The sequence below is a fragment of the Monodelphis domestica genome, chromosome 6 (assembly GCF_027887165.1).
Source record: "Monodelphis domestica isolate mMonDom1 chromosome 6, mMonDom1.pri, whole genome shotgun sequence".
Taxonomy (NCBI): Eukaryota; Metazoa; Chordata; class Mammalia; order Didelphimorphia; family Didelphidae; genus Monodelphis; species Monodelphis domestica.
Genome location: NC_077232.1, coordinates 14,392,409 through 14,464,497, shown reverse-complemented (window position 1 = coordinate 14,464,497; position 72,089 = coordinate 14,392,409). Strand labels below are relative to the sequence as shown.

General features: G+C 35.5%; 2 protein-coding genes and 1 pseudogene across 2 annotated transcripts in view; 1 reads left to right on the top strand and 2 right to left on the bottom strand.

Moving 5' to 3' along the window:
• VN2R634 (vomeronasal 2 receptor 634) overlaps nt 1-15,736 on the bottom strand; it is an 18,720-nt gene extending 2,984 nt beyond the window's left edge. The window contains 5 exon segments of the mRNA NM_001099581.1: nt 812-935; nt 2,314-2,532; nt 6,705-7,508; nt 11,051-11,342; nt 15,492-15,736. Coding sequence (NP_001093051.1) covers nt 812-935; nt 2,314-2,532; nt 6,705-7,508; nt 11,051-11,342; nt 15,492-15,736 — 1,684 coding nt within the window.
• Nucleotides 15,737-23,853: 8,117 nt separating this feature from the next.
• LOC100029013 (nuclear transport factor 2-like) lies at nt 23,854-26,923 on the top strand (annotated as a pseudogene).
• Nucleotides 26,924-47,721: 20,798 nt separating this feature from the next.
• On the bottom strand, nt 47,722-66,183 carry VN2R635 (vomeronasal 2 receptor 635). Its single transcript, NM_001099582.1, is given in 6 exon segments — nt 47,722-48,626; nt 52,320-52,443; nt 53,756-53,974; nt 57,951-58,754; nt 62,792-63,083; nt 65,939-66,183. Coding segments are annotated over 6 exon segments (2,589 nt in total).
• Between the last annotated feature and the right edge of the window lie 5,906 nt (nt 66,184-72,089).

Genomic DNA, 72,089 nt, shown 5'->3' with positions numbered 1-72,089 from the left:
AGATATACAAGAGGAAGTGTAGAGAAAAAGAAATTTGACTAAATAGCATTGATGACATGTAACCCTTTGTGATTCAAAAATGGAATTTCCCCACTCACAGTCTCCATTTCATTTGAATAGTAACACCATGTGATTAATAATCTTTTAACTACCTTTTTCCTACTAAGAAAGGGAGGCAGTCATAGATTCTTAGTATGTTAGACCTTCATTATTTTATACAAGCATAGCAACCAAGAATAAAAAAATATAAGAAAAGAAAATATCATAAAATATGGCTCTCATTTTTATATACTGTGTTCTGCTTAAGCACTACAAATGAATTGATCTTTTTCAAAATTAGATAATACCAATAGAAATCTAAACAATACTAAGTGTTTAATGGGATTTTTAAAAATTGCTTAGTATAATTAACACTATTTATTTAAAATAATTTGACCATAATTTACAAAAGATTTTTAAATATAAAGGCTATTTAATAGATACCATGTCAATACATTAATATAAATCTGCTATAATATATTCACTTGTATTCTGAAACCTCAGAATAATTTTTCTTTTTTATTTATAAGTAAAGAACAAATGGAATGTAAGTTTGAGGAAAATATGATGATATAATTTTCAAGGTCTAAGATGTTGTGAATTGAATTTTTTTCTATTTGAGGTAAATATTTTAAGTATACCATATAAAATATTTCCATATTATTATGGTAAGAAAAAAATCATCAGGATAAGTCATAGGACTAAAATTAAATAAAAATCAATGAATTCAATATCTATAATTTGGGATAACTCTTTCTCTTTAGGCAAGTACCTGTTTCATTGGAAATCTTCCCATCAGGGCATAGGGTACAGTCAAAGCAACAGATGGGCTGGCCTTCAAGAGACTGTTTCCTGTAACCAGGGCTACAGGCCACACTGCATATAGAAGTTGGAATCTGAATTTCCAAAAAAAAAGTGAAATAAATATTATTATAATAATGATTGATGAAACATAGATTCATTGAGGCAATGATGAGGTAGACATTTAGAATAATATATCTGAAGTTTAGAAGTGCAAGGATGATATATTTCTGAATGAAACTTCCAATTTTTCATCTTCTCTACCATATCATCTTTTCCTAAAGACATGAATATGGACAGAATCTCGAGAACATTCAATGGAGCTCCTCCATATTTAAAAATACCAATGGGTAGATGTCATTGTTTCAACCAAATATATGGCAGTATATCTCTAAATTACAGTTCATTTCATACAAGAAATATTGAAGTAATTCTTTGGACACTGAAGGAGGAATATTTCTTTATATCTTTGTTCACTAGACAAGATTTATTCTTTGTATTTGAATACGGAATCCTGAATTTTTCTGGGAGTCATAAGTTTAGAGAGTTTATAATAAAATGAACTGATTAAATACTTCAGTTTGATTTAATCTTCTTCATTATAAGAATCAAGTGAAGTTGATTCAAATGGTTGTTCTTGTTTCTTTATTCTGACATTTGGAGTTTCATTTGAATCTCTGCTGATTCATAGAATGTGGGATTTATGATTTTCCATAGACAAATGAAATTGAATCTTTATATAAGTTCTATATAAGAAGAGAAAATAACCACAAGATTTTAATTTGTTGATCAGACATTTTTCATTTGTGGTGAATTTTTCAAAAACTTATCTGTTACTTTCTTGGCAAACATCCTGGAGTGGTTTACCATTTCCTTCTCCAAAAGATTTTTAAAAAATTAAGGTAAAATAATTAAGTGATTCCCCCAGAGTCATAGAGCTAGTGAGAATTTGAAGTCACATGTGAACTGGAGAAAAGGATTCTCCCAGACTCCAGACACTTCCCATTATGCAAGCATATTTTAATTAATAACAAATAAAAGTAGCCATGGACATTCTTGGGAACAAAATTTCATGATAAAATATTTCTCTAGTTGTAGGAATTCCTATCTAAGCTACCCTTTGGTGTTCTAGGTCTCTTTCCAGGGTAAAAAATTTCCACTCTCTCTCTCTCTCTCTCTCTCTCTCTCTCTCTCTCTCTCTCTCTCTCTCTCTCTCTCTCTCTCTCTTGTTATTCAAACATACCCACTTAATTCAAGTTGTTCATCATACAATGAATTAAAATCATTATATAAACTAATTGAAAAGAATTTGAAAAGACTATTGGGAAACGTGAATCAGAGAAATCAATTTTCTGAATTACTGAGAGCAGGAGAAAAGTTCATGATTCAGGCCTGTCCTAGGCATTCCCACCATTTTCAGGGATGTTTTTAGGTCCGATGTAGAGTCAACAGTATTGTTCACTTGAGTCTTACCTGAGGGAAATCTTCTGGCCAATCTATGTCCTCTTCATTAATACTTAACACTTTTTCCTGAGGAATCACTTCTCCAACTTTCACCTCTACTGAAAATCTACCAGGAAATGATTTAAAATTGAGGATATTGTATGCCTCAGTAGTCATGGAGGTTCCACTCCCGCATAACTCATCTTTGAATCCATAGACAGGATCGACACACTTCAGAAAATGGTGGAGCTGAAGGTAAGGACAAAGTTTGTTACTTCTTGGGGAAAGAAAGGTTTCTTCACTCTCCTAAGTCTTCATAATCATCACAACAAGGGCTATGTGTTTGAGGATTACAAAAGTTCTCATTCGCTTTTTGAAAATTCTTCCAACTGTACTTTACTTAGCACTTTGTACTCCTTGTCTCATTTTTTTCCTATCAAGTCATAGGTGACAGAAGAGTAATGTCCTAGATATGTTCTAGATAATGATCAAACTTCAAAATTTTATCTTCCCTCCACCAAATCATGAATTTCTTTTCAACATCTCTGATACCTGCATTCCAAGATCTTTTGTAAATCTGCATTCACAATTTATTGCTTTCAAATAGCAGAAGTCTTTTAAGTTAGAAGAAAGTTTATGTTCTATAGAACATTTGATGAGGTATATTTAGAATTAAAGGATCATTTTGAATTCATACTTCAGAAATTCAAAGTAAAGATGAAAAAGGGAATGCAATTAATTAAAAGAGTAAACAATTCCAAAAAGTTTGATGAAACAAAATAATGGAAAATATTACATTGGAAGAGAATTAGAAAGAGGCTATTGCATTATGAGTAATTATAAAAAATGAAACATTACCACATGTTGAGGGAGATTTGAGAAACAATGATTTTAAGAATACCAAGAAAATCATTTTGGCAGAAAGTGAGAAGACAAATAGAGAAAATAATTTATATAGAAGAGACACTCAATAAAGAATTTTTGCAGTGGAAAGGAAAAAAAATGGGTAGGCAAAAAGTGATCCTCAGAGAATATTAGGGAATGGAATAAAAGAAAATAAAAGACATGCAAATGAATAGAAAACAGAATTTTAAGGAGAGTATAGGACAAAAAAGATAAGAAGGATTATTAAGGAAATATAATGAAAATAGTCAGTGTTAGTAATTATGAATATAAGTGTAAATAGGATGGACACACCTATAAATGGAATCAGAGCAGAATGCATAAGAAATCAAAATGGAAAAATATTAGGGACATTAAAATACATCAAAGGGAACCAAGAAAAAAATATATATATGTTTATATAAAATTAACAGCTTGATCTTCTGGTAAAACTTCATTATTTTTTAACCCATACCTTCCATCTAAAAATTAGTTCTTTGTATTGGTTCCAAGGTAGAAGAATGGTAAGGGCTAGGCAATGGGACTCAAGTGACTTGCCCAGGGTCAAACAGCTAAGACATATATAAATCCAGATTTGACTAAGGATCTCCTATATCTAGACATGGCTTTCAATCCACTGAACCAACCATATGTCACCCTAAAGATTTATTTTCTGAAAAACATACATAGGCTACAACAGAGACAAAATAAAAGACATACTTCAATTGATAAATGGTCAGAAAATACAAACTGGCCATTTTAAGAAGAAGAAATCAATAATAAAATGCTCTATTAGTATGTAAAACTTGGAAAAAATATTGAAACAACTCAGGTATAGCAACTTTTATAAAAGAAATGACAAAAGCTGAATATTATAAGGGAAAAAATTCAGATTATTTGTGGAGTAATGAACATCTCCCTTCACTCTACAGAAAAATGTGGAACTATGCCCAAAGGACATAAATTATAGGTAAACCTTGACTCAGCAAAAATAATACTAGAAATACGTGCAAAGAAAATGGAACAGGACCTCTGTTTACAAAAGTATTTATAGCTGCTCTTTTCCTGTTGACAAAGAATTAAAAATTGAGGGAATGTTCATCAGTTGGGAAATGGTTGAATAAGCAATGCCATATATTCATCATGGAATATTATTGTGCTATGAGAAAGAACATTTAAGTTGCTTTAAGAAAAATTTGGCAAAGCTTTTATGAACTGAAAGAAAGTGAAGCAAGGACCAGGCCATAATTGTTCACAGTAACAAGAGTGTATCTATGATGATCAATTGTGAAATACTTGAATTCTCTGATCAATAACATAATCCAAGACAATTCTAAGGAATTATTAATGAAAACATACTAGGCACTATGGGAAAGATTTATGATCAACTTGTTCTGTAAAATGAAGTTTAATTTCCTCCCTTTTTTTCTTTTTTCTCTTTTTCTTTTGAGAGAGGACTAATATAGACATGTTTCCATGATTTCTCATGTAATTTTTAATCGTATTTCTTGCCTTCTCAGTGAATGGAAGAAGTGGTGAAAGGTAGAGTGAATTTCAAAGTCAAAATTAAAATTAAAAAATGTTGCATTTATATAAAATATTTTAAATTGTTAAAATGATATCGAGAAGAAAAAAACAGGAGATATCTGCAAATGATATAATGGAAACCAACCAGCTATTTCTCCAAAATTTCTTCCCTTGACACACTTCTAAATATAATATGCATATTTTTTTAAACTTTTAAACATTATTTTTATTTTGTCAATTTCAAACATTATTCATTGGATATAAAAATCATTTTCTTTTCCTCCCTCTCCTCCCGCCACCACTCCCATAGCCAATGCGCGATTCTACTGGGTATCACATGTTTCCATGTTTTTGGTATTTGCACTAGGATGTTAATTTAGAATCTGTAGCTCCAATCACATCCCCTCAGCCCCTGCTGTCAAGCAGTAGATATCTAGAAATAATACACTGTAAACCAACCAGCTATTTCTCCAAAATTTCTTCCCTTGACACACTTCTAAATTTAATTTGAATTATTAACATTTTCTCCATCACTTTCTTAAATTCTAACAATAAAAATAATACGTCAAGACCTAAAATACAATTCCTAAAAAAGAAAAAGAGAATGTATTCTATAAGTTTTCCAGGATTCCAAGACAAGTGTGCTTGTCTAGAGTTAGCAGGGGCAGTTCTATTTTAATAATAGTAGTTGTATCAATAAATGTTATAGTGTTATAGTATTAGCAGTAATTATCATAACTGTAGCCTTAGTCATACTTGCAGTAGGTGGGATTGCAATTTTAGTCAGCATATATTTGTTGTTAATGTTAAAATAAAATTGATCAATGAGATATTCTATATAAGCATCATGTGATTTCTAGGATTATGATTGAGGCCAGAATAAATAAACTAAATTGAAATTAATTTAATGGGATACTCCTAACACATGGACTCATATACTGAAAGATGTGTATAAGGAAGAACATCAACATGTCCACCAAGATTTTTGTAAAAGAAATGTTGTAAATGGTGATTATCTGACAAAATAACATTGTGCACTGGATGTCATATAATCACATAAAAAGGCATGAGATTAATAGGGATCAAAAGGGAATATTGAAAGCTCAGATAATTGCAATATAATATAATTAAAAGGAAACTAGTCATTGAATGCTGTTTATATTTGTTTATTTGGGTATATAATTTGGGGTTTCAGGTTATAAGATTATTCACTTACAAAAATGAATAATGTTGAAATACCCTTTCAGTGAGAATACATGCATGACCTAGATTGACTTTCTTGTCAGTGCCAAGAGAGGGGAGTGAAGAAAGGAGGGAAACAAAATGAATCATGTAACTTTAGAAAACTGAAGTATAATTTTGTTAAAATAAAGCAAATATAATACAAAAAAAAAGAGTGATATGAGTAGCCTGTGCTAAGTCCAAGGTACAGTGGAGATACCTAGGATGAATTAGGCCCACTGAGGAAAAGCAGACAGAAAACACATGCTTATAACTTTGCCTGAGACTCTTGGCAAGGACAGTCTTAGTTATAGCACAGCTGTTCTCTAGGCTGTAACTTAGATAAGAAATGATTCCTCCCCAGTATGGTAATCGACGAACCTTGAGTCCTTCCTTACTCTGAAGAGCAAAGAAATATTTGTAATATGATGTAAGAGTCAAACCTTCCTTTCCCTAAAGAATACAGAATAAATTAACTGTTTCTTTTTCTCAATTTGCTTACATTCGTAAAAGCAACCCTGATAACTTTCTTGTGTGAAGTCATGTCATAAACAGTTTTGTAGGGGAAAGCAACACCACCCAGGAATGTTGTAATGTTTAACATTTTATTCTCTTTAAAACTCTTCCTTTTGGACACTATAAATGGAGCTCATAGAGACCAAGCCTTCCGATCTGGTCCTTTCTTTGTTATCTCTATCATCTATCTCTCTCTATCTCTCTGCTTTCTCCCTCAAAGGTGGATCCCTGGCACTCTGCAAATAGTGCCCAGGACAGTGCAAGTGAATTGTTACCTTCCAAGAAAGAAGTGGGTTTGCTGCAAGTTCTGATACATCTTTTGCTTCAGTCTGAAGCATATGGTGGAGAGCACGAGCAAATAAATAAACTCCATTGTAGATATTAGAACTCTTTCCAATTATGATCTTATTCAAATATATAGGCGGAACATCTGCAAAGGATTTATTTTCATAACATCGTTCATGCACTATATCGACAGAACTTATTTCTGACAATCTACAATTAAAGACTATCTCCCAGAAAGACTTTAGGAAAATGTCCTCAGGGTTGACACGGGGATGCACACTTCTTAGAAAATCTGTGAAACCAGGAATCTCTTTTTCCAAATGAGAAAACATCAATGTACCGTGAAAATTGCTCAATATCATATTCTCAAAATATGCAGAAAAATCCCAGGATGAAGTGGTAATCAACATCTTCCCATGCAATTTATATACATTCAATAATTCAGAAATTTCACCAAGGGAGTTGGTGTTGCCATAGATGAAAATCACATTGGATGAGGACTGAAGAATTGTAGACAAGAGTTTAAATTCATCATGCTCCTTTTGAAAGAGTTCAGGAGCTCGTTCTGTAAAAGCCAGACACATACCATTCGAGGCCATCTCCTCTTTCAGATTCTTGAAGAATTGTTCCCCTGTCAGGTCATCTGAAATAACCAGCCCCACCCAAGTCCAGCCAAAATGTAGCATCAGTTGAACTGCTGCCAGGTGCAGAGTGGATTCCCTGCTGCCCAGCTGATAGACATATGGATACAGGACCTCATCAGACAGGACAAGATCAAACGAGCCATAGCTGAGCTATATGAATAGAAAGAAGAAATAACTAGAATGCAGATATAAACTGATTTCTGAGTCCCCCTTTAAAGTTTATCTCAAGTAATTGTCAGAGGTTTATACATAGATGTTATTGATAAATTCTTGTTCTTTGGATGGGATAGATCTGGATTGGGTGGGATAGATTGGATGGGATGGCTACAATTGACTAAAGAGATGACAGTTTTGTAAGTGGATTCAAATTTCATGTCACAAAATCACAGAATTTAAAAGTGAAATATTTTGAAACAGCTATTCATCTGTACTAAATCCATAATCCTTTCTCCCCTGTCCCTTAAACAATTACTCATTATCTTTTTGAAATTTTGTTCTGAAAAAATATCATTTCCTCAAAAAACACTCTTTTACTTATAGACAACATCTATATTAGTGATTCTTTTCTTACATTCATCATTTTAAAAATCAGCTTCTTTGGAACATCAACTCATTACTTCAAATTCTTTCATAGTGAAGCAAACAAAACAGACTCTATGTCTCTTGATAGAACTTATAAGTTAATGTTTGAGCATAGTTATAGCTCTCTCTAGATCATCTCATCACACTTTTTAACTTTATAAATCAAGTACTCCTTTAGCATTCTATGTCAAGGAGTCTATTCATGCAGGATAAGAAGGAGGAAATAAAGGCCCCAGATTTAATAATCACTAAGACCATGATAGTCCCCAGTCAACTGTGTATATGTACATCAAAATAACATGTGAAACCCTGAAAAGACTCAATAAGCCTTAGTATGAGTTGCTAGTTCCACCTGAAAATCCAGTACCCTTTTGGTGTCTGTCAACACTCACCTGTGGCTCCTAGGAGCTTTAGCATGCAAAGTGACCAAGTAACAGTAAAACCTTTTTTTACTGACAGTCTAAACCAGGTTGAGAGTAACTATCCATCCCCTCTCAAGTTAGTCAGATAGGATATGCCTATCTCATGGATAAGGCTGGTCTTTAGGGGTGTCAGCATGAAGAGACAGGCCCAACCAGCTCTTAAAGTCAGAACTTTCGTCTTCTCACTATCTGTTGCTGAGATTTTAAAATTAAGAAAACTAGTACAACTAGAGCATAGACAGGAATAAGAGAAAATCCTCCACCAGCCTGTGAGGCCTGGCCTCAACTTAAAAGCTGATTTTTGTGAGTCTCTAAAACCTCATTTAGGGAACCCCTATGCTCTCTTCCATGATAACTCTCCAATCCAAACTGGTTACTAAAAGTTATATTTATTTGAATATCACAGTCAGATAAGAGGACTATCATTTCAGGGGACATAGAGGGAGATGAACTTCAGGAAAGCCAGTCAACTATAGATAGTCCTTATTGGACCCCTGCTGTGGGACTAAGACTGTGGGAAGGCTTATCCCTCAGGAGGGTCCGTGATTACCTGCTCTGCATTATCTGCAACATTAATCTATAGAGAAGATGTCAAATCAGGCCAGCATAAGGGACCCATTTCTCAGGAACCCTATTTTTCAAATAATAGCATCTTGGCCAGAGCATCTCTCTCCTTTTACCTCACTGGCAGCCATATTCCCTCTCTCCCTTCAACTCTTCCATTTCCTGCTCTAAAACCTTCAGTATATGTTGTTCTTCAATCCCACTCATTTTTCTCTATAAATATTACAGTTTTTTGCAGAGCCAGCTAGTTTTTCCACCCTATTTTGTCAAGAATTTGGGTATAAGTCAGTTACAGCTGTCAGGGAAGTTTCAGAGAAATCAGGCCTATATATATTTCAAAAGTCTGTGTGACTGTGGAAAGCAGCCATTTTGAGAGCAATGTGGAGTGCAAGTAATCTGCCTAGCAACAACAAAGCCAAAATAAACCACTCCTTCTGAAGGGAGGAGGTGACACTTAAAGAGCCAGATTTGAAAAACATATTTTCCATTGCAAAAGGCTTTTCAAGATACAAGATGGCAAAGAAACTATTGCTTTTCATTGGTTATCTAACCTTGATTGGACATTTCTTTTATATGGTTTACAACTCATTTTTTGTCAAGATTCCAGATTACATTTCTTTTCTCCTTAACATCTTTGAAAGCTTTCAACGGCAGAACATAAGGGTAAATCATTTGATTTCATTCATTCCCACATATCCTGGAGCCTTATTCCTCTTAATCCAATAATACTATGACCTAAAAAGAAGCTGTGCATCTAATTTATGGGAAAAAAGCAAAAGACAATGAGATGGCTGTGATGATTTTATCCATCAGGGAGATGACCCAACTAAACCAGATGATTAAGCAACTGACTGATGAGAAACAAAGTGACAAATATATTACACAAGTAAGTGAAAAGCTGAACCTTCAGAATGGGATGATGAGAACAATTTATCCCAAAGGCCATGAAAACAGCTAAAAGAGTAGCTTTTATGTAAAGATGAACCAAAATAATTTATTAATATATCATAATTAGTATGCCCATTTTCTGACCTAATGGAATAATAAAACTACATAAAATATTGATATTTTTATTTTTTGTGATTAAATTTTCTTGATCCCTACTTGTTTGTATGATGGATGTCACATGACAATACATAATCAATATGATTTGAATGGAATTGTATTGATTCATCTTTGGGTAATTATTCATGGATTTCTGTGATCAAGACTATTGAAAGAAATGTTAATTTCTACCACTACTCTTCATAGGAAACTGCTCAAAAAAAGGAATGATGGATCATCATGATCGTTAAAGAATCAAAACTGTGAGACTACCAAGAATAATGTAAAGAAGTCATGGCATGACTACGTTGTGGGAGAGAAACTTCAGAGAATTTCTGAAATGTATAATTTCTTACTTTCCTCATGCAAAGACGCATATTCCTTGCCTACTGAGTGATGGATTTGGGCAAGCAAGTATATAGTATTCTGCTTTTGCAGAATACCAGGTATTAATTGTCTTTCATTGTCCTGATGACTCTATATCCAGAATACTCAGGGGGTTTTTCTACTTCTCCATAATATTCTCTGAGGATCCACTTAGAAAATTCAAATCAGATATTTCATATTTATTCCTCAGAAATAAGATCAGTTGAATAGATAAACAATTTATATCTAAAGAATATGTAACATATTTGACAACTTGGGCCCAGATTAAAGAGGAGAACAAATCCTCTCTATACTTCTTATATGTAGGCAAATGTTCAAATTAATTGCACAATGAATAGGAATATACAAATAACACTGGCAATTTTCTGTTGTGCTGTTGTGAGAGGAAAAAAAATCATTCCCCCTAAACTGAGAGGATAGGATTATTGCTTGGGAAGATGTTTATTTGATTCAAAATCATCACTCCAAAGAAATAATGCAATATAGCATCACTTCAATTAAAGAACAGAGGGAGTTCCTTCATGGAAGGTACTTTTCCCTCATTTTATAGTTCCGATATCAAGTGTGTTCCTAGAGCTTCTTGATGAATGTAAATTGACTGAATGGTACCATTACAGATTATATAAAGTATTGGCTACTTTAAACACAGAGATCATATGGGTTGAAAATGGGCAACAGTATTGTCTTACTTACCTGTGGGACTTTATATACACTTAACAAGGTAGCCATGGCTATGGATAGTTTAGATGACATCCCTCCAATGGCAATCACAGATTTATGCTGCCTGTCACAGCTATAGTTAGGGATAGTTGGACCCTTCCTAGATAACCATATCAAAGAACTCTCCACAGCCAAGTGACTTTGATGGAAGTTATTGAGTAACTGGTATCCCAGAGTTACATTAGGCAGGAGATGGGGGTCCTTGTTGATCTCATCCACAGCAAATTGGACAGTGAGAAAATGTTGGTAATGTTTGAGCATGACCCTAATGTGACAAGAATAAAGTAAGAACCAGGTCAAAATTGGCATTCACAGGAATACTAAGGTATCATAATCTATAAATCATGGGTCTTTAGCTGAATATTTCACATACTATTGGTAAAACAGGACTGACACTTAAACGGAAGTTACTGAGTGAAAAATAAAGAGATGTAACTGGAAAAGTTTACACATTGGTTGAGATTATGAGTGTGCAAGGGAGTGTATATTCCTTTTCCTCAGACACTGGAATCAATGAAGAAAGGATAGACAACTGTGAGAATATTATGTTGGCAGTGGACTGGGAGGAATAGGAAATAAAACTAATGGGTTCTGTTTTCCGAATATTTTAAGGCAATGACAACAGATAAAGATGAGAAGAATAATGAGATACTGGAAGTTTTGAAAGACAAGTGAATACTTAGAAGAGCTACTGTGAAAAGAAGAATAAGAAATCACCCATAGCAGTATATAACAATACACATGTAGATATTACAGTGAAATCAGTCTCCCAGGTTTGTGATTTTCTCACTTTTTTAAATAGTATCTGATTAAAAGAAGAAGAAACAGTTGCCAAGAATAATCTGGGGTAGGTGATTGACAATATTTATATAAGAGGTTGGTGTTGTTTGAGAAGTCATGCTATGACAAAAATTCCACAGTGGAAAAGAAGTCACTTGTGCCTTCCTCTGATTTTGTCCATCATGTAATATTTACTCATTAGTTGGCAAAATACATTTTTCTGTGCCAAACACAATTCTTGTAGCTACAAATCTAAATATAAAAATTAAAGCCTAATGTGGATTTTTACTCATATTTGATTCATAGGAAATAACTTATATACATAAATATACCCATGTAATAAAATTAGAGACAGAAAAATGCTTATAAAGAATTTTCAGGAATTGTCTTACAATAACTTGAAGACTCGAAGTAAAATCCTTATAGTAAGTAGTACATATCATTTGCTTTAAAGGAAGAAAAATATTTTTAGTGGCAGAGTAGACATTAGAGTATCTTTCAGACAGCCTTTGTTAAGATAGCATGAAAGAGTTGTGATTTCAGGAATGAAAGAAAGCAAGTAAATCAGTTTAGACCCAATGTCAATAACTGGTAAATTATCACAGAGCAATAAACTTTCAAAGGAAAAGTAGTTTTGAGTCAGAGCCTGAAAAGCTCTAAAATTGCAACAGATGAGCTCTCATTTGACTTTGTAGGCCATAATCAGCCATTGATGTTCCTTTGTCACTGAAGCCAAGGAATAACATTTGCACAAACTCTTATATTATCAAACATTATTACAGAAGCTTTGTGAAGATCCAAACATTCTTACCAAAAACAAATCTTTCCAAGAGACAGTCAGGTCTTCTGCTTTCAATTAAGGTTCAGGACTCCATAATCACTATAAGAAATTCATTTAATATTTAATTCACTTAAATTATTAGGAATTATATTGACCCGAATTTACATTCATTCTTTTATTAAAGTCTTCTACCTCTGTGCCTTCTGAAAATAGGATGTATTACACTCTTGTACTTCACCAAGCCCTTAGAAAAATGTGACTTAAGTTCTGGCATTAGGGGGACATATTGATTGAAAAGACTGGGGTCCTTCCCATTATAAATAGAAGAATGGTCCGTAACTAACATTGAAGATAAAGAAAAGAAAATCCTGACAGTTCTTAGTTTAAAGATATGCTTTTGTCATCACAAAATCTAATGAGATTGCTGAATCTTTACAGTTGTATGTTCAGAATAAAGACAAGATGGAGGAATTCTGGCAGAAAAAGACGAAAATTATCAGGGATGTCTAACCAAGAGAAGGAATAAAGTAAAGGAGATTTTTGAAGGTAGAATTTGAGGAGCCATAATAGCTAACTTTGTCATATTATTTAACACAACTTTGAGGTCAAGTTCATTTTCTTAATCCACTCCTCATGACCTGCACATACATAGTACAATGGAATGAAATGGCCATATAGTTTATATTTCCTGGGCCTAGAAGTGGTAAAAACTCAATAGAGTTGAGGAATTTTTTCAGGCATAGCACTTGTGGTCATTTAAAACTTAATTTATTTGGAATTTTATTTATATTTTGCCATTATATTATAATGCTAAAACTCCAATAAAAAATCACTTTCATTAAGTTGCCTAAAAGGCATAAAGCTTGTAGGGAAAGATAAACATTTTGTACTTTTTCACTGCTAAATTTCTTTCAGGCAGATAAGAATTGAAGTTATAGGTTGGATAAAATTTTAGAGGGATTATAGAATTCTGAGTTAGTTCTCTTTTCTGGTGCCTTAATAAGTTAATGATAGATTATATTTCTAGTTTATTATGTTAGAAACAGAGACTACCTCAGGCAAAATTAATCCAAACTGAGGATAAATAAATGATCCCCAAAATGTCTTCATCATTATGTGTCTGATAAGAAATCTGTCTTTCTATACTTGGGACCTTTTCTCAAATAAGGATATTCTTGGGGATTGTAAACCTTAAAATTTCTTAGACTTATAAATGTTGGAAATTTCACCATTGGGAAATTTCATACTTGAAAAATTTCCTATTGATAGTGGGAACTCTATTGGAATGTGAACCCCATTGGCATGGGAGGTTCCATGAAAATACAAAAGGCCCAAGCCCTTAGATAGCTGAGGCAAAGGAAAGAGATCAGTCCATATCACTCACGTGACCCTTAGATAGCTGAGGCAAAGAAAAGAGATCAGTCCATATCACTCATGTGACCCTTAGATAGCTGAGGCAAAGAAAAGAGATCAGTCCATATCACTCACGTGACCCTTAGATAGCTGAGGCAAAGAAAAGAGATCAGTCCATATCACTCACGTGACTTGGTCCAAGTCACGACCTTTTGGCCCAGCCTAAACAGAAGGGGTATTTAAGCCCTATTCCCTTCTCTCCCCTTTCTCTCTCCCTCTCTCTCTCTATCTCTAATTCCTTTCTTCCTCCTGTTTGTAATTAAACTCTATAAAAGGTTGACTGCTGACTTGAGTTTTCATTTAGGAATTACATAGCTGAATTCCTTGGTGACCTTAAATTAATATATATCAGTCTTTTAAAGTGATTTCCTTGTCACATTGGTCAACTCTCAAAGCACCACCTGTCAGAGCCAAAACCTCTCCAACCAACCACACCCCAGTCCTCAGACCCCTCTATCTTTAAGGACACCATCCAAGTTCCCTCCCCTCAGTTCTCACATCTACCAATCACTGTCCATGTCTTCCCTGTGCCAATGGTGGCTCTAGCTTAACCCAGGACCACCCAGAGGTCTGTGGCTTTGCACATGTCTGTTGAAGGTCATATTCTCAAATAATTAAATCTTGATCCTTTGCTGCAGCCCTTCCTAAATCCAGTTAGGACTGAGTGGGGTGGAAATTGTATTTTCCAAGACCTGGTTCTGTCATTCCAAGTATCTCTATTGTATCAATTCTAAAATCAATCATGACTCAAAGAACTTCCTGTTCTATGCTTAAGCATAGGTCAAAGCTCTTTCCATTGTTCAGCAAAAGGTTTCTGTCCTAAAGTAATCTTAAGAAGGGAGGGGGAGGAACCTCCCATGCCAATGGGGTTCACATTCCAATAGAGTTCCCACTATCAATAGGAAATTTTTCAAGTATGAAATTTCCTAATGGTGAAATTTCAACATTTATAAGTCTAAGAAATTTTAAGGTTTACAGGATCCTAATTTTTCCACTTGATCCCAACACTGAGTGTGTTCCCTCCTGCTACGTCTCCCTAATCATTGACCTCAATGAGTTTCTTCTATCCATGGTGAAAAAGTTTTCACTAAATTACCACATAGTATATATATATATATATATATATATATATATATATATATATATATATATATATATATATATATATATATATATATATATATATATATATATATATATATATATATATATACACACACATATACTTTCTGTCTGCCTGCACAATACACAATGAAAAAATGTATAATTTTTCCAGCTTCCTAAATACCATTTTTCTTATAACATATGAATTCAAATCATTTCTTTAGCCAAAGTTGTGAGGGCAGGTAAAACACAATTACATCCACAATGCTAGTTAGTCTGGAATATGAATGACGACATTTCACCAATGAGAAAAATAACATAGAATTAACAACTTACTCTGAATGTACCATTACCCAGGCTGGAGAATATTTGAAAGAATCCTTGACCATTTTATAATCGCTCTTTACATACAGGGAGAGGAAGGCCCCTATTACTATGTCTCCTTCCTTTGTATATGTGGGGCTGTAATCTCTTTTTAACTGACAAGGATGCTGCCCCATCTTATATTCAGGAAAAGAAAACTGAAAAATCAGGAACACAAATAATCTAGAGAAAAATATTTGCAATTTCCCAAAACCCATTTCCAAATTCCAAAATCTATAATGTTAAAGAGTAGAGAAGTCCAATACTATTGGGGGCCTTTTAAATCAATTTAAAGACACATCCTGTGTTTCTAAAAAATTAGCTTTTCTAATAATTTTTTAAAACTGTTCTATTTTGAACAGTCCCTCTTATTTGGGAAATTCTAATAGGAGACATGTCACAGGCCTCTGTTTAGGGTAAAGGAAAAAGATGGGCAAATTGGGTATATTTATGGAATATTTTTGCCTTCTGGATATTATTCACCTTGTTCCCATAGGGATAGGGAATGAAAATTGCCACATTTTTATGCCTCTGGAGATTTAGTCAAAAAAATATGTTGACCAGAGTCTGAAAGTGAGAGCATCTGGGGACCGTCCTGGCCAGCAACTCTTCACCTGCATTCTCCTTCCAGAATTAAAAACTTAAGTGACAAAATAAGTTTGGCCACCTGCTTCCTTGCTTCAATCCCTGCAGTATTAGCAGCTTCCCTGGAGTGTGAGAAGTAAAAAGTGCTGTCTGATTTGTCTCAATTGAGGGCTGAAGGACTCCTAGAGTGATACTTCCACTCTCACCACACTAAATCTCTGCAATGACTCAATACATCCAGATATTACATCAGGCAGAATCCAGTTTTAGAAGTAAAGGCAGAACCGGAGAGTAATAGTTTCCATGAGAAGACCCAACAGTTCCTAGACAGTGAAATCTAGCCTTGATAACATTAACCACAATGCTCTGGTCAGTGGAAGTGCATATTAACCATTCCTGAAATCAATATATACTTTAAAGTAATGAAACAAATTTCAACATTTAATGACACCTATAATATTTTTTTTTCCACAGATGTTGATCACAGCCCAGATATACCTGTCCATTCTGGAAGACCCTTTTCTCTATTTTCCCATAAATATCCCATTGTGGGACCAACACTTTTCCCACACATATCCCTGATTTCTCAAAAGAAGACCAATGTAACCTCAGAGTTTACTATCACTTCATCTCTTATTGCTACACCAATCATGTGATGCAGTCTACTTATGTTTTATACCTGAACATATGGAATTATGATCTCTACAGCATTTTCCTTTATATGGCTTTTAGTCGAATAAAGCCAAATTTTTATAATAATTATGAAATATTTTTTAAAAATATAGCTTTTTTCATTAAAGAATAAGAACTTGCTTCGTAATGTCTTATAAATTCATTGCTCAGACTCTTCCTGAATTAGCTACTTAGGAAAATTTTCATTTTAAACCCATGATTACCAGCACATGGCCAATCATTTCATTCAAAATATCTAGGACAGTGCTTTTTATGAAATAAGTGAAAAATAAATGCTGGCTGACTTCTTGGTTGCCAAGACAAAATTGGAAGAGGACATATTAACTTGACTGTAGTCTATAATAGAGTATGGCAATATTTAAGCACCTGGATTGAAATATGAACATATAGACAAAATTTGATCTTCTACAAGATTTTCAGCGAATTTTGGGCTATCCTTCCCTTTTAAATAAAAGAATATATTCTTTTGAATAGATAAAGCTTGGAAATGGAGACAAGATGGTGGAGTAGGTGAAATGAAATCTCAACCTCTCTGACTGTACTCTCCTCACATAACCTTGAAATAGCACTTTAAGAATTCTGGAGTAGAACCAACAAGGAAACACTGTGAAATGCCATTTTTATAGAAAATATATATTAAACAATCTAATTCTAAGAAGTGTTGGGTCAAAGAACACATTGTAGAAACACTAAATCATGTCATTATAAAGAAAGTGTGGAGACATATCAAAATTTGATGAGATACACTCACAATACCAAGAGAAATACATATATCTCTAAATATCTATATTAATAAAGGAGAGAAGAAAGTCTTGATTCAGCTATGCAACTAAAAAAGAAAAGAACAATTTAAAAATTCTCATTGAGGGAATAAAATTGGAAATCTTAAAAATCAAAGGGGAAATTAAAAGAACTGAATGATTCATATGGATTTATTTTAGATTCTGCAATTTTTATAAAATTATTAAATATTTCATGTTATTTTCTGTTAGTTCTCTAGAATTCTCTAAATATACCATCATATCTTCTACAAAAAAAGATAGTTTTGTTTCCTCATTGCTTACTTTAACTCTAATTTCTTTTCTTCTTTACTTATTGCTAAAGATAATATTTATTTCATTAAAATGAAAAAAAAATCACTGTAACTTCACCAACATTTTTTCCTTTATAAGTCCAAATTTGTTTTAAAATTATTATTTTAAAACCCTTCAGAAAAGCACCCATATGAAAGACCTCGAGATTGCTAAAGGAATCCAGAAAGGTTAATAACCAACCCATGCATTAGACAATAAATCTCGGCATTAACAGTTGGAAGTCACCTTTAGGTGTCTTCTCCAACTCAATTACCTGTTCCACAAATAAGAAAACTGAGGCCCTGAGTGATGAAATGACCAAGTCACCATTTAGCAAGTGGCTGAAATTGGGATAATAATGGATTATATAGAAGTAAGATGGTTGGCCAGAGGTTAAATGTATTTCTAGTGTAATATTAAATAATAGTGGTGATAAAGGGAATCCTTCTTTCATCCCTAATTTTATTGGGAAGATTCATAATTTATCACCTTTATTAATGATCCTTGTGCATAGTTTTAGGGTGATACCTCTTATTTAAAGGAAAGGTCAATTTACTTCTAGGATTTCTCCTATTTTTAACAAGAATGGTTAATTCATGTTGTCATGGACTTTTTCTATATCTATTGAGATAATAATGTGATTTAGTTATTGATGTGGTCAATTATGCTGATAGTTTCCTAATACTAAAATATCTCTGCTTTCATGGTATAAAGGCCACATGCTCATAATGAATGATCCTCTTTATATATTGTTATTTTCTACTTGCTAGCATTTTATTTAACATTTTTGCTTCTATATACATTAATTAAATTGGCCTATAGTTCTCCTTTTCTGTTTCATTCTGCCTGGTTTAATTAAAGTACCGCATTATTTGTCATTAAAAGTACTTGGTAATATGTCAGAATTTTTTTTAAAATACTAGTAATATTATAGTTCAATTCAGGAGTCCACAAGGCAAGAAAAAATATCGAGAGCATCTATAAAGAAACATTTCAAGTACTATGGAGCTACAGTTATGATTTTACATGATATAGCATTGTCCAAAGAAAAGTACTGAAAGACAATAACATGACTGTCTGGAGGGCAAAAGAACTAGGTTGACAAAAATTATTTTATAAAACTGGAAAAAAAAACAAAAACAAAATTGTGATAGATGAAGACCCGGTGTTTTTAATAGGAATGGGTTCTGGAAAGTAATTTGGAATTATGCCAAAAAAGCTTTAAAAGAATACAAACCTTTTAATGTAGCAAAACCACTATTAGGTCTATATCCCAAAGAGAATTCTAAAAATGGGAAAAGACCTGTTTGTTCACCATTATTTATAGCTGTACTATTTGTGATACCAAAGAACTGGAAACTAAAGAAATGTTCATCAGTTGAGGAATAGCTGAGCAAATTGTGGTATATGATGGTGATGGAATACTATGAATCAGGATGATTTCAGGAGGAACAGGAAATATCTATTTGAAATGATGTAGAGTGAAAAAAGTAGAACCAGAAGACCTTTTTACACAGTAATTGAAATATTGTGGAGTAGTCAAATCTGATGGACTTTGCTTCTAACAGCAATAAAATGATGCAGGACAATTCTGAGAGAATTATGAAAAATAATGCAATACACCACTAGAGAAAGAACTATTGGACACTAATAAGATAAAAATATGTGATTTATCACTTGTTCTTTTGAGTATATAATTTGGGTTTTTAGTTGTACAACACTATTTTCATACACAAATGAATAATATAAAAATCTGTTTTGAGTGAAAATACATGTATAACCCAGTAGAATATCTTGTCAACTCTAGGACAGGGGAAGGGATGGATGCAGGAGTAAATGTGGAACACTTGTAAATTTGTTAATCGAATAATATCAAGTCACAATGTAAAAATATATAAAAATACAATCTAATAAAATACAAAAATAAGAATGGTTACAGTGTGTTGAAGACTTTTTTCTGCATCTATTGAGGACAATTCCGACATTTGATCCAATTGCTGACCTCTATTAAAATTTTAAAACCATGAAAGTTTCTAGAAAGCGGAGTAAAAAGATTAGCATAAATAATAAGAAATGAAATTATTTTTTCATCTAAACTCAATCTCAAGGTTCGAAAAGAGCAATAACATTATTTTGGAGTTAAAATATTTTCAAAATTGAATATCTCAGTTAAAGTGACTTTGTTGAAATAGCAAATGACTTAATTTTTGAGGCCAGGGATTTATTTATTTTTAATAGCTAGTTCATGACATCCTAGAGTGGTCAGACTGTTCAATTCAATTGAGTGAAACTGTCCCAGAGTATCTGTTATACTCATAGGCATTGAAGAGGGGAAAACTCTATACAATTAATGGATTTTTCAAATATCTAAGAGACCTTGCAATTGTCGTCATTGTAAACTTTGCACTGTTTGGCATTTTATTTATACTTTGATGGTATAGTCATACTGCTAGCACTCCAATATGAGGCCACTTAGACTAAGTTGCCCTATAGACATTAAAAGCTGATGAGAAAACATAAACATTTTGTTCTTTTCCAATGTTAAATTTCTTGCAGGAAGATAAATTCTGGAGACTTTGGTTGCTTAAAACGCTTTAATGATAGTAGAGATTTCGGCTGACAGTCCACAGTAAAAGATAGTAATAGGAATGGAAACCTCACACTCTGAAATCGTACATTTCTCAATAGTTAAACATCAAGTGAAACATTTGCAGTTTTAGTATTAGTCAAGCATGAATTGCAGATTTTTCAATTATCCCCTCTGTATTAGTATCTGGGACATTCTATGCTATGCATAAGCTTTGCACCATCTCTGTTTTAATTGTTTATATTGTTCTTAGAAATAATTAAATATCAATTAATAGTGATTCTCCAATGTACTGTATCTCCTCTCTGTGTTCTCATTCTGGAAGGGCATCAGGAACTCTTTCATGGAACAATGAAAAGTTGGAGAATGGACTAACTTACACCTGAGTTTAGAAAAGGAGATGCAAAGCTGCCAGACTCCAGTAAATATGGCAAACCTGATCCACAAGGTATGGGAGCTTCACTCCTCAGAGGAAGCTGCTACTCTGTAGTAGAGCTGCTACTCCAAAATCTCTGCTCCTAAGTCTTTGATTAATTAAAGATCTGAACCCAAATAAAACCCAACTCTACTCAGAAGGCCAGTCATTGAGAAACATGAATGAGTGTATTTCATATCTCTGAACAAAAGGAACACTGAAGTAACAACTGACCTTTATCTACTCCACTCCTGCTAAAGGAAATACTTGAAGATGTTCCTAGGAATTTGAGTCTGTCATCACAGAAAAAAAAGTCCTCTATGACTGGGTCCTTTACTTTTCTATATGTGAGATTGTGATTTCTTTTTAAATGACCAAGATGCTTCCCCATCTGGTCCTCAGTAACAAAAACTGAAAAATCAGGATCACAAATATTCTAGAGGAAGAGAATTCCTGTACACACAAGCCCAAGGTCAGTATTCAAAATATACAAAGAACCAAGGAGTAGGAGAATCTTAAGGTCACTGAGGGGCTTTGTTCACATATCTATTGACATATACTCTGTGATGAAAGATTTTTTTCAAATTATATATCCCAGGTTTGAATTCTCCCTTATAATTTGGAAATCCTTATGTGGGACACATGACAAACCTCTGTTTAGGTCAAAAGGGAAAGACACCCAGAACAGAACATAACTCAGAGGCATTTTTTCTTCTGCATATTATTCACTTTACTCCATATGTTGTAGTCATGCCCCTGGAGTGCAAGATAAACAAATATGTTGAGAGTGTCTGAAAGTGAGGGTCCCTGGAAACCATCATTCCCTAAAACACTCCATCGCTGTCTGAATGCTTCAGTTAAAAAGTGAACAACAGAATACATTTGGGATCCTGTTTCCTTGTTTACAATGACTGGACAATCAGCAGATACACTGGGGTGTCCAAAAGGCTCTCTTCTCCCTGCCAAGCTAGGCTTCAGGGCATTCCAGAATGAAATTCCCTTCTCACCAACCCAAACTCTACAATGACCCAATATTAACTGATGTTTCATATTTCAAAGCCCATTTTGACATGAGAAGGGCACAAAGTATGAGTGATAAGGTCAATGTCAAAGTCCACAATTCCCATCCTGAGATGAATTTTACATCAAACAATGCTTTGGCCAGAGTAAATAGACAATAAATCATTGATGAATGAAGAATTAGTAGTAATAAAAATAGAATTGCAACGATGCTTTTAGGTTGATGAATCTCATTCTTCAATAGTGAGCCTGTCGCCTCTATAGTGGATGCAATGGACTCAGTAGGGTAATTGTGCCACCGACAATTAAGATGGTTCTAGAAAGTGATGTCACAGCAAAATTGCCATATTAGGATTTGGGTCCACATCGATCTTTATGCTCATCCATATGAGGCTGATGTCAAAGTTAAGTAATTTATCTGAAATAAACATTCCTCACGTTCTGATATGAAATCCTCAAGGTGGATTTTTGCATCAGAGATTTTGATCATGATACTGATAGAGCTGCCAATACAGGGAGAAATTTGTTGCTGTCTTCCCTTCTGATTCCCATTATCGGAGTATTTGTCTTGCAAATATTCCCTAATTTCTCTAAATGACACAAACGGAACAATGGAACACATTAACATTTCCTTGCTTATTTTTACATTTATCATATAGTCCAGCCCACATAAAGTTTACTCAGGCCTTTTAGAAATGATGATCACTATACTGGGTTCCTTCATGAGACCTTCATTATACCAGACTGCCAGCTGGTAACATTTATTTAAAAAGATTTCTTTTTAAAATCTCACTCTTTTAATTAAGGAATCGGAGTTTGTAATGTTTTATTGAGTCTTCTTAACCCTGTCTGAACTGAATACTTAGGACCAATTCCATTGCATTTGTAATAGTGAAATTAGGTGTTTGTAGGCATAAGGGACATGTTGTCTTTAAGTTGAGAGGCTGGGCAAATGCTCAGAACTTTGAGGATTGAATGCTGGAAGCAGGAGGACAGTTTGTCCAATAAACAGAGACCTTCTTTCCCTGGACTCGTTTGAGGGAAGAAGTCCTGGCTGGAGCTCTACTTTTCCCCTGAGTTTTGGTGAGTAAAATTGATTCCTTGGAGGTCATCTGAGATTCCTGTTTCCTACTTTCTAACTAAGGAAGGTCATCAATACTGACAACACCCAACTATAATCCTGAGGCCTGGTTTTGAATTTGGAGAGACTTCCTTCACTGGGTCATCTCCCACAGAGGTGGACTTGGATGTTTCAATCTAATAAGACAACTTAGTGACAACCTCTCAATATATATCACAAGAGGGTTATCTAGTTAGATTATGGAATTAGAATTTTGAGTAAACTGAGTCAGATTTGAGGAGGGTTTGAGGAACAGCAAGAAAACAAAGTCTCTGAACAAAGACAGCAATAGTCTAAGACCCCAAGACCTTGCTTAAGTCACCATAAGAGTATCGCTATGAATACCTCTTAAAATACTCTGGATTCATAGGGATGTGCTATGGATTCATAGCAAAATCTCACAAAAAAGGCTCTGTGGCCTCAGGCAAAGTAGTCCAAGGGGTGTCTAATGGGTTGAAACACAAGAGGAGGTGCAGAGACCTTTCTTAAATTTTCAGTGAGGACTGAAGCTGTGGTGCAAGGCTATCCATACTGTGCTTCTCCATTTGGAGCCCAGAATGGGGCCATGAATTCCTGCCCAACCACAAAGTGTGAGAGCCCAGCTTCAGCACAACAGAGTCCTTGATACACTTTGTCTGTGCAAGTGGATGGAAAGGGTTAGTGCCCCTGTCTAACTGTTCAGAAAAGAGAGAGGAGAAGAAACAGACTTTTCCAAACAGGAACTTAAAAGAAATGGGCTATAGCCCAATGGAAAAGTCAGTTTCTTCTCCTCTCTTTTCTCTCTCCCCTGCTATGATCCACCCATGTGGTCAATACCCCCATCACATGGAGGCTTAGCCCATATGCCTGGCCAGTGTAAGCCCAGCATGAGGACCAGAGCCATTGCCCAAACAAGTACTGACCCCAGAATAAGGTATCTCACAGTGCTGTGGACGCTACTAGTCAAAAGGAAACTGACTTAGCAGTAAGAGGAGGCTTTGATATCTCCTAGCACACAGGCAATCATATCACCTTAGCAGAGCTGAAATTTAGAGGAACCCACAACTAAAGCTGATGTTTAAGAAAATGCCCACTCTGCCCTGAGAAGAGTCCAACTTTAAGATAAAAATAAAAGTCAAGAAATGAGGCTAGAAAATGAGGACATTTGAAAAAAAAAACTAATCATAGAAAATTATTGAGGTGACAAAGAAGAGTAAATAAAATAGATGGAGAATTCATCAATTTGATTTTTAAAAGGATAGAAGAAAATCCAGTCACCAAATCAGTCTAGAGACTCACAACAGCCATTCCCTTAACAATTTGTAAAATGAAACAAACATTTTCCTAATCAATAAATCAGAAGTTTAATCAGGTGCCATGCCATACCAGGTCAGCATGAAAAGACTAAAAAAATGGATCTCTTCATAATTCAAAGAGAATGGTCTATGGTTAGTGACATTACAGCCTCTCCAACAATCATGGTACCTAGAAAGTAGCATCTAATGAGGGACTGATACTGCATACCAGGCCCAGGAGAGGACTTAGCCTCAAATAAAACTCCCAGCCTTCGCATGTCAGAATAAATACAACCAAATTGGCAGCCCTGCTATTCATTACCATAATTTATACTACAAGTTCTCCAATGTCTGTGCACAAAGTAAGGGAAATGGTTTCGTCCTAAAATTCCTTTTGGGCTTAAGAAAAATTTAATATGATTCTTCAAGGCTTTTGAAATACCAGTATTGGTTTTCTTTTCTTCTTCTGTGTTTGTGTTTTGGTTCCTGCTATTATCAAAATAACATTCTGTTCTGAATATCCTTTTTGTTTTTTTATTCATTTTATAACCTTTTTCTTGGTTTTCATCTTTTTTTAAAAACTGTTAAAATTGATCTCTGTTCCTGTGGTGAAAAGCTTCAGTTTATTTGTACAAGTGCTTTCAGATCTAGCTCTGGAGATTTATAGGATTTCAGTTCTGCCATGATCTAAGGAAAGGTCTAGTTCATACCTTTCTAAACTTCTTCAGATCGGTGTGAGGCTACAAGCACAATTTTCCATCCTGAAACTATGACCTCAGTGCTATAAACTCTTCTAACTGCAAACACTGGTGTGGTAGTGCTCAGCCATACACTGGGACTATACCCTGGATCTGTGATGGGTAATGCAGTAGAATCCTGTACTGAGAGCCAGAGAAAAGGACCTTGTAATTTCCATGGGATTCATTGTCGGACCACCTTACCATTTGAGCCTGAAAGCTCCAGGAGGTCTTGCCACTAATTTACCTTTCCACAGACCTGTTCTGCCTTGATGGTGTGGAGTCGGCTTTGGTGAACTAGACTGTGCTCCACTCCCATACCAGGGTGACAGATTCCTCCTGATATTTTTCCAAGTGGTCTTGTGTAGAAATATTGGTCCGTGCTGGCTTCTGGGGGGTTATATACTGCTTAGACATAAATTTGAAGGTGACATATCAAAGTTTTTGTAGGGATATATAGGAGAGATAAGGAGAGTCTCTATTTCTTCTCCATTATCATAACACAGCCATCTACCATTGTGTTTCCAAGTACTCTTATTGTGTTAGCAATTAAATGGAATCTGATGGTTTGACCTTATTATGGCATGGTCGAACAAGTTTAACATTTCGTTAGAATGGATTATTAATGTTTTATAAGAAATGATGAGAGAAAAGTTTTCAGAAAGACTGACAATAATGATATGAGCAGATGCAAAGAAACAGGACAAGTCAGTTATCACAGAAACAATATTTTAGCAGTGCCCAACTGTCAGAGGTTTCAAATACCATGAAACCACTGTGACGATAACACAGGATCTGGCTGCATCTACACTTAAGAACCAATAAGCATGGAATATGATATTCTGGAAAACAAGGGAACTAGGTCTACAACCAAGAATCAACTACTCAGCAAAACTGACTATATTCTCACAGGGGAAAATATGGCCATTCAACAAAATAGAAAAATTCCATGAATATGTAGAGAAAAGACCAGACCTGAAGAGAAAATTTGATTCCCAAGCAGAGAACTAAAGGGAATCATCATCAAGAAGTAATTTTAAAAGAGGGGAAAAAACCCCAAAACAAATCAAACAAAAAAAAACCTCCTTTTAGGAGACTCAACAAGTTAAAATGATATGTATCCTTGTAAGAAAGAAGTCATTGGTAACTTTTTAAAATTGTTATTATCAGCTTGCCCTAGCATCCGACTGAGACCTGTGGTCTCGGTTGCCCGGGCCTGGCAGGGCCCCCACCCTTCCTTGACTCTGGGGGATGCACTGGCCACCTGCCTCATGCTATGGGGCTACTGGGCCCAGGAATGTGCCAAGGCCCTGGGGCCAGAGACAGGCTTTGGTGCCCAGTATTAGCCCAGGAACCCAGTAGTAATTACAGAGCTTAAGAGCCAGAAGGAATCTTCAACATCTTCTAATTCAACCCCCTCATTTTACAGTTTCTGCTGTTAGGTGAAGATCCAGAAAGGGAGACAAGCCGATTTGGGAGCAGATTGGATACAGCTTTGTGCGTCATTACTACCAGATATTTGATAATGACAGAACCTAAGTAGGAGCAGTGTCTCTTGATGCCTCTTGCTTACATGCGAAGAGCAGCAATGCCAAGGCCAAGCAGCCATGGTGGAGAAATTGTCTAGCCTTCCATTTCAGAAAATACAACCTAGCATCACAGCTCAGGACCACCAGCTCACCCCTGGCAGCTGTATTCTCAGTATGATTGTGGGACAGCTAAAGGGCAATGAAGACCCCATCATGGGATTCTACCAGATGTTTCTATTAATGCTTGGGTCTGCACCAATGACTTGTTCAGGCTAGCGTTGTACAACTTTGGCTGAACCTCCTCTTCCCAAGGCAGCCAAGCTGTTTCCTTCTCTCTCCTCTTCCTCATATTATTCACACTTCCTCTCCCCAGCCCCCTCAGGACACTCTGAATATCATACAAAAGGCTGCAGGGCCTCAGTGGGTGGACATCCTGGAGGTGGTGGCATCCCTGTTTGAGTGTGTTGTGCATGATGTCTGGACATTAGACGAGCTGCATGTGACAGGAGAAGTTTGTGCGTGCCTGAGAAAGACTAAGTCATGCAAAAGGTTGTCTTTTTTTAATGGACTGACAAGTTGCTCTGGTAACCCATAGAAGCGAAGGAGAAAGCAGCGGCTGCCTGTGTAGCCAGATGCTGATTTGTTCAGATTTTCCAAGGCTCAGTTTAAATTGTTTGAATAGTTTACCTTGTTGATCATGTGGGAATAAACAACCCAGTGGGTCTGGCTCTTCATCTTTTCTCCTCTGGTTTTGTTTTCCCTGATCAATGCTTACAAAAAGAAAACCTTTGGAGCATTCAGCTTCCCTCCACTCCGACTTTTCCAGAAACACTGAAGCCTGCACATTTTGGAGAGGAAATTCCTGCCATGTTCTTAGAGGCCAGAGCTAGCTATGCCAATGCCTTGAACTCCTCATTGAATGGATGATTAGAATGTGGACCCTTGTTTGCACTGTCAGGATGGCACAGGAAGGATCAGTTCCTAGACTGAGAAGAGGCATCCCCCTTTGTCCTGCACCTTCCCAACTTCTCACCTTTGTCCACCCACTTGCCTTCTCCAGCATCTCAACACTGTTTCCAGTTTGGTTTACCTCCTTAATGCTGGACTTCAGCGTTGTATGTTGTCCTCCTAAGGTCAAAGATCTCAATACCAAGAGGGCAAACATGTGGCTGGGCTTCCCAGTGGGGCCCCTCTGTTAGAGCCTTCCAGGAAAGACTCTTTTGGGTGTGTAAGAGAGTTTTGGGAGTGGAGCTCCCTTCCTGGATTAGAAGGGACAGAAGGGGGATGCATCCTCCAGAGCTCCTCTATAGAAGCAGGGCCTCCCTCTAGAATGAGCCCATGGAAGTAGCATTCATCTAAAAGGCAGAGATCAGAAAGAATAGGGAAAAGGATTGATGTTAGAGGGGCTGATATTCCCTGGAAGGGGAGGCATTGTAGCTATTTCTCTGAGGTGTTCCAGCATTGACCACTGGAAGGATCCTCCTGGGCTGAGGATAGGTTAATGTGAATAGTGCATCCACATAGTGAATGTGGGGATAATTGCTGTCAGAACTATTCTTCATACAAATCATTCATGCAACTGTGTGTATATTTATTCATTTGCAAATATCAAATATTTTGATCAGCATAAATTTGTTGTTAGAAGTTAAAACAAAATTGATCAATGAGATACTGTTTATAAGCATCATGGTATTCTTAGGATTGTGATCCAGGCCCGAATAAATATCATAAATTGGAGTTGAGTTTATGAAACTCTCCTAAAACATATACTCATGTCCAGAGAAATGCATATAAGGAAAAACATCAACATGTTCCCAATGATTAGTGTATCAAAATTAGAGTTAATGATGATTATCTAAGTGAATACCTTGGTTTATGCACAATATATCATATGATCACAAAAAAAGACTAAAAATATAGTATTGGTTTCTGAAGGAGTCAGTTTTTGCATAACAGCTATTCTTTTACACATGATATTCCTTGAAACCTCTGATGACACAAAACTTAGACACTCTAGGCAAAACCCACTGCAATTTTGCCTGGGACATCTTATGCCCACTGTGACAAGGAAATCACAAGGAAAAAATTTTGAGGTTTACACCACACTTGTACTATTCCAACAAAAGAACTCTGCTATTTCTAAGACAGACTTTTACATTTGGGAACTGTTTTAAAAAAACCAAATGAAGGGAGAGAGGGATGTATACTGAGGGGAGGCTTGTACTCTGAGGTATAGAGAGGGGGAAAGAGAGGAGAAACCCACTTCCTGCAAAGCTGGGTACAGGTGAGATAGCAGCTTTAATGAGTTTTCTCAGAGAGAGGAGAGGGGGTTTGAAGATTTCCCCCTTCTGCCATCCCTCCTTAGCTAAGGCTGCTCTCCCCAATTCTCTCTTGTACCTCTTGTCCCCCCACCACTACTCGAGACCCAAAGGTCTCCCCTAGATCTGTTCACTCACCCTCATCTTGGAGAACAGATAACTTTTAATGTCAACTCAATCAGGTAATACAAAAGGAATAAGGGCAGGGAAGAATTGGAAAAGGAAAGTGGGGAGAAGGAGTCCCTTTCTCTATCTAAACTCTTTTCCTCCCTCCTCGAATCTGAGGGCAGCCTGAGCCCCCTGAGATAAAATCAGGTGTTGACTCACCCCTGGGCATCAGTAGCTGAGGTAAAGTCTGCTCAGGTTTCTCTTCAGAAAGTCTCTTCAATTGGTAAGTGTTGGGGGGAAAGATTTCCAGTCACTAGCAGGAAAAATGGGTAACCCTCAAGAGAAAGTCTTTTTCCACCTTCTCTCTTTGATGTCTCCAGTGAGAATCTTCTCTCCTCAGGAAATTCACTCCTGGGTGCCTCCCCCGTTGAGGTGATCAATTTCATATACTCTTCAGTCTGGCACTTTTTCTCTAGTGCCAGCCTCTATCACTGGGCACAAGGAGAATATAGACCACAAAATGCACCAATTTGCTCTCTTTGAATGTTATACTCTTAAGGGGTCTATTGTGCAGATGAAAAATTTGCCACACCTGAGCTACATTCCCAGCATCCTTTTAAGTTATGTCTTCATTTTATATAAGGACACTTAAGAGATGAATTTGGCTGAGGCCCACACTGTGGGGCTCTTTTTTCAGAGCTTGTGCTTTTGGTAAAGTGCTGCTGTGTGAGTCTCTGGCTTTATTTGCTCTACTCACTTGATTAAAAGCATCTATTTTTTTCTCTTTTCCTTCTCTTTTAATTATTATTTAAATTCTACAAAATTTTTGGCAACCACAAAGGGATTTTAGAACCAGAGAAATCAGCTTTCTTCTCCTGCCATGATTTCCCCTTTTCCCTCTTCCTTTTTCCTTCTTCCTCTGCGAAACCCTTGAAAGCTTTCTCAGGCTTAATTGCCTACACCTACCCATCAGGAGAGCTAGGTAGCTGGGCCTGTGCCTCTATCTCAGGGTGTTCTCGCTAACTCCTTCTACTGCTGCTGCTGCTGCTGCTGCTGCTTCTGTTCTAAACCTTTAAACTTCCTGCCCCAAACCCCATCCCAGATGAAGGGGATCCATTTTTCTTTTTAAGGGGTTATGGGTACTCTCTCCCTAGTCCTTTTCCAAAGCACCCCTACAGCATCCTATATTCCCTCTCAGCAAAACAAAACAAAACAAACAAAAATAATCTCTTTCCCCTTCAACTAAAAGGAGTCTTCACCCTCAAAACCAGCAGATATTCCTTGACTTAAACCAATTCTCCCCTGCCACTAGAGGCTAATATTGAGCACTCAGTATTTTTTTCCCCTCTTTGCTGAGCTTCAGTGCTACCTTTCTGCCACATGGTGGCAGCAGCAATTATATATATAATATGTATTGTATTTGCACATATATGTATATATATATATATATATATATGTATATGTATATATATATATATATATACATACACACACACACACACATTTAGCAATGGAAAAACATCCAATACAACCATGCTTTATCATTGTAGAGAAAAAAAGCCATACAACATGAACTCTTCTCTACAAGAAAGCCTTTTGGCTTTTGCAACATTGGAAACCTTTAAGGTTTCTGTTAAGATTGTATTTGTCTCCCCCCTGATTGTAACAATGAAGGTACTTAGCTCTTCCCCGATTGTGAAGATTTAAATTGTAACTCATGTCTATTTTTGGATTTTAATCCCCATGTGTGTAAACACTCTACTTAAAAGTTAATTATGGAGACCTGCCTGATTTTAGATTCAATCACAAAAAGTGTAAACATGATACTTTAAGTTGAGTGGGAAGATCTACCCATGATAGATCTAATCACCAAAGGTGTAAGCATTCTACTTAATCATTTAGTGGGAGATCTGTGACCCATGTATGAAATAGTGGGTAACAAATCAGAATCGACTAACTGCCTTCTGGGCAGTCCTAGACCAGAGCATCAGCTGTGATTACTATATGTGGAATTAGGGGAAGAAACACAAGTGAAAATACCTTTAAAAAAGAGAATGCTACACAGAGTGAGTGATTCTTATAGGGGAGTTCAACTTGGACTTCCACTTCTGCTGGAGGGTGAGGGCAATTCTTCATGCTTTCGAGTTAGACTGGTACAGAGGGGCAGCAGGATCTGCTGACTGGACTGACAAGTGGTGAGTGAAAAGCTGACTCTTAACTGCTTGCTTTTCTCTGAAGAAACTGGCCTCAGGAAAGACCTATTCCTCTTGAGAAACTTCTCAGGTCCTCGGCTTTACCGAGCTGGGCTGAAACTAATTCTTCCTGCCTGAAAGAACCGGGAATAAATTACTTAGTGCTCAGTCTAGATACAATACCTTTTCCTCTATCTGATTTCTTGCTTCACTCTTTCTATATTTTGTAAATAAATTGTAAATCTCTTTGTCTTTAAATCTCTGGTAACTACACTATTGAAAACGAACCCTGTTTAAATTAACCCCTTTTCCCTGTTACATTTCCAAATGCCTCCTTTTCCTAATGCTACTAGGAATCTTCTTTTCCTAATTATTAATATTATGACACAAAAGTATTGCAAATACAAGCAGCAGTACAAATTCAGTTGGAAAATTTCAAATATTCTTCATACAATCCAATGGAAAAGGTGGATCCAATTCAAATGTTTAATTCAAGTTTTTGTGAGTCTGTTCCCAAACTACTCATAGAGGAAAATCTTATTTCTTTTTGTCCAATTGAAGTCTTTAAAGACATTTTCAAATATGACCTTTTGATTTTCCTTTTTGTTTCAGTCTGCCCTGCTTTTCAAGAATTCCAAGAGGTCACTTCTGGTCACCAATTTACTTATTACTTCATTTGATTTCTGTTCTTTTTTCCAATTTGGACAATTTTACCTTTTAAGCTATTATTTTATTTTTTATTACTTTCAATTTTTCCTTCTTTTCTTCCCATTTCTTCCTATATGTCTTACTTGATTCTTGAGCTCCTTTTTTAGTTCCTCCAGACCTTGTGATCAATTTCCATTGGGTGGAGAGGGTTAGTTTGCCTATGTTTTCTTGTTTCCCATTCTCATCTGTTGCTACTGTAGTTGGCTCTTTTCCTCCATAGAAATTTTCCAGGGTCAAAAGCTTTTTTTTTTTTTTTACTATTGTTTACTCCTTTTCCAACTATAGGATTAAGATTCCTGGTTGGTGGTGGTCATTGCTATCTTATTTTCTGTCTCCCTGGGCTTTGCCTTGGGACCATCTTCCCTATCCTGTGAGCAGCCTGAGTGAGGTCATGTAAGTCTGTGGTATGTCTTGAGGAGTGTCCTTCACAGCACTTTGCCCTGGGGCTATCTTCTCAGAAGGTGCTGCTTCTGTCCACTGCTGCTTCTGTAGGCCTGAGCCCAAAACCCAATGGCTGGTATTTTTAAATTGGGTCTATGCTGTAGCACCTTGCATCATGTTTTTTTTCCTGTGTTAAAGGATGGAAACGTGACATAGCATTTATTCACAAACAAACACTAATATATTTCTAGTGTGGAATTGCAGAAGGATATTCAAGAGGAAGGAAGTAGAGGTAAGGATGTTGCATACAACAGTAACAACCCTTATAAAACAGTAACACTGACATTTAAATAGCAAAACAACATGACATAACAAAAGTAACTACATAATAAAACATAAACACAAAGTATAAACCTGGTTAGGTTACTTTGAATCATTATTTAAATGAGTGAAACAATGTATAGTCAGCATACTAAAGGGTTATGATTAGCTATAGCAATGTTATTTACCACCAAAATGTGGGTACATACTTAGATTTGGTTTAGGTATAGGAATTTAGTTGGGGAACTATTTGGAAGTTAGGTCATATTAAGTAAGATAAGATAATTAGATACTGACTTGCACTGCATCATACATTACACAACACAAACAACATATGACATCACATAAGAAAAAATGTAAATCAATATGCAAATATATGCAAATTGCAGGTATAAAAGGATTTTAAATTAATTGTATTATAGGACATGTTTATATGTAAACTATGTGTAAATATGAAGTGTAGATAAGAGAATATATGTGCATGTATGTAGCATACATGTATATATGGTATACATGTACTATATGTAAATTATATACAACACTTATTAATATCTTTTGTTAATGTATCTGCATGAGTGATTTTGATGTTTGGTTTGATTTTCATTGTAAAAATTATACAATGTTGTGTTTGTTGTGATTTTCAAATTTTTTTCTCTAATTTTCAAGTTAATGTTTTGCAATAGTAGTATATTGTTCACTTTTAGCTGATAAGAGTATTTTAAGTTTGATATTTGCATGGAAGTTATGTTCATCTTTTGGTTGATGCTATTTGCTGTTTTGATTTTGCTTCTGTTTGACTTTTGTTCTTGTTTATTATTTACTTTGTTTTCTGTTTCCTTTTTCCTTGTTACAATTCCTTAGAATAGGTTAGTGTAAGTTAGAGCAAGATTGTTGAGTGTAGACTTATTTTGGATAGATTTCTTAGTTCAGGTAACTGGTAAGTATTTTAGATTGTGCACAAATCAAAAAGTAGTGTTTCCAACACGATTTTTGATTTGTGAAATAGGGAGGAATTGTGATAAAGGTTGGAAAGGTTTGCAATTTGCAAATTGTGGAAAAACTGAAAAGTACAAACCTAGGTATGATTGACAGTGAGGGTCACATGGGAGTCTGAGCTTCAGGATCTGGGAAGATTCCATCTTGCCCCAACAGACTTTCCTTTGGGTCTCCTGAGAAAGTTGAGAGGAAGGTATCAAGAGGATTCCCTGTGTTGAACTGAGGAAGGGTTCCTATATCTAGCTGCTGGCAGCATTCAGTCTCACTTGGACATCAGGACTTCCTTGGACATCTAACAAAAACAGATCCTGCTTCTAATTGGTTTTGGACCTCTGTGCTGTGATATTTGGATATCTCTTGTTAAGTTTTTTAGTTTAGTAACCTAGTCAGCATATTTAATAATTTTTTTAAATAAGAATAAGCATAAATAAAACTCTAAGCCCTCATTCCTTTCCCTTCCAAAATAATAAAGTGATTTTAATATGTTTTTTCCTCTTGTATTTCCCTTCCTCAAAAATCCTAGCCTAACATCCCTAAAGTTGTCTTCCCCTCCCCTGCTGCCACCACTCTGGCCATGTTGCTGCCTCCTTGGACAGGACCTAGCTCCATGTTACTAAACCTTGACTATCACTACTTTGATGGCTAAATTGGGATTTTGATTAAATAACAGTTATAAAATTGTATAATTATTATCCCTTAAGTCAGGAAAACTATTTGCAGCTTGAAACAATTTGTTTTCATTGGAATATTAATAAAATAGGGAAATGTGGAAGGGAAAGAGGTGAGGCGACTGCCTATCCTATCCTAAATGCTTATCTTGTGAACTGGGGCTCACTCCCCAACAGAGTTCCAATCTCCATGTGGCAAGCCTAGTCACTCATCAGCAAACCCAGCAGGATCCAGGCAAGGTTCCAATGCAGAAAAACCCTCATGAGCTAAGCTCACCAAAACAGCAGGTAACCAAACAAGAAACTCCCCAAATCCAATAAGCTCCAAAGATGAATGTTGAAGTTCCAAAGCCAAAAACTCTAGTCAAAAGGCCCAAAGCTCTGAGTGAATGTTGTGACCTTGAAAATGTGGGTTTCAAGACTGTGAATTGCCCAAACTGTAAAGATAATTTTTAGTGCCTTGATTTATATTAAAATATAAGTGGTTGCCATGGGAAAAATTCCCAAATAAGTATGAGTTAAGAACCTTCATTGTTCAATCAGAAGTTTACAACTTTATCTTCCCCTAAATATGCCTAAGTATGGGTGGAGTAATGTAAAGTTCCCAAGATATTCCTGATCAAGTACCTTAATTTGTTACAATAAGGGAATAACCTTAACCAAATGTTCCAAGGTACAGTCTCAGCAGTTTTTAAGATTCACAACATCAAAGTTCAAAAATCCCAAGGATCTATCCTGCAAAGTAGAACTCCAAAAGAGAACCTCAAGGAGAAGTTTCAAGGAGAAATCCCTTGTACAGGAAATTCAGGAATTTTTTATAGTCCTTCTTTCATGTGACTTTCTGTCCCTTCCTCCTTCTATAGGAATTGCAGTCTTTCAAATTGACTAGCACTGAGAGGTAGTGTGGTCAGTGGCCTCTGGTGTTGTCACTCACTCTAGCAAGTGACTTGTGAATTTAGGGTACTAAGTACTAAGTTCAGGTTTTGATTGGTTTACTTAAAAGTGGCTTATTGATAGACAAAAAGAATTTGATTCACTCTTCATATGGTCAAGGCATAGCACAACCCTAAAAGGTAAGCCTGTGGTGTTTTACTCCTGCCCCCCAAATGTGGAAATTTCCCTTGACCTGGCTCTGACTCTGGCATGGTAGGTGGGAGAAAGGGTTGTCAGCCTACATATTTCCTTGTGTAGCTTTGCACACTTATAGCTTGAGAATACCCTCTCTCTGATATCCTTTCATGCTGTGTCCAGTGGGAGAGCCCCTTTACTCATCAAGTTTTGACTTCTGTAATTTTGAGATGCTTTTAATGATTGGTTTGGCAGCAAATTCTGAGGGGCTCTAAGTTTTTCCCACTACTACAATGGCATGATGTGGATGGTTTTCATAATGTTAGAAAAAACAAATAAGGTGAATAAAGTACTGATAAATCTAATAAAAAATTAAGAGAATCAAGTTAATAAAGTAAAAAATGAAAAGGGTGATTTCACCTCTAATGAAAAGTTAATTAAAACAATTATTAAGACCTCCTATGCCCAATTATATGGCAATAAATATAATTTAGATGAAATATTTACAAACATATAAAATGCCTAAATTAATAAAAGCAGATGTAAAATACTTAATTCCATCTGAGAAAAAGAAATTTAACAAGCCATCAGGGAACTCCCCAAGGAAAAATATTCACCTAATGGCTGATAGATTCATAAGTAAATTCTTTGAAATGTTTAAAGAACAATTAATCCCAACAGTAGACAAAGTATTTGACAAAATAAGAATAGAAGAAATCTTAACAAATTCATTTCATTCTGCAGGACTGATAATGAAAAATGGTATTAAAACAAAGACAGAGACCAGATGAGTTCTGATTATCAATTGATCACATTATTTATCGGATTATTTTACTTGTCTCATGGGATTTTTTGAAACACTGTTATTATAGAAACATCTTTTGTCACTTCACAAATAAAATGTGTTATATAACTTGCTATTTTTTAAATAGAAAATGGTATAAAGAAAGGTTGAGAATTTTGATTAAAAAGTAAATACTTATTAAAATTGTTTTTTTAAACAAACAAAAATACTTCCAGGAATTGAAGTGGAAAATATTGCATATAGGGAATTTTTTTTAAGTTCAAAAGGGGTAGCTATGTTCAGGCTAGACTCAAGTTAGAGTTTTCAGATTCATTTTTTTGAATTTGGACTCCAGTACTGCCTAGTTGTGTGATTCCAGAAAAGTCTCTTCACACTAATTGCATCACACTTATAAAGAGGCTTGGAAGAAATACTTGTTATTGATTCTAGAATATGGATAATTGAAAATCTGTTACCCTAAAAAAGAATTACATTTCCTGGGAACTTGCTGACTTTCTGTCAATATGTTCTTCCTTTAGAGAGGGAATAAATATTGAGTGGGTGTTCCTGCCCCTCTCTCTTTGGCATAATGACATTGAGCTTGGTGATGGTGGAAAGAAAAGTATGGGGATATAAAATGTGTTGATCAGCAATGGGCATGTGGTCTCTATTTTGTATCCTCTTTATTCCTTGATTTCTGATTAATATTAAATCCCTTAAAATATATAATTTGTATTATTGAGGTTTAAATTGAATTTTTACTTTTTTGGCAACCAGAATGGATGATAAAAACTCTCAATTTTTTTTGAAGATAGCCTAGAGAAAATTTAAGTCATGTTTCTCCTGTCAAGGCTTTGACCCCACTGTACCCACCATCGTACCCACAGCACCATCAATATGGTCTTCACGGTGAGGGAAATGCAGGAAAAATGCCTTGAGCAGAACCTGAGTCTCTACATTGTCTTCATAGACCTGACAAAGGCATTTGACACAGTGAACAGGGACGCATTGTGGGTGATCCTCAGCAAACTCGGTTGCCCAGCAAAATTCATAAAACTGATCCAGCTCTTTCATGTCTACATGACAGGGGAAGTCCTATCTGGTGGAGAGACTCCAGATCGCTTCAACATCTCCAATGGCGTGAAACAAGGCTGTGTCCTTTCTCTGGTACTATTCAACCTATACTTCACCCAAGTATTACGACATGTTGTAATGGATCTAGACCTGGGCGTCTACATCAAATACCAACTGGATGGCGCACTATTCGACCTTCGCCTCCTGACTGCAAAAAAAGACAACAGAGAGACTCATCCTGAAGCTCTCTTTGCAGATGACTGTGCTCTCGTGGCCCACCAAGGAAATCATCTCCAAACCATTGTGGACAGGTTCTCTACCACAACAAAACTGTTTGGCCTGACTATCAGTCTCAGCAAAATAGAGGTGCTGTTCCAACCTGCACCAGGGAGGCCAACTAACCAACCATGCATAACTATCAATGGCACACAGCTTTCGAATATCAACACTTTCAAGTACCTGGGCAGCACCATCACCAACAACGGGTCCCTAGACCACAAGATTAATGCCAAGATCCAAAAGGCCAGCCAGGCACTCCGGAAGCTGCGCTCCAAAGTCCTCCAACACAGTGGTGTAAGCACTGCAACGAAGCTCAAAGTGTATAATCGCTCCTGTACAGTTGCAAGAAATGGACACTGTACTGGAAGCACATGAAGCAGTTGGAGCAATTCCACCAATGCTCCCTCCAGTCAATCATGAGGATCTGATGGCAGGACCAAATCACCAACCAGGAAGTCCTCGACAGAGCCAACTTCACCAGCATCGAAGTAATTGTGCTCAAAACCAAGCTACAATGTTCTGGACACGTCATCTGCATGGACACACAGCGAATACCAAGACAGGTATTCTATGGTGAACTGTCAGCTGGACTCAGGAAACAAGGCCGACCAAAGAAAAGATTCAAGGATCAGCTAAAGTCAAACTTGAAATGGGCTGGCATGACCCCAAAGCAACTAGAACTTGCTGCCTCTGACAGAAGCAGCTGGTGAACCCACATTAACCATGCTGCCACCACCTTTGAAGATGAGCAATGTTGATGTCTTGCTGCTGCGTGTGAACACCAACACCAGGCCACAACCCCACCTCCTGTAACAACTGGCATCCCATGCCCCAAGTGCCATAAACTCTGCACCTCAGTCTTTGGACTCCAAAGCCACATGAGGGTACACCGTAGATGAAACTGCACAAAGACAATAGTCATTCTCAGTCACCAAGAGACTACTACTACCCACCACCAACCCTGTCTTTGGAGTTGCTGCCTTTTTCTTTCCCTAATTTTTGTCCCATTGCCCACCCTACTGGCCAGGCTATATTTTAGCTGGGGGACTCTACTTGAGTCCACATTCTTCAGTTCCTTGCTGCTGCCTTTGGCAATACTCCTTTTGATATCCTGTCCCTCTCCTACTCTTGCTCCTGAATTGGCCTCTCCTCTGACCCCAAACCAGATCTCTGTTGTGGATCCTGCTGGGCTATTTATTGCTGCCTATAAACAGCTAGGACATCTTGGAGCTGTTCTCTGGGTATATTTCCCTTAGGTAATGATTAACCTCCTAACTTCCTCTCCACATAGCTGGGGAAATTAGACTTTTACCTCATGGGGAAGGGAAGAAGGAAGTTAAGCTTGCAAGCAGGAAATAAATTATGAACATGGCAAACTATATGAAAGAGCAATACCTTTCCTATTTCAAACAGCTTCTATCACTCATGAGCACACGATTCCATTCAATTATCTTGCCTGAGATTCAGGGGATGAATTCATCTCCCTAAAACCCTTTGCCATTTGGGGCTGCCTAGTCTCTAAGATTCATCTAATTTAATATTCCCCAAACCCGTGCTCTCCCACTCTATGGGAAATCCTACCATTTTGACAAACAGAATCTGAATGAATAGAGAAAGGAACTTTAAAGAGTCTGAAGGTAAAATTTTAACCCTTCCAGACACCAATGTTTTATATAAGTCTCTGTATTTCATTGTATTTTGCTGATTGTTTTGTTTACAATTTAATGTGGTTGATTTTAAGTTCATGTATTAATGTATCAACATTATTCTTTACACTGACTCAGTTTAATCTGTGTTTTAACTACTATTATATTCTATTACCTTTGCACTATAACTATACTGAACAAATATTAAATATGTCCATAGAAAAATAGCTTTTTTCCATTTTTGCTTTGTAAATTGTCATACATATGATAAATGGACTCCATCAACCTGGTTAACAAACTTTCATGTATTTAATGAGCTAAATATCTCCAATTGATTTTAAGGAGTCTTTAGAAATAATTAAAAATATTTTTCAACAACTCTGACTGATTATTTTGTCTACCTCTCAGTTATTTGTTACAAGAGGTAAAGGATCCATTTTAGTAGCTGAATTGAAGTACAATTATAATCCTCACCTTACACATTCATAACATAATTGTCATACCAAAAGAACTGGGAAGTTGATCCCAGGGCATGGTACCCCTGGATGGCTCCCAAGAAGGACCATTTCTCATTTGTAACTTCAGTTTAATTTACTTCCACCAGAAAAATCTAGATTTCTTAGTAATATTCTGGACAGAAATAAACTTTCCTTTGTTTAAAAATATCTCAACCAACTTTGAAAGATTTACCACACCTAAATAAATGTCATACAGCAGACTCATGTAAACTATGATAGTGGGTTTGTTTGCTATTGTCATTAAATGGTCTATCAACTTTCAGGCATTTGATACTTCTTGAATATTGTAAATTTTAGATTTATTCCACTCTGCTTAGTCTAGCAATCAGAATTGTATACACCCCTACTTAAGGATTAAGTGTTGAGGAGGATGGCCTATGACAGACATGTGCTAGCAAATAAAAAATCAGAAACCACTGATACACCCCCGAGCTCTCCTATTTCAAACTTAAGCTATAAATAGTACAGGTGAGACACAAGAAGTAATGAAAAAAAAAAAGTCTATACATTCGCAGAACTTCCTGTGAATATTTTGAGAATATATTGTTCATCCAGAAGTTATTTTTTCCCTCTTTTATTTGGATTTTTTTATTTTTGATTTCTCTTGCCAATTGATTCATATACTTCATAATTCAGCCATGCATCCCTAAGTGATCCCTGTGTTTTTCAGCAGCCTCATCAGGGAGGAATGTATTATTATTCTAAAATGTAAAGTTTAAATACTTTTGAGTGTAATTTAAAGTTAACAAATATGCTACCTCTCTGAATCCAGAAAGTGAACTGTTTGTAGAAGGTATCATGAAGATGCCTCCACAAACCGCTCACTGCACCAAAATATCCAGAGTGAACTTTGGGATGTGTGATTTGAACTGTGTGGTGTTGAATCCATTTTTTAAAAAATTTAACAGTATTTTATTTGGTCATTTCCAAACATTAATCATTGGAGAAAAAGATAATTTTCTTATCCTTCTCCCCCTACCATCTCCCATAGCCAATGCGCGATTCCACTGGGTATCACATGTGTTCTTGTTTAGAACCCATTTCCATGTTGTTGGAACTCATTAGAGAGTTTATTTAGAGTCTCCCCTCAGTCATGTCCCCTCAACCCCTGTAGTCAAGCAGTTGCTTTTCCTGGGTGTTTTTATTCCTCTGCTTGTAGATACTGTTTTTTTCTCCTAGATCCCTACAAATTGTTCAGGGACATTACATTGACACTAATGGAGAAGTCCATTACTTTCAATTGTACCACAGTGTATCAGTCTCTGTGTACAATGTTTTCCTGGTTCTGCTCCTTTTGCTCTGCAGCACTTCCTGGAGATTGTTCCAGTCTCCATGGAATTCCTCCACTTTATTATTCCTTTGAGCACAATAGTATTCCATCACCAACATATACCACAATTTGTTCAGCCATTCTCCAATTGAAGGGCATCTCCTCATTTTCCAATTGTTGGCCACCTCAAAGAGCACAGCTATGAATATTCTTGTACAAGTATTTTTCCTTATTATCACTTTGGAGTACAAATTCAGTAGTGCTATGGCTGGATCAAAGGGCAGATAGTCTTTTATCACCCTTTGGGCATAGTTCCAAATTGCCCTCCAGAATGTTTGTATCAATTCACAACCCCACCATCAATGAATTAATGTCCCTACTTTTCCACATCTCCTCCAGCATTCATTACATTCCTTGGCAGTCATGTTAGCCAATCTGCTAGGTGTGAGGTGATACCTCAGAGTTGTTTTGATTTGTATCTCTGTGATTATAAGAGATTTAGAACATTTTTTCACATGCTTATTAATAATTTTGATTTCTTTATCTGAAAACTGCCTATTCATGTCCCTTTCCCATTTATCAATTGAAGAATGGCTTGATTTTTTGTACAATTGATTTAGATCTTTGTAAATTTGAGTAATTAAACCTTTGTCAGAGGTTTTTATGAAGTTTGTTTTCCAATTTGTTGCTTCCCTCCTGATTTTAGTTACATTGGTTTTGTCTGTAGAAAAACATTTTAATTTGATGTAGTCAAAATTATTCATTTTATATTTTGTGATTCTTTTTAAGTCTTTCTTGGTTTTAAAAATCTTTCCCTTCCCAAATGTCTTACATGTATACTATTCTGTGTTTACCTAATTTACTTATTGTTTCCTTCTTTATGTTCAAGTCATTCACCCATTCTGAATTTATCTTGGTTTAGGGTGTGAGGTGGTGATCCAAACCTAATCTATTCCACACAGTCTTCCAATTTTCCCAGCAATTTTTATCAAATAGTGGATTTTTGTGCAAAAAGCTGGGACCTTTGGGTTTATAATATATTGTCTTGCTGAGGTCACTTGCCCCAAGTCTATTCCACTGATCTTCCTTTCTGTCTCTAAGCCAGTACCAAATATTTTTGATGACCACTGCTTTATAATATAGTTTGAGATATGGGACTGCAAGTCCCCCTTCCTTTGTATTTTTTTTCATTATTTCCCTGGATATCCTTGATCCTTTGTTCTTCCAAATGAAATTTTTTTATGTTTTTTTTTTCCTAAATCAGTAAAAATTTTTTTTTTTGGAAATTAAATGTGTATGGCACTAAATAGATAGATGAGTTTGGGTAGGATGGTCATTTTTATTATATTGGTTTGTCCTACCCATGAGCCATACCTATATTATTCCAATTGCTCAAGTCTAGTTTTAGTTGTGTGGAGAGAGTTTTGTAGTTGTGTTCATATAGTTCCTGTGTTTGTCTCAGAAGATAGATTCCTAAGTATTTTATTTTGTCTATATTTTATTTGGCCTGCCTGACCATATTTGTGTCATAAAAGTAATTTGGTAGAATTCCCTCTTTGCTTATTACGTCAAAGAGTTTGTAAAGTATTGGGATTAGCTGTTCTTTGAATGTTTGATAAAATTCACTTGTGAATCCATAAGGCCCTGGGGATTTTTTCTTTGGGAGTTCTTTGATGGCCTGTTGGATTTCATTTTCTGATATGGGATTATTTAGGAATTCTTCTTCTCCTGTTAGTCTAGGCAGTTTATATTTTTGTAAATATTCATCCATATTGCCTAGATTGGTATATTTATTGCCGTATAATTGGGTAAAGTAGTTTTTAATGATTGCCTTAATTTCCTCTTCATTGGAGATGATGTCCCCCGTTTCATCTTTGATGCTGTTAATTTGCTTTTCTTCCTTCCTTTTTTTAAATTAGATTGACCAGTACTTTGTCTTTTTTTTTTTTTGAGTACCAGCTTCTAGTCTTATTCATCAGTTCAATAGTTCTATCACTTTCAATTTTATTAATTTCTCCCTTGATTTTTAGGATCTCCAGTTTGGTTTTCTTCTAGGGCAGGTTAATTTGTTCTCTTTCAAGTTTTTTTTATTTGCATTTCCAATATTTTGATCTCTGACTTCCCTAGTTTGTTAATATATGCACTCAGCGATATGAATTTTCCTCTGATTACTGCTTTGGCTGCATCTCATAAGGTTTGAAAGGATGTCTCGCCATTGTCATTTTCCTCGATGAAATTAATTGTTTCTATGATTTGTTCTCTAACAGGTTTTGGAGTATCATATTGTTTAATTTCCAATTACTTTTTGATTTGGTTCTCCATGTACCCTTACTCATCATTATTTTTATTGCCTTGTGATCTGAAATGGCTGCATTTATTAATTCTACTTTTCTGTATATGTATGCCATGTTTTTGTAACCTAGTGTATGGTCAATCTTTGGGAATGTTCCATGTGGTGCTGAGAAGAAGGTGTATTCCTTTTTGTCCGTATTTATTTTTCTCCATATGTCTATTAACTCTATTTTTTCTAAGATTTCATTCACTTTTTTTTTACCTCTTCCTAATTTATTTTTTTTTATTTGATTTATCTAAATTTGATAGTGGTTGGTTCAAATCTTCCACTAATATGGTTTTACTGTCTATTTCCTCCTTCAATTCTCCTAGTTCCTCCATTAGAAATTTGGGTGCTATACTATTTGGTGCATACATGTTGATTAGTGATATTTCCTCATTATCTATAGTCCTTTTTAAGAAAATATATATTACCTTCCCTATCCCTTTTAATCAGGTCTATTTTTGCTTTTGCTTTGTCAGATATCATGATTGAAACTCCTGCCTTCTTTCTATCAGTTGTGACCCAGAAGGTCTTACTCCATCCTTTATTTGTGACCTTGTGGGTGTCTACCTGCCTCATGTGTGTTTCTTGAAGACAACATATGGTAGGGTTTTGGATTCTAATCCATTCTGCTATTTGTCTATGTCTTATGGGTGAGTTCATCCCATTCACATTCAAAGTTATGATTGTCACTTGTGGACACCGTGGCATTTTAATATCCTCCCCTAATTGTGACCTTTCTTCTTTAGCTATTACCTTTTAAGCCAGTGATGTACTTTAAATCAGTCCCCCTACTCCTCTCTCTTGATAGGTTTCCCTGTCTAGCCCCTTCCTTTTTGTTCCCTTCCCCTCTCTCCTCCCCTTCCCTCCCTTTTTGTGTCCCCTTCACCCCTACCCCCTTGGTTTTCCCTTCTCCCTTACCCGGTTGGATAAGATAAAACTCAAGATCCCAATGGATATGGATGCTCTTCCCTCACAGAGTTGATTTCACTGAGAGTAAGATTTAAGTAAAAATTCTCTTCCTCTCCTTCTTATAGGAGAATTCTTCCTCTCCCCTTCCCATGTGTATCCTTCTGTGAGAAAGATTATTCTATTTAGTGTTTTTTCCTATTTCTTGGAGTATATCTTAGTACCATCAATGATTCCCCCCTCCCATTATCTTTCTATCCCCCATTTTTCTCCCTATCATCTTGATGCCCCAAACTTTCCCTATGTGTGATTCTTCTTACTACTCTAATGATGCATAAAAATTTTGAGAGTTACATATAACATTTCCCTACATATTAATATATATATATATAATTTGATATTAATGTAGTCCTTATAGAAGAGAGTTTGAATGAAAGAAAAGGATAACATTTTTCTCCTTTTCCTTTTTCTTCATATTTACCTTTTAATGTTTCTCTTTTTCTTTGTGTTTGGATGTCGAACTTTACACAGAGCTCTGGTCTTTTCTTTATAAACACTTGGAAATCATGTATTTTGTTGAATGCCCATACTTTCCCCTGGAAGTATATAGTCAGTTTTGATGGATAGCTGATTCTTGGTTGAAGACCCAGCTCTCTTGCTTTTCTCAATATCATGTTCCATGCCTTACGGTCATTAAGAGTAGAAATTGCTAGGTCCTATGTGTTGGTGTTCCTTTATATCTAAATTGTCTTTTTCTGACTTCTTGTAATATTTTTTCTTTTGCTTGGAAGGTTTGGAATTTGTCAATTACATTCCTGGCAGTTGTCTTTTGGAGATTTAGTGTAGAGGGTGTTCTGTGAACTCTTTCAATGCAGATTTTGTCCCCTGTTCTAGAACCTCTGGGCAGTTTTCTTTGATATCATATGTTATTATATCAAGATTACTGTTTATTTCTGGCTTTTCTAGTAGACCAGTGACTCTCAGATTGTCTCTCCTTCCTCTGTATTCCAGGTCTGTCACCTTTTAGTGAGATATTTTTTGTTATCTTCTAAATCTTTAGTCTTCTGACTTTGCTTTATTAATTCTTGCTCTTTTGCAAGATCATTGTCTTCCAGTTGCCTGTTTCTAACATTTAAAGACTGGTTTTCCTTTTCAGTTTGGTCTGACATGATTTTTGAGGCTTTGAGTTGTTTCTGCATTTGCATATTTTGGTCTCCCAGATTGCTGAGTTCCTTTTGCATTGTTTCCCATTTTTCCTGCCAGAAGGCTTCCATCTTTTTGATAATTTCTGATTTAAATTCTTCAAGAGTTTTTGGAGAATTTCCATTTCCATTGGAAGGTTTTGGGGCAATTGTTTGTATTTCCTCTTCTATATCCTCTGTATTTTGTATTTTTGTTCCATAAAATGTGTCCAAAGTCACCCCCTTCTTCTTGCTTTTCTTGGTGTTTGGAGGCTTTTGCACTTCTGTACTGTTTGCCATCTCTATGGTTTTTCTTCCCCTTTCCAGTCAGAAATCTGAGTGAGGAGGACTGGCTCCTAGTGTATCTTTCTGATGGTCTGAGGCTTTAGCCCCAGGCAAATTGTCCATTCTCCGCAGCAGTGCTGTCTTCCCTGGGAGGCCCAGGGTCTTCTCGATGCCGGCTTTTCGGGTGGTACTGCTCTCAGTTCCCTCCAATTGCTTCTCCACTGCCTTACCTCCACACTCTGAGCCTGGGACAGCACTGCACATAAGGTACCTCAGTGCCTTTGCCAGCCCTGAGGTTCCTGTCCTTTCAGAGGGCCCTGCACTCTAAGGGGGAGGGGTCCTGACCTCTCTGAGCTCCGAGGGCTTCTGATGGGATTATGTTCAGCTGTGTTGGTCTGAATGTGCCCTGAGGCAAGAACCTCCCATGAGACTCTGATGGAAGGACCCAGCCAGGGGGCTACAGACCCTCCCACCCCCATCTCTCTCAGGGTGCTTCCCTGCCATCTGTGTTGGATGCCCAGAGACTGGTCCAGGTTGCTTTTAAGGTGCACCCTTAAGAGCAGCTCTTTTGGAGGACCTGGGGTTCCTGCTGCTGCTGCTGCTGTGGGCTCAGCTCTCTGGGTTGGGGGGAAGGGTCTTGGGACTTTCCATCTGCCTTCCCATTAGACCAGATTGTTCTAGGATTCTGGATTTTTAGGGGCTTACCTTTTGGTTTGAGTTCAGAAGGAGGGTTCCTTTGCTCTGTCCTGTTATTAAGGTTGAATTTCAGTGCCCTAGGAGCATTCAGTTTGTGATCATAAGGAAGGGTTTTCAGAGGTCTGAATTTTTGCAGCTTTAAGCCGCCATCTTGACTGGAAGTTGGTGTTGAGTTCTTTTGTTTTATATGTATACTCTTATGCATAAGGGGTCTGCCCCCAACAGGATTTTTGTCAATGTACTTAGCAAGCATGGGTTTGTCCTTTTTTTCTTTTGTCCCCAAATTATTGTAATTGAAAAGTTGGTTATGTTTACAAGATCCATTGGAGAGACTAATCTTCCAAGAATATCAGGGGGTAATATATAAATGAAAATCTGTTACCCTAAAAGAGAACAACATTTCCCAGGAGCCCACAGACTTCCTATCAACATGTACTTCCTGTAGACAATGGATAAATATTGAATGGGCGGTCCTGCCCCACTCTCTTTTCCATGATGACCTCGAGCTTAGTGCTGGTAGTAAACTAAGCACAGGGATTTTAAATGGATTGGTCAGCCATGGGCACATGGTCTTTATATTGTATCCTCTTTATTCCATGATTTCTAATGATCATTAATAAAGCCCATAAAATATATAATTTATATGATTGAGGTTTGATTTTATTTTTTACAGATAGAAGGTAAAAGTTTTTAAAAACCCAAATAATTATTGATGCATTATCTTTTTTTCATTTTTATTATATCTTATAATAAATATGTACCAATATATTGAAGGTATCTTTCAGAGAACTATGATAAGTGAACAATGAATCTCTAATAGAGGAATATCCACAACACACTAATTCTACAATAGAAAAGTTTATAAAAATGAATTGCAGATATAATAACTTTTTATAATTGTTTATTGAAGAAAAATCATCTTCCTGAACAAATATATTGGCCCTTAATAAGTCCCCATCAAATCATATATTGCATATGTTTAATTCATCAAATATTAATTGAAAAACGTAATGATTGATATTATTCAGGTATATAAATTGGGAACATATCGTACATTGTAAATAAGATACCTTTTTATCAGAATCCTAGATGTATTTTTCCAGGGTAAGAAAGGTGGTAGTTACAAAATGAAGAATTCAAAACTAGACACTTATTATAATTATTCATTGATGTTTATAGGACTATATTCAACCTCATCTCTAGATTAAGCTTCTGTTCTTTAGATTGTATTTTATATAATTACTCAATTAATTCTACGTCTATTCAGAAGTCAAGCAATATGACTTTCTTCAATATACTTCTCAGTCTAGTACATAAGGAAGAAATGATGAAAGAAAAAACTGGTACAAAAGCTAGAGCATTTTAAGTCATTCAAGAAGGCAGAAGCTACTTCTCTAAGACTTGTGACAAAGAGCTTGATAACAAATTGCTCCTCAGGGATTAGCTTTGTTTTTCATTATCTTCAGGGTGTTTCTGTCTGAACACAGAAGTATCACATAGCATTTGGGAGCAAAGATACAGGTGAGAATCCCAGCACTGGAGACCAAGATGGAAAAGATCTCCATGGCCACCATGACCTTCCCTTTGGTGCTCTGATATGCTGGCAAGAAGGAAATCCAGACACTGCAAAACACCAGCATGCTGAAGGTCAGGTACTTGGCTTCATTGAAAGTGTCTGGCAGATTCCTTGCCAGGAAAGCCAATGTAAAGCTGACCAAGGCCAGGAAGCCCATGTAGCCAAGGACACAGTAGAAGGTAACAAGGGAGCCCTCATTGCACTGAATGACAATCGAGGAAACCTCAGAGTATATATCCATCTCAAGGAATGGGGGATATGTCCCCAGCCAGATGCCGCAGAGGCACATCTGGATAAGGGTACAAGTGAAAATCAGAAAATAAGATACTGCTGGTCTCAGCCACCTCCTGAGCTTGCTCCCTGGTTTAGTGGCTCTAAAGGCCACAACCACAGTGATGGTTTTGGCCAAGATGGAAGCAATAGCCACCGTGAACACAATGACAAATGTGGTTTGCCTTAAGACACAGTTGGCTGGTGTAGGACGACCAATGAAGAGTAAGGAAGAAAGGAAGCAAAGAGTGAGAGAGGTAAGCAGAATGTAGCTGAGACTGCGATTGTTGGCTTTAACTATGGGGGTGTCTCTGTGCATCACAAACACTCCAAGGACAAAGGTGGTGAGAATGGAGAAGCAGAGAGCTGCAGAGGCCAGAATCATTCCCAAAGTCTCTTCATAAGCCAGGTAAGTCACTATCTTGGGCAGGCATCTGTCTTTCTCCTTGCTGGGGTACTGATCTTCAGGGCACTGAATACACTCTTCTGCATCTGGAAATACAACAAAAATGAACCTCATTGTATTTATAGAGACCAGAGTTTTCTTTCTCCAGTAAAGTGCAATATTAGTCATTCCAAATACATCTCAGCTCGTTTTTAGCATCCTCCTTCTCAGTGAGAAGAATAAGAATTCTAGACAGTCAATTAAAATACCCACATATTTCAGTTTCTCTTTATTTCTACTTGTGGATAAAAATGATTAATTATTGATTCCCTATTGTGAAGATTAAATGAACTCCCCTGATTATGAAGATTAAATTACTTCTCCCTTGCCCATTTTTTAATTTAATCAACAAAAGCATATAGACCCCAGTCACACTTGAGTGGGAAAGGTCTGTGACCCACACATGCAATAGTGGGTGGCAAATCTGAATTGATGATTGCCTCCTGAGCAGTCCCAAGCAAAGTTTTAGCTGTAGTTGGTCCATGTAAAATGAAAGGAAGTCACAGGAAGTGACATAAATAAATGATCTTTAAAAATGTCAAGAACTTCCTGTGAAGAGGTCCTCTGATCTTTTGTCTTCAACTTGACTTTGGAGGAGCTCTGACTGAAAAACTTTTTTGGTCTTTAGTTTTTGACTTGAGCTTGGAAGAGCTCAGGTTTGAGTTCTCTGAGTGCATCCCTTTGGACTGACATATGGTGAGTGAAAAAGGGTGACTCATTTCCTGGATTTTCTGAAGGGACTAGCCTTAGGAGAGGCCTATCCTTTGAGACACCCTCCCTGTATGTCCAGGTCCTCAGATCAAAATTGATACCACTCTGGCTAATGGCTAATTAGCCCTGCCTGGGTTGAGTCAGGGGTCAGAGCAAATACTTAGTGAATAGGCTAGATAGCTTACCCTACCCTTTCTCTGATTTTCTTACTTTCACTCTTTCTATATTTTATTAATAAATTGTTAAAAACAAGTCTCTTTGGAATTTAGCTAAATTCCTGCCGACCCTACTGAATAATCAGTTCCAAACTTATTTATTAACAGCTTACAAATTCTACCCATTACATCCAGGTTTATTAAACAAATATTAAGCCATCTGTGACCCATTTCAAAATTTAACTTCCCATAGTAAGTCCTAATGTGATTACTTTATATATCTAGGGAATTTTAAAAATTGAAGTAAAATAGAGAATTAATTCATTCTATAATTTTTATTATATATAATAATCTCTGAAAACAAATTCATAATTGTAAGTCCTAAGGGAAGTTTAAGTCCAGGATTCAGTTCATGGATATCAAATAAACCTCCTTTAAAGTTGTTACTATTAGTTTTCATAAATAATATGATTTTTTAAACTGGAAACTATGTTATACAAATATATTCATAATTTTCTCAGTTTATTACGTGTCTATTTTAAATCTGTCTTTCTTCATAATTTCCACTCATCAGGATGATACTTTTATTACATATATAAAAGCATTGTTTCAGTATCAGGCACTCTTACCGTCACCAAGTATATTTCACATAAAAGTACACAAATATCTAATTCTTTACAATATATTATGAGAACTATTAATAAATCATATACTTAACTTATGCTTTGATTAAATAATAGATGTCCAAATGTCTGACTGTGTTGGTTTGAAGTACTGATATCTTTGATTGCCAGTGTTATCAATAAACCACAATTCTGAGGGTAAACTATTTGCAGGTGATTGATAGAAGGCAGGAAACTAACAGTAATAGGTGAACAATAGCTGGTGAATTGATAACCAAACTTATTAATGAGCTATTAGTTGCTAACTATTCACTGGCTTTTATTGGAGGTCTGGAGGCAACTGTTCTCATCAAACTGAAGCTGCTACTGATACAGCCAAATCTATCAGGGCCAAACTGGTTTCAGGCAGTGGATGAATAGCTGGAGGCAGTTAAATCTAACATGATTTTATTATGAAGGAGAAGTATAAAAAGGAAGCGGGGATTAGGAATTACCTAGAATATGCATATTATCCTAATACTAAATTTTTGCCTAAACACAACCCCAACTGCTCCTCCTGGAGCTTCATCTTTGCCTACTAATATAGACACCACAGTAGGATCTAATCAACTACCTAAAGATTCAATTCTGTCTCACTCCCTCATAGTAATTCATACAGTCTTCTTGAAGAAATTCATGAAATTTCAACAGTCAATTTCTCTCCCACTAAATGCAGCTCCTGTGTGTGTGTGTCAACTTCAAAGAGAGCTCTGCCTGTGAGAGCTTTCACAGGCAAGTTCTCTGGCTCCCCCTGGAGTTCTTCTTGAGAGCAGCCCTCAAATCTCTACCTCTTTCTCAGAATTGCTAAGAGGAAAAACTCCTCAGGCACTAAGCTTTTTAATAATAAACCAGTATGTTTTCTTCTTCAGCTTTTTTTAATTTCTTTTCCTTTCTTTCCAACAACCACCAACTGTCTTTCAGAGCAAGAGCTCCAACCAGCCACTACTCTTCCCTTTGACTGCCAGAGAACCAGGAGCCCAGAATTCTTTTTCATTGAACTTTTATGCCATTTCCTTAAAGGGCCAGAATAAGGACTTCTCAGCTAAGTTTCTGAAAGGGGACAGTTTAGACATGAACAAACTCTTTTTCTCATCTATAAATCTCTCTTAATAAAAATAAAGTAATTCTTAACATATCACATTGGATTTTTTCATTTAAACTGATAAGATTATAGTAGAAAGGAAAATTTGTAGATATACAAGAGGAAGTGTTTTCTTAAAGGGCCAGAATAAGGACTTCTCAGTTAAGTTTCTGAAAGGGGACAGTTTAAATATGTACAAAATCTTTTTCTTGTCTATAAATTTCTCTTAATAAAAATAAATTAATTCTTATCTTAATACCTATCAAGTTGGAATTTCATTTAAGCTCATAAGATGACAGTAGAGAGTAAAAATTGGAGATATAGAAGAGGAAGTGTAGAGAAAAGAAATTTGACTAAATAGCATTGATGACAAGTCACCCTTTGTGATTCAAAAATGGAATTTCCCCACTCAGTATCTGTTTCATTTGAATAGTAACACCATGTGATAAATAATCTTTTAATTCTTTTTCCCAATAAGAAAGGGAGGCAGACATGGATTCTTAGTATGTTAGACTTTAATTATTTTATACAAGCATAGCAACCAAGCATAAAAAAAATGTAAGAAAAACAAATATCATAAAATACGGTTCTCATTCGTATATACTGTATCCTGCCTAAGGACTACAAATGAATTGATATTCTTAAAAATTAGATAATACCAATAGAAAATTAAACAATACTAAATGTTTAATGGGATATTTTAAAAGAAAAAGTTGCTTACTATAATTAAATATTAATTTGAAAATAATTTGACCATAATTTACAAAAGACTTTTAAATAGCTATATATAGATAAATAGATATGTCAATACATTAATTTAAATCTGCTATAATGTATTCACTTGTATTCTGAAACCTCAGAATGATGTTTAATTTCATGTATGAGTAAAGAACAAATGGAATGTATGTATGAGGAAAATATGAGGATATAATTTTCAAGGACTAAGATCTGGTGAATTGAATTTTGCAATTTGAGGTAAATATTCTTAGATCTACCATATAACAGAAATTTTTCCATATCATTATGGTAAGAAAAAAATTTATCAGGTCAAGTCATAGAACAAAAATTAAATAAAGATGAATAAAGTCAATTTCTATAATTTGTGAGAAGTCTTTCTCTTTAGGCAAGTACCTGTTTTATTGGAAATATTTCCATCAGGGCATAGGGTACAATCAAAGCAGCAGATGGGCTGGCCTTCAAGAGACTGTTTCCTGTAACCAGGGCTACAGGCCACACTGCATGTGGAACTTGGAATCTGAGTTTCCATAAAAAGAAAAAAATATTATTATGAGAATGATTGTTGAAATTTAGATTCATTGAGGCAATGATTTGGTACACCTATAGAATAATATATTTGAAGTTTGGAAGTGTAAGGATGATATTTTTCTGAATGGAACTTCCAGTTTTCTATATTCTCCACCATATCATCTTTTCCTAAAGATATGAATATGGACAGAATCTCCACAACACACAATAGAGCTCTTCCATATTTAAAAATAGAAATGGCTAGATGGCATGATATCAACCAAACATATGGCAGTATATCTCTAAATTACACTCCATTCATACAATAAATGTTGAAGTAATTCTTTGATGATTGAAGGAGCAATATTTCTTTATATTTTTGTTCACTAAACAAGTCCAATTCTTTGTATTTGAATTAGGAATCCTGAATTTTTCTGGAAGTCATAACTTTAGAGAGTTTATAATAAAATGAACTGATTAAACACTTCAATTTGATTTGATCTGCTTCATTACGAGAATCAAGTTAAACTGATTCGTATGTTGTTCTTGTTTCTTTATTCTGACATTTGGATATTCATATGAATCTCTGATGATTCATAGAATGTGAGATTTATGATTTTACCATAGACAAATAAAAAAGAACCTATATATAAGTTCTATTCAGAAGAGGAAACAACCACAAGATTCTAATTTGTTGATCAGGCATTTTTCATTTGTGTCCATCTTTTCAAAAACCTTCCTGTTATTTGCTTGGCAAACATCCTGGAGTTGTTTACCATTTCTTTCTACAACAGATTTTACAAACAAACAACCAAAAAAAACTCATAGAGCTAGTAAGCATTTGAAGTCACATGTGAACTGGATAAAACGATTCTCCCAGACTCCAGACACTCTTCCCATTATGCAAGCATATTTTAATGAAGAATGTCTAAAAGCAGTCATGGTCAATCTTGGGAAAACAATTTCATGATAAAATATTTCGGTAGTTGCAGAATTTCCTATCTCCGCTACTCTTTTGTGTTATCGGTCTCTTTAGAGGGTAAACATTTTCCACTCTCCCTGCTGTTGTTATTTAAACTTGCCCAATTGATTTGAGGTAATTCAAGATTTTCATCATACAGTGAATGAAGATCATTATATAAATTAATTAGAAAGATTTTGAAAAGCCTTTTGAGAAAAGGAAATCAGAGAAATCAAGGTTCTGACTTACTGAGAGCAAGAGAAAAGTTTATGCTTCAGGCCTGTCCTAGGCATTCCCAGTGTTTTCAGGGAAGTTCTTAGGTCCAGGGTAGAGACAACAGTGTTGTTCACCTGACTCTTACCTGGGGGAAATCTTCTGGCCAATCTATGTCTTCTTCATTAATACTTAACACTTTTTCCTGAGGAATCACTTCTCCAACTTTGACCTCTACTGAAAATCTACCAGGAAATGATTTATAATTCATGATATCATAGGTCTCAGCAGTCATGGAGGTTCCATCTCCACATAACTCATCTTTGCTTCCATTGATGGTATTAACACACTTCAGGAAGTGATGGAGCTGATAGTAAGGACAAATTTTGTTACTTCTTGGGGAAAGAAGTGTTCCATCACTCTCCTAAGTCTTCATAATCAACACAACAGGGGCTATGTGTTTGAGGATTACAAAAGCCGTCATTCGCTTTTTGAAAATTCTTCTAACTGTACTTTACCTAGCACTTTGCACTCCATGTCTTTTTTTCCTATCAAGCCATAGGTGACAGAAGAGTAATGTCCTAGATATGTTCTAGATAATGATCAAACCTCAAAATTTTATCTTCCCTCCACCACGTCATGAATTTCTTTCCTATAGCTCTGATATCTGCATTCCAAGATCTTTTGTAAAATCTGTATTCACAATTTATTGCTTTCAACAAGAAGTCCTTTTAGTTAGATAAAAGTTTATATAACTTCTATAGAACATTTGATGAGGTAAATTTAGGATTAAAGGATCATTTTGAATTCATACTGCAGAAATTTAAGGTAAAGAAGAAAAAGGGAATGCAAATATTTAAATGATTAACAATTCCAAAAAGTTTGGTGAAAGAAAATAATGGGAAAAAATCGAGTGGAAGAGAAATAGAAAGAGGTTCTTGTATTATGATTGTTTATAATAAATGAAAAAAAATAACACAAGTTGAGGGAGATGTGAGAAACAATGATTTTAAGAATACCAACAAAATCATTATGGCAGAAAGTGAGGAGACAAATAGAGAAAATAATTTATATAAAAGAGACACTCAATGAAGAATGTTTGCTGTGGAAAGGAAAATAAATATTGGCCAGCAATGAGTGAACATCAGAGAATATTAGGGAAGGGAATAATAGAAAATAAAAGACATGGCAAATAAATAGCAAACATAATTTTAAGTAGAGGACAGGCCAAAAAAAATTAAGAAGGATAAATAAGGAAATAGAATGGAAATTGGCAGTTAGTGATCATGAATATAAATGTAAATAGGATGGACACAACCAAAATGGAATCAGAGAATAATTCATGAGAAATCAAAATGGAACAAAATATTTTAAACAAGAAAATCATTAGAAATGAAAAAATCTAGAATTAAAATAAACACTAGACCTTAATGTATACTATTTTGCTGAGGTGAAAAATGAAGTAGTACTAATCAACATCTCAGACAAAACAAAAACGAAAATAGTCCTAACTAAAAGAGAATATTATAACTGAGACAAACATCAAATTAAAAGACATTCTTCAATTGATAAATAGTCAGAAAATACAAACTGGCCTTTTTCAGAATAAGAAATCAAAGATAAATGAAGTCATATGGAAAAATGCTCTATTAGTATAAATAGAAAAAATAGATATTGAAACAAGTCAGGTATAAGACCTTTTATATCAGAAATGACAAAAGCTGAAGATTATGAGAGAAAAAAAATAAAAATTTTAATTTTTTTCTCGAGTAGTAAACATCTCCCTTCACTCTACAGAAAAAAATTTGGAACTATACCCAAAGGGACATAGATTACAGGTAACCACTGACCCAGAAATAACAATACTAGAAATATCTGCAAAGAACTTGGAACAGGACCTATATTTACATGAGTATTTATAGCTGTTCTTTTCCTGGTGATAAAGAATTACAAATTGAGGGAATGTTCATCAATTTGAAAATGGTTGAATAAATTGTGACATATATTTGTCATGGAGTACTATTGTGCTAAGGGACATAACATTCAGGTTGCTTTAAGAAAAATTTGACAAAGCTTTTTTGAACTGATAGAAAGTGAAGCAAAAGGGGGCAGCTAGGTAGCTCAGTGGATTGAGAGCCAGGCCTAGAGACGGGAGGTCCTAGGTTCAAATCCGGCCTCAGCCACTTCCTAGCTGTGTGACCCTGGGCAAGTCACTTGACCCCCATTGCCTACCCTTACCACTCTTCTGCCTTGGAGCCAATACACAGTATTGACTCCAAGACGGAAGGTAAGGGTTTAAAAAAAAATGAAAGTGAAGCAAAAACGACCAGGATATCATTGTGCACAGTAAGAAGAGTGTAGCTATGATGATCAATTATGAAGGACTTAACTTCTCTGATGAATAACATGATCCAAGACAATTCTAAACAATTCATGATGAAAACATACTAGGCACTATGGGAAGATTTATACTCAACTTGATCTGTAAAGTGAATTTTAATTTTGTCACTTTTTCTCTTTTTTCTCTTTTTATTTTGACAGAAGACTAATATAGACATGTTTCCATGATTTCACATGTAATTTTAAATCATATTTCTTGCCTTCTCAGTGAATAGAAGAAGTGGTGGAAGGTAGAGTGAATTCCAAAGGCAAAATGAAAATGAAAAGAATGTTGCAATTATATAAACAATATATTAAAGTGTTAAAATGATATTGAGAAGAAAATACAGGAGATATCTGCAAATGATACACTGGAAACCAACCAGCTATTTCTCCACAATCTCTTCCCTTGACACACTTCTAAATCTAATCTGCATTATTAACATTTTCTGAACCACTTTCTTAAATCCCAAACAATAAAAAATAATAAGTCAAGACATAAAATAATAGCAAACAGAGAATCTGTTCTAGAATTTTGGCAGGATTTCAAGCCAAATGTACTTGTCTAGCGTTAGTAGGATCAGTAGTAGTTTAATAATTGTAGTTGTAGTCTCAAAGAAAGTTATAGTTTTATGGCATTAGCAGTAATTAACATAACTGTAGCCTTAGTCATAATTGTAGTAGGTGGTATTGCAATTTTGGTCAGCATATATGTGTAAAAGTTAAAATAAAACTGATTATTATTATATTCTATAGAGGCATCAAATTATTTGTAGGATTATGATCCAGGCCAGAAAAAAACCCCTAAATTGAAGATGATTTAATGGGATTCTCCTAACACATTGACTCATATCCTGAAAGATGTGTATAAGGAAGAACATCGACATGTTCACCAAGATTATTGTATCAGAATTGTTTTAAATGGTGATTATCTGAGAAAAAATCATTGTGCAGTGGATGTCATATAATCACATGACAAAAGTCATGAAATTAATAATGATAAAATGGGAATATTGAAGTCCCAGATCATTGCAGAATCATATAATTAAGAGATAACTAGTCATGGAATGATGTGAATATTTGTTTATTTGGGTACATAATTTGGGGATTCAGTTTATAAAATTATTCAGTTACAAAAATGAATAATATTGAAATTTGTTTTCTGTGAGAATAAATGCATGACCTACATTGAATTTCTTGTCAGCACCAAAAGATAGTAGAAAAAAATGGAAGGAGACAAAATAAATCATATAACTTTAGAAAACTGAAGTACAAATTTGTTATTAAAATAAATCAAATAAAAAAACAAAAAAAGAATGATATGAGTAGCCTTTGCCAACTCCAAAGCTACAGTGGAGGTAACTAGGACAAATTAGGCAAACTGAGGAAAAACAGACAGAAAGATATGCTTATGACTTTGCCTGAGACTCTTGGCAAGGACAGTCTCAGTTACAGCAAGGACAGTCTCAGTTATAGCACAGCTATTCTCTAGGCTGTAACTTAGATAAGAAAGGATTCCTCCCCCAGTATGGCCTTCATCAAACCTTGAGTCCTTCCATAATCTGAAGAGCAAAGCAATCTTTGTAATATCAAGATATAAGAATCAAACTTTCCTTTCCCTAAAGTATGCAGAATAAATTAACCGTTACTCTTTCTCAATTTGCTTACATTCCTAAAAACATCCCTGGCAACTTTCTCTTTTGAAGTCATTTCATAAGCAGTATTCTGGGGGAAAGCAAAACCACCCAAGAATGTGGTAATGTTTAGCATTTTATACTCTATAAATGTTTTATTTTGGTTTCTATAAATGGAGCTAATATAGGCCAAGCCTTCCCATCTGGTTCTTGCTTTATCTCTCTAATCTAATCTATCTCTATCTTTCTGTATCTTTCTGCTTTCTCCCTCAAAGTTAGAACCCTGGCTATCTGCAAATAGTGCCCAGGAGAGTACAAAAGAAATGTTACCTTCCAAGAAAGAAGTGGGTTTGCTACAAGTTCTGAAACATCTTTTGTTTCAGTCTGAAGCATATGGTGGAGAGCACGAGCAAATAAATAAACTCCATTGTAGATATTAAAACTCTTTCCAATTATGATCTCGTTCAAATAAATATGTGATACCTGTGAGAAGGATGAATTTTCCTCACATCGTTCATGTGCGATATCTACAGAACTTATTTCTGAAAGTTTACAATCAAAGACCACCTCCCAGAAAGACTTTTGGAAAAAGTCCTCAGGGTTGGCACGGGGATGCACACTGCTTAGGAAATCTGTGAAACCAGGGATCTCCCTCTCAAAATAAGAAAACATCAATGTTCCATGAAAATTGCTCATTATTATATTCTTGGAATCTGCAGAAAAATCCCAGGATGAGGTGGTAATCAACATCTTCCCATGCAATTTATATGCATTCAATAATTCAGAAATTTCGCCAAGGGAGTCGGTGTTGCCATAGATGAAAATCACTTTGGATGAGGACCGAAGAATCCTAGACAAGAGTTTAAATTCATCATGCTCCTTTTGAAAGAGTTCAGGAGCTCGTTCTGTAAAAGCCAGACACATACCATTCGAGGCCATCTCCTCTTTCAGAGTCCTGAAGAATTGTTCCCCTGTCAGGTCATCTGAAATAACCAGCCCCACCCAAGTCCAGCCAAAATGTAGCATCAGTTGAACTGCTGCCAAGTGCAGAGTGGATTCCCTGCTGCCCAGCTGATAGACATATGGATACAGGACCTCATCAGACAGGAGAAGATCAAATGGGCCATAGCTGAGCTACATGAATAGAAAAAAAATAAATAATTGGAAAGCATACATAGATAGTATTGATAAATTCATAATAATTTGAATGGATAGATCATTGATAAAATTGATTTAGAGAAGACCATTTTGTAGGTGGATTCAAGTTTTAGGTCACAAAATCACAGAATTTAGAAATGAGACATTTTGTCTTCATCTGTCTTCATCTGTACTGAATCCATAATCCTTTCTCCCATGTCTCCTTAAACAATTACCCAGCATCTTTTTTAAACTTTGTTATGACAAAATATCATTTCCCATAAAAACCCTATTTTACTTGTAGGCAACTTTTTATATTAGTCCCTCTTCTTACATTCACCAGTTTTAAAAATCAGTTTCTTTGGAACATCAACTCATTGCTTTAAATTCTTTCATAGATATGCAAACAGAACAGACTTTATGTCTCTTGAAAGAACTGATAAGTTTAATCTTTGAGCAAAGTTATATGTCCTCTCTAGCTCATCTCATCACTTTTTAACCTTATAAATCACATATTCCTTTATCCAGCTTTCTATGTCAAGGAGTCTATTCATGTTAGGATAAGAAGGAGGAACTGAAAGCCCAAAAGTTAATAATCACTAAGACCATAAAAATACCCAATTGAGTATATATATATATATATATATATATATATATATCAGAATAATACATGTAACCCTGAACAGAACTCAGTAAGCCTTATTTTGAGTTGCTAGCCCCCTCTGGAAATCTCATATCCCTTTGGAGCCTATCAATACTTAACTGTGGCTCTTAGGAGCTCTAGCATGCAAAGTGACCAAATAACAGTAAAACATTTTTTGCAGACAGTCTAAACCAGCTTGAGAGTAACTGCCCATCTACTCACCAGTTAGTCAGATAGGATATGCATATCTCAAGTATAAGGCTGTTCTTTAGGGGCATCAGCCTGAAGATACAGGCCCAACCAGTTCTGAAACTCAGAACTTTCTGCCACTCTCTGTCTCCTGCTAAGAATTTTGAAATTAAGAGAGCTAGCACAGATATAGCATAGACAGGAATAAGAGAAACCCTCCAGTAGCCTGTGAGGCCTGGCCTCAACTTAAAAGCTCTGTGAGACTCCAAATCATCACCTAGGGAGCCCCTATTCCCTCTCCAATCCAAACATATTATCAAAAGTTATCATTATTTGAATGCCACAGTCAGATAAGAGGACTATGATATCAGGGGACATAGAAGGAGCTGAACCTCAGGACAGACAGTCAACTACAAACAGTCCTTAATGGACCCCTGCTGGGAGACTAAATCTGGGGGAAGGCTTGTCCTTCAGGAGGGTCCATGTTAACCTGCTCTGGGGTAGTTGCAATATCAATCTATAGAGAAGACATCTACTCAGGCTAGCATAAGTGATCCATTTCTCGGGAATCCCATTTTTCAAAAAATAGCCTGTTGGCAGGGAGCATCTCTCTCTTTTTACCTCACTGGCAGCCATATCCCCTTTTTCCCTTCAACTTCTCCATTCCCTGCTATAAAACCTTCAGTATCTCCTGTTCTTCAATTCCACTCATCTTTCCCTGTAAATATTAATTTTTTTTTCCAGAGCCAGCTAGGATTTCCAACCTATTTTGTCAAGAATTTGGGAAGAAGTCAGTTGGAGCTGTCAGAGAAGTTTCAAAGAAATCAGGCCTACATACACTTCAAAACCTTTGTGACTATGGAAAGCAGTCATGTTGAGAGAAGTGTTGAGTGCAACTAATCTGCCTAGCAACAACACAGCCAAAATAAACTACTCCTTCTGAAGGGAGGAAGTGACACTTAAAGGGCCAGATTAAAAAACATTTTTCTATTGCAAAAGACTTTTCAAGATACAAGAAAGCAAAGAAATTATTGCTTGCCATGGGTTATCTAATCTTGAATAGACATTTCTTTTATATGGTTTATAACTTTTTTTGTCAAGATTCTAGATTATATTTATTTTCTGCTTACCATCTATGAAAGTTTTCAATGGCTGAATATAAAATAAATCACTTGTTTTCATTCATTCCCACATATGCTGGAGCATTATTCTTCTTAATCCAATTATGCTATACCCTATAAAAAAGGTGTGCATCTAATTTATGGGTAAAAAGCAAAAGACAATGAAATGGATGTGATGATTTTAGCCATGAAGGAGGAGATGACCCAACTAAAGCAAATGATTAAGCAACTGACTGAGGAGAAACAAAGTGGCAAATATATTACACAAGCAAGTGAAAAACTGAGCCTTTAGAATGGGATGATGAGAACAATTGAACCCAAAGGTCATTAAGGCAGCTAAAAGAGTAGCTTTTATGAAAAGGAAGTATGAAAAGAATTTATTAATATAACATAATTAGTATGCCCATTTTCTGACCTAATAGAATAATTAAAAACTACATAAAATTACAATATTTTTATTTTTTATGATTATATTTTCTTGATCCGTACTTATTTGTACTATAGATATCACAGGACAATGAATAATCAATGTGGTTTGAATGGAATTGTATTGATTCACCTTTCGGTAATTATTCATGAATTTCAAAGATCAGGACTGTTGAAATAAATGCTGATTTCTACTACTACGCTTTTGGTAGTAGTGTCTCGGTAACGGAGAATAACGGTTGTCTTTGTGCGTTTTTGTGCACAAAGACACTTGTGCGTGAAAGAGATTTAAGTGGAAGAGTCGATGCACAGAGACAGTCCCATTCTCTCGGCATTGGAAGTCTAGGTCCAGTGGCACAAAAGGTCTTTACACCTGGAGACTTCCTCAGCTGCAATGGATGGCCGTGTTCTCTTTTGTGCTCCAATACGCCCTGAGCACTCCACAGTGCTTTGCTGCGTCGCCCTCTCAGCCGTTGAACCTTCTTGTTGTTTTCTTCTGTCTGTTTGGCTGAAGCAGTCTTCACATGCTGGGTGAGCAAAGCCCTGGTTCACCAGGGGTCAACAACGACCTGATGGCTACCCTCACACGGTTTAGCTGACCTGTTGATGCTATTGCCCATGGTGTGGCCACTGCCACATTCTAGCAGCTACTAGGAGCCACAAGTGAGAGTTGGGTGTCAGGTGGGGGTCAGTGGCTGGAGAGCTGCCCTAGGAGGGCACGACAAGCCCTCCATACCAGAGATACTACCCCTCTCTGAAAACCCCATACATCCCTACTACTCCTATAGGAAACTGATTTATAAAAAGGAATGATGGATCATCATGATTTTTAAAGAATCAAAACCATCAGACTACCAAAGAATAATGTAAGGAAGCAATGACATGACTATGTTGTGGGAGAGAAACATCAGAGAATTTCTGAAATGTATAATTTCCTAATTTCCTTACGCAAACACCGATATTCCTTACATATGGAAGGATGGATCTGTGCAAGAAAGTATATGGTATTCTGCTTTTGCACCTAACCAGCTCTTAATTGTGTTCCATTGTCCTGATGACTCTATATCCAGACCACTCAGATGTTTTTTTTTCTTTCTCTTCATAATATTCTCTGAGAATCCTGTTAGGAAATGCACCTCAGACATTTCATATTTATTCTTCAGAAATAAGTTAAATTGAATAGATAAACAATTTATATCTAAAGAATGTATCACATATTTGACAATTTGGGCCCAGATTAAAGAAGAGAACAAATTCTCTCTCTTCTTATATATATAGGTAAAAGTTCAAATTAATGTCACAATGAATAGGAATATATACCTAACCCTGGCAATTTTCTCTTGTGAGATGAAAAAATCCTTCTCGCTAAACTGAGAGGATAAGACTATTGCTTGGGAAGATATTTATTTGATTCAAAATCATCACTCAAAACAAATAATTCAATATAGCATCACCTCAATTAAAGAACAGAGGGAGTTTTCTTCATGGAAGGGACTTTTCCCACATTTTGTGGTTCCTATTTCAAGTATGTTCCTAGGGCTTCTTGATGAATGTAAATTGGCTGAATGGTTCCAGTACAGATTATATAAAGGTTGACTATTTTAAACACAGAGATCATATGGGTTGAAAATGGGCAACAGTATTCCCTTACTTACCTGTGGGACTTTGTATAGTCCTAACAACCTGGCCATAGCCATGGACAGTTTAGATGACATCCCTCCAATGGCAATCACAGATTTATGCTGCCTGTCACAGCTATAGTTAGGGATAGTTGGACCCTTCCCAGACAACCATATCAAAGAACTCTCCACAGCCAATTGAATTTGATGAAAGTTATTGAGAAACTGATATCCCAGAGTTACATTGGGCAGGAGATGGGGGTCCTTGTTGATCTCATCCACAGCAAATTGGACAGTGAGAAAATGTTGGTAATGTTTGAGCATGAACCTAAAGTGACAGGAATAAAATAAGAACCAGGTACAACTTGGCATGCACAGGAATGGTAAAGTATCATAATCTGTGGGTCATTAACTGAATATTTCATATACTATTCATTAAACATGATTGATACTTAAACGGAAGTCACTGAGTGAAGAAATAAGGAGATCTAACTCGAAAAGTTTATACATTGTTTAAGAATATGAGTGTCCAAGCGAGTGTATATTACTTTTCATCAGACACTGGAATCAATGAAGAAAGGATAGACAACTGTGAGAATATTATGGTGGCAAAGGACTGGGAGGAAATAAACATAAAAGCTTCTGTTTTCAGTATATTTTAAGGCAATGACCACAGCTGAACATGAGAAGAATAATGAAATATTGGAAGTTTTTCAAAAACAAGTGAATACTTAGAATAGATATTGTGAAAAGTAGAATAAGGAATCACCCATGGCACTATACAACAATACACATGTAAATTTTACAGCGAAATCAGTCTGCAAATTTTTGCGATATTCTCAATTTTTTTAATGTTACCTGATTAAAGGAAGAAGCAACATTTACCAAGAACAATCCAGGGTAGGTGTTTGAAAATACTTATATAAGTGGTTGGTGTTGCTTGATAAGTCATGCTATCACAGAAATTCCATAGTGGAAAAGACTAGCCTCTTGTCCCTTCCTCTGATTTTCTTCATCATGTAATATTTACGTATTTATTTGCAAAAATGTATTCTGTGCCAAAGAAATTTTTGGAGCTAGAAATTTAAACATGAAAATTAAACCCTAAAGTGTATTTTCCTTATATTTGATTTATAGGACATGACATATACATACATATACCCATGCAATAAAGATAGGTACCCACAAGTACTTATGAAGAATTTTCAGGAATTGTGTTACAATAACTTGAAGACTGTAAGTAAAATCCTTATAGTAAGTAATACACATCATGAGCTTTAAAGGAAGAAAAATATTTTGAGTTGTATAGTAGACATGCGAGTATCTTTCAGACAGCCTGTGTTAAGATACCATGAAAGAGCAGTGATTTCAGGAATGAAAGAAAGCAAGTAAATCAGATTAGACTCAATATCAATATCAATAACTTGTAAATTATCATTGGGCAATAAAGAAAAATAGTTCTGAGTCAGAGCCTGAAAAGCTCTAAAACTGCAACAGATGAGCTCTAATTTGGCTTTGTAGGCCATAATCAACCATTGATATTCCTTATTAACTGGAGCCATTGAATGACATTTGCACAACCACTCATGTCATCAAAAATTATTACAGCAGCTTTGTGAAGATCCAAACATTTTTACCTAAAACTAATCTTTCCAATATACATGAAGTCCTCTGTTTTTTTTAAAGTTTCAGGACTCCACAATCACTAAAAGAAATTCATTTAAAATTTACTTCATTTAAATTTTCAGGAATTATATTAACCTGAGTTTACATGAACTCTTTTATTAAAGTCATCCACTTCTGTGCCTTCTGAAAATTGGATGTATTGCACTCTTGTACTTCACCAAACCCTTAGAAAAATGTGACTTGAGTTCTTGCATTAGGGGGAAATATTGATTGAAAAGACCATTATAAACAGAAGAGTGGTCCATTACTAACTTTGAAGATTAAAAAAAGAAAATCCTGGTAGTTATTAGTTTTCAGATATACTTTTGTCATAACAAAACCTAATGAGATTGCTGAAATACTTTCTCCATCTTTACAGTTGTATGTTCAGAATAAAGACAAGATGAAGGAATTCTGGCAAAAAAAAATAAAATTATCAAGGATGTCTAACCAAGAGAAGGAATAAAGGGAAGGAGATTTTTGAAGGTAGAATTTGAGGAGCCATAATAGCTAACTTTGTCATATTATTTAACACAATTTTGAGGCCAAGGTCATTTTCTTAATTCATTCCTCATGACCAGCACATGATTATATTATGCAATGGAATAAAATGGCCACATAGTTTATATTTCCTGGGCATGGAAGTGGTAAAAACTCAACACAATTGATGAATATTTTCAAGCATGGCAGTTGTGGTCATTTAAGACTTAATTTATTTGGAATTTTATTTATATTTTGCTATTATATTATAATGCTAAAACTCCAATAAGAAATCACTTTCATTAAGTTGCCTAAAAGGCATAAAGCTTGTAGAGAAAGATAAACATTTTGTACTTTTTCACTGCTAAATCTCTTTCAGGCAGATAAGAATTGAAGCTATAGGTTGCATAAAACTTTAGAGTGATTATAGAATTCTGAGTTAGTTCTCTTTTCTGTTGCCTTAATAAGTTATTGATAGATTCTATTTCCAGTTTATTATGTTAGATACAGAGACTACCTTAGGCAAAATTCATCCAAACAGAGGATAAATAAATAATGCCAATCATGTCTTCATCAATATGTGTCTGATAAGAAATCTAACTTGCTGTAGTTGGGACCAGTAGACTTTTCTCAAATAAGGCTATTTCTGGGCATTCTAAATTTTCCACTTGATCCCAACATTGAGTGTGTTCCCTCCCTGCTATGTCTCCCTAAACATTGCCCTCAATAAGTTTCTTCTATTCATGATGAAAAATTTTTCACTAAATTATCACATAGTATATATCTACATATATAAATGTATACATATACTTTCTGTCTGCTTTCTGTACAATACAGTATGAAAAAGCTTATGATTTTACCAGCTTGCTAAATGCCATTTTTCTTCTAATATTTAAAGTCAAATCAGTTCTTTAGCCAAAGCTGTGAGGACAGGTAAAACACAGTTACACTCACAACACTAGTTAGTCAGGGATATGTATAATGACATTTCACCAATGAGAAAAAAAAATACACACACACAAAGAAAAAACAACTTACCGCGGATTTATCCTTACCCTGTCTGGAGAATATGTGAAAGAATCCTTGTCCATTTTAAGTTCACTTTGTATAAACAGGGAGAGGAAGGCCCCTATAACTATGTCTCCTTCCTTTGTATATGTGGGACTGTAACCTCTTTTTAAGTGACAAGGAGGCTCTCCCATTTGGTATTCAGAAAAAGAAACCTGAAAAATCAGGATCACAAATAATCTTGAGAAAAACATTCCCAGTTTACCAAAACGCATAGCCAAATTCCAAAATCTATAAAATGTTAAAAAGTAGAAAAATCCAATGCAATTGGGGGCCTTTTTCATGAATTTACAGACACATTCCCTATTACTAAAGATTTGGCTTTTTCTTATAAGGTTTTTAAAACTGTTCTATTTTGAACAGTCCTGCATATTTGGGAAATTGTAATAGGAGACATGTCACAGGCCTCTGTTTAGGTTAAAGGAAAAAGATAGTCAGATTGGGTAAATTTATGGGATATTTTTGCCCTCTGGATATTATTCACCGTGTTCCCTATGGATAGGGAATGACAATTGCCACATCTTTATGCCTCTGGAGTTTTAGTCAAAAAAAATATGTTGACCAGAGTCAGAATGTGAGAGCATCTGGGGACCGTCCTGGCCTTCAACTCTTCACCTGCATCCTCCTTCCAGAGTTAAAAACTCAAATTATAAAATGAATTTAGCCACCTGCTTCCTTGTTTCAATATCTGCTGTATTTGCAGTTTCCCTGGAGTCTGAGATTCAAAAAGTTTAGTCTCTTAGGTCTCAATTGAGTGCTGAAGAACTCCTAGAGTGATACTTCCACTCTCACCACACTAAATCTCTGCAATGACTCAATATTTCCAGATATTACATCAGGCAGATTCCAGTTTTAGAAGAAAAGGCAGAACCGGAGAGTAATAGTTTCCATGAGAAGACCCAACAGTTCCTAGACAGTGAATTAATATATACATAATAGTAATAAAAAGATTTTCAACCATTAATGGTACCTTCAACATGTTTTTCTTTCCAGAGATTTTGATCAAAGCCCAGATATACCTCCCCATTCTGGAAGACCCCTTTCTCAGTTTTCTCATCAATTTCCCATTGTGGGACCAACACTTTTCCCACATATATCCCTGATTTCTCAAACAAGACCAATGTAACCACAGAGAGTTTTCTATCACTTCTCTTATTGCTACACCGTTCATGTGATCCAGTCAATTTAAGTTTTACACCTGCATATAAGGAATTATGCTCTCTATAGTAGTTTCCTTAATATGGCTTTTAATAAAGATGAATTTGATAATAATTATTAAATATTTGTTTTAAAATATGACTATTTTCATTAAAGAATAAGAATTTGCTTTGTAATGTTCCATAAACTCATTGCTGTGACTGTTCCTGAATTAATGACTTAAGAAAAACTTCATTTGAAGCCCATAATTACCTACAGCTACATTGACACATGGCCAATCATTTTATTTAGAATGTCTAGAAGAGTGCTTTACATGTAATAAGTGAAAACTAAATGCCGACTGACTCTTGGTTGCAAAGATAAGATTGATGAGGACATATCAACTTGGCTGAAGTGCATAAAAGAGCAAGGCAATATTTTAGCACCTGGGTTTAAATATGGACATATAGACAAAATGTGACTTTCTTTCACTTTTAAATAAAATGATATATTCTTTTGAACAGTTAAAGCTCAAAGAGGTACCATGATAGTGGAATAAAGGAAAGGAAATCTCAAACCTCTCTCACAATCCTCTCCACATAACTTTGAAATAGCACTTTAAGAAGAATTCTGGAGTAGAACCAACAAGGAAACAGAGTGAAATGACTGTTTTATAGAAAACATAAACCAAACAATTAAATTCTAAAAAAGTGGTGTGTCAAAGAACCAATTATAGAAACACAAAATCATGTCATTATAAATATGTATAGAGACACATATCAAAATTTGATGAGATACTGTCAAGAGAAAAATATGTAACTCTAAATATGTACATTAATAAATGAGAGAAAATCATTGACTCAGCTATGCAACTAAAAAAAATCAAAGAACAAATTAAAAATCCTCATTGAGTAAAGAAAATTGCAAATCTTAAAAATCAAAGGGGAATATTAAAAGAACCAAATAATTCATATGGATTTATTTTAGATTCTGCAATTGTTATAAAATTATTATATATGTCATGTTATTTTCTATTAGTTCTCTAGAATAAATAAATATCAATAAATATAGCAATCTAGGTGATATGGCTTACTATTAAAGAAAATATAAATTGCCTAGACTAACAGAGGACAAAATAGAATACCTAAACAATCCCATATTAGAAATAGAAATTGAACAAGTCATCAAAAAAAACCCTTACAAAAAATCTCCAGGACCTGATGGATTCACAAAAGAGTTCTATCAAACATTGAAAGAACAATAAATTTCAATATTATATGAACTATTTAACAACATTATAAGCAAAGAAGAAGTTCTGCCAATGTCCTTTTATGACACAAATATGGTCTAAAGCCATGCACATCAAAAACAGAGAAAGAATATTACAGTACTACAGACAAATCTTCCTAATGAACATAGATGCAAATGTCATTAAGAGAATACTAGCAAAATGACTCTAACAAGTGATAATGAGGGTTATTCATAATGATCATATAGGATTTAAACCAGGAATACAAGGATGGTTCAATATTAGAAAAAAACATACATAATTGACTATATTACCAAGCAAACCAACAAAAAACACATAATTATTTCAAAACATACAGAAAAAGCCTTTGACAAAATACATCATTCATTCCTATTGAAAAGACTAGAAAGTATAGGAATATAAGGGTCTTTCCTAAAAATAATAAACAGTATATATATATATATATATATATATATATATATATATATATATATATATAACCATCAGCAAAGATCATCTGCAATGGGGATAAACTAGAAAAACTAGAAGCCTTCACAATAAGATCAGAAGTGAAACAAGGATGCCCATTATCACCTCAATTATTTAACATTGTTCTAGAAATACTAACAGTAGCAATTAGAGAAGTAAAAGCAATTGAAGGTATTAAAATAGGCAATGAGGAGAGCAAACTATTGCTCTTTACGGATGATATGATGGTCTACTTAAAGAGTCCTAGAGAATCAACCAAAAAGCTTGTTGAAATGATAAAATATTTTAGAAAACTTGCAAGATACAATATAAGCTTATATAAGTCATCAGCATTTCTATATATTTCCAACACATCTCAGCAACAAGAATTAGAAAGAGAAATTCCATTTAAAATCATGATAGACAATATAAAATACTTAGAAATCTATCTGCCAAGACAAACATAGGAACTATATGAACAGAACTGCAAAACACTCTCCACACAATTAAAAGTAGATCAAAAGAATTGGAAAATCGTTGACTGCTCGTCGTTAGGACAAGCTAACATAATAAAATGACCATCCTACCCAAACTTATTTACTTATTTGGTGCAGGACACATTGAAATACCAAAAAACTTTTTTACTGAATTAGGAAAAAAAAGTAACAAAGTTCATTTGCAAGAAAAAAAAAGATCAAGGATATGCTAGGAAATCATGAGAAAAAAAAAACGTGAAGGAAGTTAGCCTTGCAATGCCAGATCTGAAATTATACTGTAAAGCAGTGATCATCAAAGCAATATGGTACTGGCTCAGAGACAGAAGTGAGGATCAGTGGAATAGCCTTGGGGTAAGTGACCTCAGCAAGACAATCTATGACAAACCCAAAGACCTCAGCTTTTGGGACAAAAATCCACTATTTGATAAAAACTGGTGGGAAAATTGGAAGACAGTGTGGGAGAGATTAGGTTTGGAACAACATCTCAAAGACTACACCACGATAAATTCAGAATGGGTGAATGAATTGAATATAAAGAAAAATATTATAAGTAATTTCGGTGAATACAGAATAGTATACATCTCAGATTTCTGGGAAAGGAAAGATTTTAAGACCAAGCAATAGTTAGAAAAAATTACAAAATATAAGATAATTAATTTTGATTACAGTATATTAAAAAGATTTTGAACAGACAAAATCAATGCAACCAAAATTAGAAAGGAAGCAACAAATTAGGAAAAATCTTCCTAACAAAAACTTCTGACAAATGCCTTATTACTCAGATTTATAAAAAGCTAAATAAATTGTACAAAAACTCAAGCAACTCTCCAAATGGTAAATGGATGAGGGAAATGAAGAGGCAGTTTTCATGTAAATAAATCAAAACTATTAATAAGCACATGGAAAAGTGTTCTAAATCTCTTATAATAAGAGAGATGAAAATCAAAACAACTTTGAGGTATCACCTTACACCAAGCTGATTGGCTGACATGACAGCAACGGAAAATAATGAATGCTGGAGGGCATGTGGCAAAGACAGGACATTAATGCACTGCTGGTGGAGTTGTGAGTTAATCTAATCATTCTGGAAGGCAATTTGGAACTATGCCCAATGGGCGCTAAAAGACTATCTGCCCTTTGATCCAGCCATAGCACTGCTGGTTTTATACCCCAAAGTGATAATAAGAAAAAAGACTTATACAGGAATATTCATGGCTGGGCTCTTTATGGTGGCAAAAATTTGGGAAATGAGAGGATGCCCTTCAATTGGGGAATGGCTGAACAAATTGTGGTAAATGTTGTTGATGAAATACTATTATCCTCAAAGGAATAATGAACTGGAGGAATTCCTTGTGAACTCGAAAGACCTCCAGGAATTGATGCAGAGTGAGAGGTCCAGAACCAGGCAAATATTATACACAGATACTCATATACTGTAGTAAAATTAAATGTAATGGACTTCTCTATTAGTGGCAGTACAGTGATACAAAACAACTCAGAGGGATCCAGGAGAAAGAACACTATCCACATCCAGAGTAAAAATTGTGGGAGCAGAAACAGCAAAGAAAAATAAGTGCTTGGTTGCATGGGTCGAAGGGGGTATGATTGGGGATGTAGTCTCAACATGATCATCTTACTGCAAACATTAACAACATTGAAATAGGGTCTGATCAAGGACACACATAAAACCCAGTGGATGTATTTCTCAGCTAGTGGAAGGGGTGGCAGGAGGAGAGGAAGGGAAAGAACATCATTCTTGTAAACCAGGAATAATGTTCTAAATTGTCTAAATAAAAATTTCCAAAAAATAAATAAATCATTGATGCAACTGTGTGTATATTTATTCCTTTGTAAATACCAAATATTTTGATCAGCATAAATTTTTTGTTAGAAGTTGTAAAAATGGAGACTTGAACCCCGGATTCCAATCCCAAGACATCCTTGCCCACTTCCCAGAATGCTTTGTAATCTCAGGGAGGTCATGACCTGGGCCGTGAGTATAGGGTTTTTTTAAAAGCATATTCTGCTCTTTTGTCTCTCTTATGTTTCTCCTGGTGCTACCAACCAGACGGAGCTCTCCCTCACTCACATTAGAGCCTACTTTCCCTCCTCCGTGTCAGGGATTGGTTTCGGCCATGTGAGGGTGAGAGAGCTGCCTGGACTTTGCTTAATAATTCTGTCTGATTTCAGGACAAGTTATACCAAAAGAGCCATTGCACAGTGCCAAAGAAGCACAAAGCTAAACAGCATAGTGCCAATTGTAAACCTTAAAATTTCTTAGACTTATAAATGTTGGAAATTTCACCATTGGGAAATTTCATACTTGAAAAATTTCCTACTGATAGTCTATTGGAATGTGAACCCTCCCTTGGCATGGGAGGATCCTTCTCCTCCCTACTTAAGATTACTTTAGGACAGAAACCTTTTGCTGAATAATGGAAAGGGCTTTGACCTATGCTTAAGCATAGAACAGGAAGTTATTTGAGTCATGATTGATTTTAGAATTGATACAATAGAGATACTTGGAATGACAGAACCAGGTCTTGGAACTTCCAATCTCCACCCTACTCAGTCCTAACAGGATTTAGGAAGGGCTGCAGCATAGATCAAGATTTAATTATTTGAGAATATGACCTTCAACAGACATGTGCAAAGCCACAGACCTCTGGGCAGTCCTGGGTTAAGCTAGAGCCATCATTGGCACAGGGAAAACATGGACAGTGATTGGTAGATGTGAGAACAGAGGGGAGGGAACTTGGATGGTTTCCTT